The sequence below is a fragment of the Miscanthus floridulus genome, chromosome 2 (genome assembly GCF_019320115.1).
Source record: "Miscanthus floridulus cultivar M001 chromosome 2, ASM1932011v1, whole genome shotgun sequence".
NCBI classification, from domain to species: domain Eukaryota; kingdom Viridiplantae; phylum Streptophyta; class Magnoliopsida; order Poales; family Poaceae; genus Miscanthus; species Miscanthus floridulus.
In genome coordinates, this window is record NC_089581.1 from 118,403,114 (window position 1) to 118,474,517 (window position 71,404).

At 45.0% G+C, this 71,404-nt stretch overlaps 4 protein-coding genes across 4 annotated transcripts; 2 read left to right on the forward strand and 2 right to left on the reverse strand.

Moving 5' to 3' along the window:
* Positions 1 to 1,262: 1,262 nt before the first annotated feature.
* Positions 1,263 to 2,079, reverse strand: LOC136536933 (probable glutathione S-transferase GSTU6). The gene is made up of 2 exons (XM_066529066.1): positions 1,744 to 2,079; positions 1,263 to 1,652 (listed from the first exon to the last, which is right to left on the reverse strand). Exons 1-2 carry the CDS (start codon positions 2,074 to 2,076, stop codon positions 1,263 to 1,265), a joined length of 723 nt encoding a protein of 240 aa, XP_066385163.1. The 5' UTR covers positions 2,077 to 2,079.
* Positions 2,080 to 3,635: 1,556 nt separating this feature from the next.
* Positions 3,636 to 4,530, reverse strand: LOC136528491 (probable glutathione S-transferase GSTU6). The gene is made up of 2 exons (XM_066521457.1): positions 4,174 to 4,530; positions 3,636 to 4,078 (listed from the first exon to the last, which is right to left on the reverse strand). The coding sequence occupies exons 1-2, from the start codon at positions 4,504 to 4,506 to the stop codon at positions 3,710 to 3,712; spliced, it is 702 nt and encodes a 233-aa protein (XP_066377554.1). The 5' UTR covers positions 4,507 to 4,530; the 3' UTR covers positions 3,636 to 3,709.
* An 18,043-nt stretch (positions 4,531 to 22,573) lies between these two features.
* LOC136528479 (probable glutathione S-transferase GSTU6) lies at positions 22,574 to 23,872 on the forward strand. The gene is made up of 2 exons (XM_066521447.1): positions 22,574 to 23,094; positions 23,161 to 23,872. The coding sequence occupies exons 1-2, from the start codon at positions 22,771 to 22,773 to the stop codon at positions 23,545 to 23,547; spliced, it is 711 nt and encodes a 236-aa protein (XP_066377544.1). The 5' UTR covers positions 22,574 to 22,770; the 3' UTR covers positions 23,548 to 23,872.
* Positions 23,873 to 28,026: 4,154 nt separating this feature from the next.
* Positions 28,027 to 28,668, forward strand: LOC136536934 (predicted GPI-anchored protein 58). The gene has a single exon (XM_066529067.1). The coding sequence runs from the start codon at positions 28,027 to 28,029 to the stop codon at positions 28,666 to 28,668; it is 642 nt and encodes a 213-aa protein (XP_066385164.1).
* Positions 28,669 to 71,404: the final 42,736 nt, after the last annotated feature.

Sequence of the window (71,404 nt, forward strand, 5' to 3'; positions counted from 1 at the left end):
ATTTTTTTGAGAATTATTTTTAAAGAAAAATTTGGCAATAATTCAAATACAAACCTTGCTCCAAAAATTGTGCTAAACAATTCTAGATGATTTACAATCATAACCAAACAAGTTCTACTAACCTAGCAAGCAAGAATCAGAGCAAAACAACTCTAATAAGTGTATGCATCATTTACGTTTCACAAACATGTTTCGCATGTTTCGAAGTAATGTTTCAGTTATTATATGCAAGATTATGCATGTATGAATAGGATGCTTGATGATGCACGATATGTATGATTAGCAATGCCTAAATGCAGGCATAACACCGGGGTGTTACATGGCCAACAGCAACCAAATCTGATTTTGATTACCTTGATCCTCGTGCTCTGATTTGATCTTCGGAACATCACCAATCCTCTACGGAACAACAGCGCACATGCTCGCAAATAGAAGTAGCAAACCTACATATCGGCACCTCCTGGCAACTCGGCGACACGTTCACACACCAACAGATCAGATCAGGACTGCCTTTTGTTCTTGTACGCAGCGGACAGCAGTAGCCTTTTGGATGGAAATTTCACGAGGAGTCGAACTCTGATCCAGAACCCAGAACTCCGGCTTGGACGCGTGAGTCGCCGACTGATGGGAGGGAAGCAAATCGCGGATGGATTCCGAGACGACGCGACGACGGCCGCGGGATGAACAGGGTATTAGAACCCTAGTTTTTTTTTCAATCTCGTGTCTGGCTCTGGTACCACTTGTTAGGAAATAATGTAAATAATGATCGAACACGAGACACAGATTTTACGTGGAAAACCCTTGTGGGAAAAAACCACGGGTGCCAACCGGCGATCTTCTCTATACGAGGAGAGTTTACAGAACGCAGAGAATACAATGAGTCGTCTCTACTCTTCCCATGCGGCTTACAAGATGACCGCGGGCCCTCTAGGCATCCCCGTAAGACTCACGTTATAATTCGGATCATTTTCCAACACCATTTTCGGAGGCGGGCATTTTCCAATCGCCTCAGTTAATAAAATAACCGCCTCCGTAAATCGGTTTTACGAGGCGAGCAAACTTGACCGCCTCCGTAAATGAAAACATCCGCTTCCGAAAATCGTCCGACATTTTCTGAGGCGGTTGGATTTTGTGACCGCCTATGTTAATAATGTTTGGGTACTGCCTCGCAAAATCATTTTTGTAGTAGTGGTTCTGCGAAGAAGTAGTAGAATTTTTTATCGTTCACACGCTCAAATGGCCGTTAAATCATTGAACCGATTTTAGTTGCTACTACTAGTGTCCGTGGCCATGGCTGCAGCTCGTGCCTGCTTCATCTTGGTGTACTCGACCAGCTTGTCGACGTCCGGCAGGATTGCTTTGGCGGCATCCAATGCCCCAAAGCGCTCCACCCACGCCACCAAGAGCGGGGTCCTAGTGTCGTCAAAGAGCTCGATGCCATAGCGCGCCTCGCCGTAGTAAACCATCGGTATGAGGCCCCCAAGCACGATGTCCAGGTACCCCACGCTGTCACCACCGAAGAAAGGCTTCCCCTTGGAGAGGTCCTTGAAGGCTGCCTCCAGGGTCTCCACCGCCGCGAACGTCTGCTTCAGTGCCTCGGCCTTTTCCTCCTCTGTCTTTGCCCTCCTCACCTGAAATGCCGAGGCAAACAGCTGCAAGACGTACGCGCTCGATCCATCAGTATGTTTGAGCAAATTAGCACCATTGGTGAACACTTGCATCCACAGATTCAGTAATCAGTACCTTGTCGTCAATGTACGCGGCCCAGAAGCGAGCCATGGCACGTTCGTAGGGCTCGACGGCGAGGAGAGAGGGGCCATTGGTGCTGAAGGCCTCGTCGATGTATTGCACGATAAGCTGGGATTCGCAGATGGACCTACCGTTGTGGATGAGCACGGGGACCTGCTTGTGCACCGGGTTGGACTTGAGGAGCAGCTCGCTCTTGTTGTAGTAGAGGTCCTCCTCCTCGAGGTTCTCATAGCTCAGGCCCTTGAAGCTGAGCGCAAGCTTCACTCTGATCACAAACGGGCTCGCCCACGTACCGAGCAGCTTCAGCTCCTCTCCTCCTCCAGCCATTCTCTGCTTTGTTCACGAAAGGTTTAACTCCTTTTTGCTTGTGCCTCTGTTGTGTTCTTAATCAGGGTCCGAGCGACAGGTGTACATATATACGCCACTGTGTGAGCAATGCCATTCTCCACACTAAATTAGTTGAAGAGTGATCTTGCATTGAAATGGATCTTCATTGGTCCTCAGAAATATAATGGTACTCGATTAAATAAACTTATCCAATGGAACATTCAACTGTCAACTGGTCAAATGAACAGAAAGTCCACTTGAATAAATTGTAGATAAAACTCACTAGCTCCATGCTTTGAGATAGTGCATTATTTTATTCTTCTCTATAGACTATAGTGTCCATTCAATCAATGTTGGAATTTGGAACCATTGATGATTTGTTCAAATCCTTGGAGAAGAAGTTTAGGAAGTAGTAAGCAGAAAAATGGTGCCTTCTTCTCTGCATTTTTTTTCAAGGTCTACTACTAGTATCTCAAGATACCTCTTAAAAAAAGTAGCATGCGTAGTAAAAACATTTAATACTTCGGGAAGCCAGAATAACACTTATTTTAGAACAAAGGGAGTAAGTGAAGGCATGAAGTATAAAAAAATCATATTGTTGCAAAGAAATTGTATATGCTAGTAAATATGTCCGTGCGTTGCAACGGGAGAAAAAAAAACTATCAGATATTCATGGAAATTAAGAACCGAAATGATACATATATATTTACATTTCACTCTTTCTATAGAATTTTAAAGCTATAATTTATTAATTTTATGATAACTATGACATTCATAATATAAGCTAATTTTATATCATCACTTTAATATTACTTTGGTACATGCATATTAGACACATTTATTTAAACTGATATGGACAACAAGCTGTTTTAGATTGTAGTTCACGTTCAAGATTTTATTAGTTGGATCAACGGGCTAAATCAGACTAATAGGATTAGTTTTGTTTGTACTCAAAATTCCAACTGTTCATACTATTATTATTATATCTATTATTTGTTTTAATATTTATATGATAAAAAAGGGAAAAAGGATGGAAAAAAATCAATCCGTTGTTAAAATCAATCCTTTGTTTTAATATTAGACACCAGTCCGGTTCATCAACATCAATTCGCGTCTGCAGCCTGGGCCTCCCTCGTATGCAATGGAATCATTCAACGGTCAACTGGTTAAATGAGCAGAAAGTCCACTTAAATAAATTGTAGATAAAACTCTAGCTCCATACTTTGTGATGGAGAAGTACATTATTTCGTTCTTTTCTATAGTGTCCGCTGGAGGTTGGACCAATCAATGCTGCAATTTGGAACCATTCAGGATTTGTTCAAATCCTTGGAGAAGTTTAGGTAGTAAGTACTAGTAAGCAGAAAAATGGTGCATTCACTTCTTTTTTTTAAAGGTCTACTAGTACCTCAGGATAACTTTTAAAATCAGTAGTACTACCTAGTAAAAAATCTATTTCCAAAATCACAGTTGATGACATGAAGTATAGAAAAAAAAAACATATTGTTGCAAAGAAATTGTATATATTTATGGGTTAACGCACAGATAATGAGACACCGACGTCATTGTACGTATCTGTTTTTTATTACATATCGTACAGTTTTCACCAGCAATACCGAAGTTCGGTTCATCAACATCAATTCGCGTCTACAGCCTGGGCCTCCCTCATCTTGGCGTACTCGACTAGCCTGTCAATATCCGGCAGGACCGCCCTCGTCTCATCCAGCACACTGAAGCGCTCCACCCATGCGTTTAGCAGTGGGCTCCTGGAGGCATCAAAGAGCTCCAAACCATGGCGCGCTGTGGAGGCATGAACCCATGCCACTAGGCCGCCAAGCATGACGTCCAAGTACCCGACGCTGTCTCCGCCGAAGAAGGGCTTCCCCTTGGAGCACTCCCCGAAGGCAGCCTCTAGAGTCTCGATCGCCGCGAACGTAGGCTTCAACCTCTCCATCTTCTCCTCCATAGTCTTTCCCCTGCTAGCCTGCACCCATGAGGCCAGGAGCTGCAATATATACACACGTCGGTCAGCATAAAAACTTGAACTGAATTGATGGATACAAATTGGAATGCAGGGATAGAAGAGGTAGTGCTACTAACCTTGTCGTCAATGAAGGTGGCCCAGAATCTCGCCATGGCACGTTCGTAGGGGTCAGCTGGGAGGAGGGAGGGGCCTGTGCCAGTATAGACCTCATCGATGTACTGCACGATGATCTGTGACTCACAAACAGGCTTGCCGTTATGGATAAGAACGGGCACCTTGTTGTGCACCGGGTTGGACTTGAGGAGCAGCTCGCTCTTGCTGCCGAAGAGGTCCTCCTCTACGTACGCGTAGCTCAGGCCCTTGAAGCTGAGCGCGAGCTTCACCCGCAGGACGAACGGGCTCGCCCACATGCCCAGCAGCTTGAGTTCACCATCACCTCCTCCGGCCATTTTCCACTCTTCTTCTCAGCTCGGTTTCTAGCTTCTGCTCTTTTGTGCTGCGTTGTTGAGTCCAGTGGAGCAAGAGAGACCGCATATATAGACATATAGTATTTTGGAGGCTGGGTATGGATCCCATCTGCTTGGACGTGATATTGCCAACGATACGGTTGCTTAGTTTATTTGTTCATTTTGGGGGCGATTCAACTTCCAAATAGGAGATACTAGTAAACAGTGTTGGAATATGGAACTGTTCAGATTTGTTCAACTCTTCTTGGGGAAGAAGCCTAGAAAGTAAACTAAACGTTCCATGTCACTGTCCGGACTGACAGGCTGTTAGCGTAACTCCAGCATGGCCTGGTCCATGCTGTGAAAAATTTCCTCGAGTACAAGCTTAGAATGTGGTACACAAAACCATAATGCAATCACTGTTTTCTTTTTATGTCTCGTTTTTGGAGACGATCTTTGTTCCTGTTTGGCTAGACAAATAGGATAATCCATGTTTGTTATTTGTTTTCAAGAACTAGAGCAAGAATTAGCTAGAGATACGCCATGAGAGGAAGGACCTGTTTTTGGTTCTAATAATCGATGCTCCAATGGCTGCTGGTCCTTGCTTGATATTCCTCTTTCATGGGCCCAATGGGGTTGCAAATCAGCCCACAACCACCAAGAGCACGAGCATGATCGATGCCCAATGTTGAGCCCGTTCTTGACTTGATAGACTCTTGAACTTCTCCCACGAAGACCCATAGGGGAGGAGCATGTGGAGGGTGTCCTGGGACCAGCAAGGCAACCTAAAACACCACCGAATCTTGTTGAGAGACGTGATGAACAGCAAGAGGGGTAGGAAAAGGGGTAAAGGGTGTAGTAGATGTTTTTTTTGATGATTGGATAGTTGGGAACCCAATTGGCCGTGACCTTCTTTTATATGTAGATGGGGTGGTCTTACAGCAGTAGGAAACAAGTTCAAATCACGTTCTCCAAGTTTACCACATCGAAAACATGCAAAAACCGATTTGAAAATGAATCGGTTTAGACTTTACAGGGGGAGTCAGCTAAGCCGACTTTTTGCGGACCTGAGAAGTGCCTCGGCCGGCTTGATCAGGGGGTCGGCTAAGGCAACACCTTTCGCAGCACATCCGGGGTCCACGTACCATGATCCAACGCCAAAACAAGAGGAGAAATCTTTGAAGGGGAATGACGGAAGAGGTAGACCACCCAGCATAAGATTTGATGATACCACTGTAAGTTTGATCTCCACCCAACAGCCAATTGGGCCTTTGGATCAACGTCCTAATCGAGGGCGTCCAACCACTCTATGGTTGGTGGGCCCCCGTCGTATAGCACCATAAAAGAGAGGTGGGGGCTGGGGCACAAGGTACGAGTTTCCCCTGAGCCGCTAGACCCCACACCGATGTTCTAACCCTATCTGATCTAAAGAGAAGGGTGCTGTCAGTGACGGGAGGCCCCACTGACTTCACCTTCGCCTCTGTAGTGCCACCACCGGGACGCTACGCCTCCAACATCCTTGCCGGTGCCACTGCAACTACTACATCGACTCGAGGGGACTCGGACATGATTCACTCTAGGTAACGATGACCTAGGGCGAGGTATACCTCCAAGTTTCCCCATCTAAGCAATGCATTTACCCATTGATCTACACCTAAAGGTTATAGAACTTCTATCAAAGGTATCAGACCAGGCTTTCTAGGGTGTAGATCTAGTTTGGGGTAGAAAATAGAAAAGAAATCAAGAAACAAGGGATCCTAACCCTAATCCAAGATGAGACAGGGGGGGCTCACCAGGGCTCCTCCGCCATAGTAACCACCGTCGTCGCGAGGGAAGAAGAACACCGCACAGCGTGCGGGAAGGAAGCCACCTCGAGTTGCCGTGGGCACGTGGGGTAAGAGAAAGAAAGAAGGGGAAGAAAAGCAATAGAAAGAGGGCTCAATTTGGCCTAGTTCGGATCGACCCAGACATGTACCCTAACCCTAACTCGCAAAAAGCAGGCGGGGAAGATGAACTATGGGTTCGGCTAAACCCTAACCGGCCGAATCTATGACCGGGGAAGGGGAAGAAGCAAAGAGACAGAAGGTTTGAACCCTAACTCAAACCCCAAGCACTAACCCGAACCCTAGTCCATCGGAGAAGAAGAACAGTGAGCGAAACCCTAACCCTAACCAAACCCTAATCCCCAAATCGGACAAATCTGAGAAGAGCGAAGCAAGATCCAGGTGGAGAAGAAGAAGGGGAAAGAGGGAAGAGGCCTACCTCGTCGTGCACCACGCTGCCGCCTCACCGGCACGCGAGAAGAAGGTCGAGTGGGGTAGCTACTCGTTTGTCTTGTGCAGGCTCTAGCGAAGGGCGCCACGGCTAGGCCCCTCGACAGCGGCGCATTCACCCATTGGGGAGCGTGCGCGCTAGCGAGAGGGCCGACAACGGCGCCATGCTCCACTGCGCTCTCGCTCTCGGTCGCTGCGTGCTAGAGTGAGAGAAAGGGAGGGAGGAAAATGGAATTAGGGTTTCGGGTGCACCGGCAGCGGCGCGCTTTTGATCACCCGAGACACGAGGACGACCGTCGATTTCAGATGAACGGCCAGTGCTGATCGGACCAGGGTCCGGCCTATGCGGGAGCGCGCGGGTGGGCGACTTTGTTAGCCCAGGCTTAGGTTGCAGCCTTGGAGGCACAGTGCGCGTGTCAGCAGAGCAGACTGGGTCAGTTTTTGCTGCTGGGCCAAGCGCAGAGTAAAGAATGAATTATTTTTTGTTTTTCTTTTTCTAGTAAATGTTTATTTCCTAGAGAATGATTAATGGCTCAAGAAAATTAGCAAACGAATTTTTCCTATAGGTAAAAAATCACCAATTATGTTTTAAGTTTTCGCTGCAAAGTTTAATGTTTATTATCTTTCAATTAAATTCGAACCGACGGGAGAATTTAATTTGAAAAACAGTTATATTTAGAAAATTATGATTATGTTGATCCTCTAATTAAATTAGAACCAACAGAAAAAATTAATTAGAGGAGTAGTCCATTTTTATTTATGTAAGATTATGGTATTGTTATTTTCTGACCAACATTGATGATGATAATATTATAATAAATTTAAGTTTAAGGTTTAAATCTCTGATAGATTTCACACCAATATGGTCAATTTTTTAGAGAGTAGATAAGGACCAAGAAATGCTACTGAACTAATAGAATGTATTTTATTAACATGTTTCCGCTGCAATGAAGTTGATAATCTTCCAATTAAATTCAAACCAATGGAAGAATTTAATTATGAAGAGTAGTTATATGGATTTCAAGTTAATTTCTGAGTTTTATGCATTAATTCTATTTTCTGCCCAATTGTGATATAGAATTAATGCAGAAGCATATTGTATGTTTTATTTTTAACAGACGAGATCACTCGGCTGCATGCCAACGGGCTGTAATGCTGGGGTATGTGAATGAAAAGGCTTGAATCAAGCCAGTTTAGGACAGTTTTTTGTTAGTTTACTAATTTTCTGATTAAATTGGAACCAATAAGAAGATTTAATTGGAAAATAAAACATAAGTGAATGTTTTAGTCATTATGACTAAGTTTTTGTATAGATGTATCCCGCATGGGGAGAAATTTTGGCATAGTACTTATGGTAGTCAATCCTACATGTCGGGACAAGTTTTGTGATGATTCACATGTTTTGTATCCCGCATAGCGAGAGAAGTTTGGATAGCTCTTAGGCTATCCTAGTATTGACCATGGCACAATAGAAATACATCGTCATGGTCAATACTAACCAAAGGATAAGAAAAGATGCAAGCGTGACTTGCAAAAGTACTGCTAATGAAAGACATCATTGAGTTCTTAAAGTGAATTAAGAAAAGTGTACTCCTAAATGGATCAAGAAATAACTTTGTTTACATGACACAATCATGTGAATGAAGTTATAAGTGTCTCCTCGTTTATAGGCTTTCAGAATAGTTATCGAAATTATGGCAATAAAGTTCATACCATATTTCGAGGGGAAGAATATAAAGATCAATTAAGAAAGATACTCTTCATTAAGAGTGAAATAAAGATTAATTAAGATGAATGTGACCGTTGGAGGAGTACAACGGTTACAACAATGATACCCCTAAGCAGAGAAATAGCTAAATTCCTAGACCTTTTAAACTTTTGACAGGAAAATAGAGTAGTCAGTCTCAAAGATGTTAAGCTGGTGCTTAAAGCACCATATGAAATTTTAACAGATTAAACCCAAAATAAGATATTTGAAGATACACTATCTTTAGAAAAGATGGAAAGATCTAGGGAAGCATGGTATGTAGAGACCTAAGACTTGAAGAGAAGCAGGACTGCGTGCCCACTTCAGTGATTCAAAACAATGAATTTCTCAATACCTGTTGATGTTGTATGACTTATACGACACCTGTTGTTGGCTCTTCGAAGAAGATAAATAATGTAAACAAGGATCTTGTGATACATGAGCCTATACAATCAATTGCCTCTTGGCAATGAAGGGCAACAACAGCCCCATATGAAAGTGCCAGTAGTTGAGGCCCTAGAAGGTCTCAAAGAATTAGTAAACCAGTTTCTAATAACTATAAAGTCTGTTAGTAAAGAAATTCAAATGAAGGGTGATCCCACCTCATTTGAAGAAGTTATAAGAAGCGTTTACTCGTTTAAATGGCAAGAAGTTATGGAAGTTGAAATAAATTCAAAGAATACCAATGATGTTTGGGACTTAGAAGTAATTCCTAATGGAGCCAAAATAGTAGGCTATTAATGGGTCTACAAGACAAAATGTGACTCCAAAGGGGATGTAGAAAGGTATAAAACATGACTTGTGGCAATATGCTTTAAGCAAAAAGAATGAAAAGATTACAATGAGAGTTTTCTCTCTAGTCTTATGTAAGGATTTTAGAATCATAATGGTGTTTAATGGCACATTACGATTTATAGTTACATCAGATGGATGTAAAGACGGCATTCCTCCACGGAGTTTTATATGAAAACGATTAGATGGCACAACCCAAAAGGTTTTATCATAGAAGAAAAGAACATATGGGATGCCGCCTGTGGAAATCTATTTATGGGTTAAAAATAAGTCTCTAGACAGTAGTATTTGAAGTTGATGAAACAATGAGAAAGTTTGGATTTTAAGAAAAATGAGAAGGACAATAGCGTTTATGTGAAGTTCAAGAATGGAAAATTCTTTTTCCACATCCTGTGAATAGATAACATTCTACTCACTAGTAGTGATGTTAATCTGTCATTGGAGAAGAAGAAGTTTTGTCCTCAAGTTTCAATGTGAATGATCTTGGTGAAGCGTCATTGGTTCTAGGAATCAAAATTCACCAAGATTGAAGAAAATGGAGTATTAGGATTATCGCAAAGGCATACTTAGAAAAGATTCTAGAGAAGTAAAGTATGCATGCGAGTAAACCTACGCCTGCTCCTATAGTCAAGGGTAATAGTTTTGGGAACTCTAAGTGTTTCAGGAACCGATATGAGATTGATCAAATAAACATGGTTCCATATGCTTCGGTTGTTGAAAGCTTGCTGAGTGTACAAGTACAAGTAAGAACTTACCCTGACGTAGTTTAAGTATCCGAGATATTTTGGCAGAAGTTCAGTTTAGATATAGATCACTGGAATTGAGTTGAGAATGTCTTGCAATTTTGCAATGTATTATAGGCCTCATGCTGAGTAAGAAAGAATAAGAACTCTCAAATATTTGAGGGTACAAAAGTTAAGTCTTGGTGAGATATGTAGTAAAATCCACAACAGTTGCTTACACTCGTAGTTGGAGTATTATTATGGAAAAGCTCTAAAGAAATAGTTGCGGTGTCATCAGTGATGCATACCATAGTATAGCTTGTCATGAGGCTTAAGGAATAGGCAAAAGGAGGTTAAGGAAATTTGTACTCGGATTTAACAATGGTAGACAACAACAATAACCATTTAAAGTAAGTTAACTCCTAACACAACAAGTCAAGTGTGCTGCCAAACACATTGACACTAAGGTATATTTTGTAAAGGAGAAAATCTAGAATTATTTTAAAAGCATTGAACACATAAGTAATGAGTAAGTACTTATGGATCCGTTTACCAAATGCTAACCACCCAGTGCGTTCAGAGAACACACAGTCGACATGGGTTTATGGGAAAGCCTATAATTTCTGGATACTAAGGGCCTAGTTGAGTATCTATTTCAAAATAGAGAGGTGTGTTGTAGCTGTTTAATCTAATGGCAACAGACCGTGAAGATGAGACACGCTCTATGCACTGATCTATGATAGAATGGGAATAAGATAAAGTAAGTAAGTTAAGTTTAAGGAATAAATTGAGAACAAGGGGGAGAATGTTAGTTTGATCTTCACCAATTGGCCCAACGGCCAATTGGGCCCTTGGATCATTGCCCTGATCGGGGGTGTCCAACCACTCTATGGTTGGTGGGCCCCTGTCGCGCATCACCATAAAAGAGAGGTGGGGGTCGGGACACAAGGTATGAGGTTTCCCTGAGCTGTTAGACCCCCATCAATGTTCTAACCCTATCCGATCTAAAGAGAAGGGTGCTGCCAGCGATGGGAAGCCCCATCGACTTCACCGTCGCCTCTGCAGTGCCACCACTGGGACGCTACACCTCCAACATTCTCGCCGGTGCCACTGCACTACACTGACTCGAGGGGACTCAGACAGGATTCACTCTAGGTAACGATGGCCTAGGGCGAGGTACACCACCAAGTTTACCCATCTAAGCAAAGCATTTACCCATTGATCTGCACCTAGAGGTTATAGAACTTCTATCAACCACCAATAGGAGATCGCCGATGGAGCAGAGGCGTCGAAGGCGGATAGTCACTAGGCCATGATAGGAGCCAACTCGCAATGCTAGCCATGCTGTCGCCACTTAGGCTTAAGAGATGAACGAATGAAGGGGGAAGCAAGAGGTACGACCCCACATGGGTAACATGGGGCGATGTTCTGCAAGAGAGGATGATTTGTTGCACATTAGCCCATGGATGAACCATGGCACTGGAGGACCAAGTGGAGGTGCAGCCTGCACCTCCCCGCGCACCGCGTGGCGCTTTCGCTACATGGTCGAGCACTGCAGGCATACTCTATTCCATGAGCCCCAAAGCTAAAGTGAGTGGCAGCTCCATAGTTTTGGCACGGATGCCGGGACTAGCACCAGTAGAGGAAGGAAAGGGGCTCCGACAAAGGGGAGGAATGCCGTCTCGATGGTGGGCAGCAGCAGCTGCATACCCAGGAGGCAGCCTGTCACCACAAGGTGCACAATGGACCTGGCAGAAGTGCCACCTACCTAGCCATGTAGGGCACGGCCTCATCCTGCCAGCCAGAGCTAGTGGTTCTAGGCCTAAGGACATGGATCCGGATGAGCCGCTCCGGGATGGTGGAGCACCTGCCGCCGCCTTGTCCAATTGGCTGGAGCCAGTGGATCCAGCCCTGAGGACACGGATCTATGGCCGAGGAGGCCGGGTCCACATCGATGGCCGCCGATGGTTGCTGGAGATAGGGAAGAGGAATGCTTGGAGGTTTCAGAGGTGGAAGTAGTGGATCCACCTCGAAGGCCACCAGAGCTTGCCGGACATGGGGAAGAGAGCCAGATACTGAGCATGGCCCCCACATGGAGAGCTCACGACCCGCACCTAGGCTTCTAGGTAGCTCCCTCTGGTGGCGGCAAGGGGAAGGGAGGAGGTGGTGTTGGGGCAGCAGCGGTGGCGGCGACTATGGTTTCCTATGCCCGAGCCGCCCATGCAGGTGGGTGACGCAGGCCTCCATGACGCTTGCAATTAAAGATATGAAGGCACGTCGAATCGGTGGCCTCCTAGGGGTGTCCACGTACGTTCTGTTTATTTGGTGCGTTAGATAGAAATTCCACGACTCAGATGAAGCACGTCACAACCGGTCTTCCTCCGTGTATTTAGCAGTGGATAGATGAAGCAAGTGGACGCATTCAATGAAGTATCGCTTCCCTAGTGATTGTACCCGGCACACAAATGGACGGTGGCACATAGCAGGGGATGGTGGATTCTCGACATGCATGGCTGGTGCCTAATTAGCATGGTGGTCGGCACGCATATGAGTACGTGTGCATGCATGCTGCTGGGGCCTTGCTTGCTTTGCAGAGCTGGGCTCCACCATGGTCCTCTCATGTAAAATGGTGCTCCTTCCTCTTTCTCTCTCTCGTGTAAATGGTAGGCAACAACAGCTCTGCTCCTCCCCTCCTCTTTCTCCTCTCCATGCTCTCGCTCTCTCCCTCGCTCCTCGTCGCGACCGCCGAGGCTCCCCGCACCCTATGCGCGGTGCAGCAGCGTCCCCCGGCACAGCGCCATGGTGCGCCGTCCAACGCTGGTGGCCGTGGCCACGTCTGAGCCCCTGCTCTCCCCCGGCGTTGCCTCGTCCTGCCGGTCCGCGTGTGCTCGACGAAACCCTAGCTCCCTCTTCCTTACCATCGGCGGCGGCGGCGATGAAACTCGATGCCTTGATCTGGCGGTACCTCACCCTCTTCCTCTCCTACCCTGACGTGGGCTGCCCCAGAGCAGCAACGGGCGTCCTCTTCTTCTCCTCCCCCGACGCTGGCGGCTTCGGAGCGGTGACGGGTGAGCTGGCCACGTCAGGCCCCTACATGGGCGGCACACTGCCGTGGGTGGCCCCTAGAGCGACAGCCCCCGGCATGGTTGCCCCTTGTGCCACACCTGGGCAAGCATGTGCCACCCACGTGGTAGGGCCATCGCCGATAGTACGCCCGACCTAGATTCGTGTCCGTGGGCCTACGTCCTGTGTTTTCCTTCCTTCTCCTTTCTTCATTCGGCTTGTGGCTTATCTGTGTTGCCCGTGGTTTTGTAAATGGACATGCCTTGGATTTGCACATTACTTGGGCTTCCTTAGCTTATGGTTTCGTCTCTCCTCCATGCTATACTCGCGATGGCAGCTGCGCTGGTGCTGATGCTCCTTGGCTCTGAAGCCCAGGTGAGTTCCCACATCCTCCTCTTCTCTTGCTCCTCATTAGGCGTTGCAGCCCATCCCCTCTCCAGCAGGCAAACGGAATTGGAATGTCAAATTGTGTTGGTTTTAGAAAGGGGACACAAAGGATAAGCAAGATTGCTTTGCTGGGGTTCTTGTTGATCTGGGGGGACGACTCCATCTGCCTTCCTCACCTTTGGATAAGAAACCTGTGCTATGGTTTGTTGCTCTGTATGCTAGATTTTTGCTACCTGTAGTTTAAGTGTTCGATTAAATGCCTATTCAAGTTGTGATCCCGACAGCCTCCATAGCCCTACTTCATACGAATCAAATATGAGCAACAGCGTTATCCTAAAATGTTGAAAGGCATGTCTTGGAAAATTAATTTATAGGTGTTTCTTGTTGATGACTGATATCTAGCATCCACTAAAAGTGAAAACTTTATTAAAAATTAATTACTTCCGACATTCACAATCAAGAAATAGTTGTATTATTATTATTTTTATTACTCTTGGATTTCTAAGTCTCCAATCTCGATTCATGTTCACAGCTGATCTCTCCCAAACTAGTGTCACATGGACACTCACTCATTTCTACTAAAAGGGTGCCATTGCTAATTTGAGCACGAAACTCACCAAACACATAATATGAATACCTTATCTATTTTGTTGCTTCTTCCAGGCTTCATGCTTATAAAGCTCCAATTGTTTTATCATGAAAAATTTTCTGTTGAGACGACTTTCTAGCTTCTCAACATGTTTTAGTGTTCACAACCTATATCTGCACTTATCTTTCATTGCCTCCATATCAATGCTTGATTGTTGGCTTCTATGAAGGTATCTAATACTGAATATGATGAGCACAAAGGAAGAATAGCAATTGGACGGCTGCATGCAGGAGAACTTCAGCGTGGCATGGAGGTCAAGGTATAGATCTACTCTGCTTGTGCATGTTTTGGCATAATAATGTGAACATGAACATTCCAGTTAGAAAGTTATATAAAACATGGTAGTATCATAGGCAGGCTAAACCAAAGGAGAGATTGAAATTCCTGCTGAGTGAAAATAACCATTTACAGTGAGGTGTTATATGGTTCTTTACTACATATATGTTGGATAAAGTATTACTGAGTCGATGCCACAGTGCTAGTAAATTTCATTTCCAATATAATAAAATGTATAGCATTTTTTATGAGTACCTGAGTTTTGCCTTCTCTATTTGAGATTGGCGCCTTATGATTCATCTCAAATTTATTGAGGAAGTCTGTGAGTAAAGCAAATCATATATAAGATAAAAGGAACTGCTGGGAATAATTGAGGCCTGAGCAGCCTCCACATCTCTTTAGCTTACATGTTAGGCCTTGAAAGCTTAGCCCCTTGGATATGATTTCAGCACAAACTATGTCAGGATTCTTATGAGTTGCTTTGATCTATTAGTATAGGATGAGCGCTCAGTGAGTTGTGTCCTGTTTATTTCTCTACCCCATAATTAATTCTTCAAAATCCTACTTGCAATAAAACTAATGATAGTTCAGTAATGGAACACAATGTGATGAGCTGGATTTGGTTTGATTCTGTAGGTTTATTTAGTATCCATAATTAGAGAATATAAAATCGCTGACAATTAAAATGAACTCTTATTCCTGAAGCGCTCACTAAAATTAGTTTTGATACCTCTGGTTAAGCTTATTATGGTACCTGACTTCTTGAATTTTTGAGTCATTTTGTTTTTTGTCAGGTGGTTTTGACTCCAATAGTGGTCTGACATGCATCATTTTTCCTTCTCTTGCAGACACTCTTTATCATGTCCCTGTGCAACAATCAGCTCTTGTATCTTATTGAAAAGGAGTTAATCTGGATATTTGGTCACATTCCTGGGTTTTCTGCCACCCTTCCATCTGTGATTGCCAAACTCCATGCTGCCAAGGACAAGTACCTATCACCACCAGCCCCAGTCTCACCATACTCACAAATGGAGGTTAGCACCATCAGTTTAAATCTGTGACCCTTTGACTTTGAGCTTGAATGACCTGTCTTACGTACCCTTAATTATTCATCTCACTTTCTTATTGGTTCAACAATTGTACCAGGTACAGGAGAAACAGTGGAATTTCTCTTTTACATTTGTTTGGAACTCTATGGTGTGGCTTGTGCTTCTAAACTTCTTCATTAAGATAATCACATCAACAGCACAGAATTATCTTAAAAAGTAGCAGGATATGGAGATGGAACTTATTTCCGATTCCCTGCTCCTGGACCATTCTAAAACTAACTAGTGGCGCAACTAGTGGTGTTTATTCAGCTGCTAGCTACAAAGATTCTCCTTTGTAGCCTAAACTCCTGGCTAAGCCCCTGTAGATGATTTCAAGTTCCAACAATTAGTATTAGTAGTTATTCGTCTGTACAGTGAACAAAATCATGGGCTTGGTTAACTAGTCAGGTGATGGCTGCGACCTTTTGTCATTGTGCTTGTACTGGCAGTTCCTCGAGGAGGAGTCATTCTATTTATTTTTCGGACATCTACACCGGTAAACAGTAGGGATTGTTTGTGGACCACGGTTGGCTTTGTCGAGATGTATCCCTCATACCTGTTCCTCTTTATTTTTGGGACTTGAAATGCAATAGAAACTTGGGAGGATTCAACAATGATACATCACAGTGACAAGTTTACTGTGTTCATTTGTTTTGCCATTGGCAGCAGCAGGAGAAGGCTTCTTTGTTCTTGAGATGAAACGTGTCTGCTTCAAATTTCAAAATGGATTGATTGAGATTGCTTAGGTCTAGTCTGTATTTTGGATTGTTTGATTGACGGTGCTACCAAGCCAATCTCATTTCAAGATGGAGTCAGAAGTACACTTAATGCAGAAGCCAGTACATTACACTTCCTCAACAGTTTGGTTGAGTTCCTAGGGAGTTGCTTTCATTCAAATATGAAAGTGTGACGTAGAAAATCACATTTAATTTGTAAAATTTTAGTAATGGTAAATTTTTGTTGGATCTACCTACTAAACACTAGTGGCATCATCGGTATTACTGCCTGATTGTACTGTACCGTTATGAAAAAAATGCCATTCATTTTAAGTCATTTTTCCCAGCAGTATGTAACTGTATTTCTAAAAAGGCAACTTTAATTTGTTACCTCCTTTGCTATTCATTTCCAATCATAGCTGGTCTGCTTGCATCTGAATGGTTGCTTTTCTTGTAACCCGTTTGTTTTTTGCCTTGAGAACCCTAAGTAAGTCTAACGAGGTCTAAGGGTAAATCAACATAACAAACACAACGGATAAAGCAAAATGCATGTCCAAAACACCCTTATACGAGTACAACATACATGCACTCCCTCTCCCATTCTCGACACATTGTTTGGATCCTACGACCTGACGGTTCTTAACATCTACGGCTAAAATACAATGGAAAGATTACAACACTAGAGGATGGCGATGAAAAGCACTACTAACTATGAGTACATGTCCCCTAGGACAACTCATCTACTTCGTCGGACCAAACGGCTTCATTCCTAGCCTCAGTTGGTTCTTCTTCTGCAGTGGCTAAGGATCTGTCTCCTCTCGTGGTGGTGGCTAAGAGAGGGGAAGCAAGGACTCTACTTCTAATACCTTTGAGGGTGGAGGTGCTAGTGGTACTGCAACACCGGTTCTCCTTTTCGGTGGGTGGACAGGGATTTCCTCCAAGACCAAGGGTTCCTGTGTTTCTGTGTTAAGCATCCTATGCTTGGCCCTTGTGACCAGATAAGCATCCTCCAGCTGCTGGGTGTGCCAATCTTCAGCCTCCTTCAGGGCTTTCGCCATGGTAGTCTCATGACTTTCTGTGGCTGACACATTGGCGTGCACCTCAATGAGTTGCACTTTGAGCATCTTGGAGAAGATCTCGGTTTCCTTGGCTCAGCGGAGGCACTTCCTTAGCTCCGAGGCCTGCCGGTCATACTACTCATCTAGAGCAATCAAATACGTGGCCAGATGTACCACAGTTGGGCTGTCTTCTTGTACGTCCCGCCCTTGCAAAGCCTCCATGCGAGCCCTCCATACCCGTCGATTCTTTTCCAAAGGTGGAAAGAACTTCATGGGGGTACAAGCAATTGGCTCTTCATAGATCTAGCAAAGATGCCACAAGGCTTTGCGGGCCACAACTTGGTAGGTGTCGACAAAGCAAAACCCTATTGCGGTCACGTTCCAGGCTTCAGTGATATCAAGGAACTCCTCACTCTTCCCAATGTAGACGGCAACCTCACATTTCTTAGTACCATGCTTCTCATACTCATGACCCTCATACTCGGGGTGATCCTTGACTTCGTGTTTTTGCAAGGTGGCATATAGGATTTTGGAAAAACCCTCAGTGTTTAGGCAATAGCTGCTAACCCAGGCTCCTACCATCCTTGGTGGATGCTGGTTACAAGGAAGGATCGAGCGAGAAGCTTGCTCGGGAGAAAGGCTAGGTGAGCTAAGACTCACCGAGTGGTGGTACCAAGTGGCTAGGCTAGGCCTTTTGTAATGGAGGATAGGTCATTGGGCCTGGCGTAGTCCACCATTTAGTCTGGCGCAGAGAACAATAAAAGGAAAGCGATAAGATTTTTACGCGCACGAGACGAGCAGTGTTCGAGGCCATTCCCTAATCTATCCAGAAATTCACTCAGCAAATTTAAAAGCGCTTGACATCTTCACCTATGTAGGGTGGGTCAAAAGCAGGTGGACACATTTAATGCCTCCCCTCCATGCTACCATCAGATAAAAACAAGTCGGGCAGGTGGACACATTTAATGCCTCCCCTCCATGCTACCATCAGATAAAAACAAATCAGGAAGGTGGACACATTTAATGCCTCTCCTCTTTACCATCAGATAAAAACAATTCATCGACCATGCAGGAACATTTGTACTTACACATGCATCCATGCATCTAAGACACGGCTTGTTTGTGTGCACGTTGCTCCCGAGGTGGTCGATGGTTGGGGTTGGTTGCCAACAGGGAGAGAAAGATGTGCCAAAAAGCTAAGAACGGTTTCCCTATATGTTGGCAACAGTGAAATGATGTATAGGATGTGCATTCGTGCATATCCTGTTTGTGCATTATAGTGTCGCATTGCTGACAGATACACCATCCATAGGTGTCACGCGTGTCATATTGTGCATGACCTACTCGTTCTTGTTCTAGAGTTAGGTATGCACTATGGCTTCGTCCTCCGCATTCGCCCGTGGTTCACGCCTGTAGTGACCCACGTCTCCTCGTACCCTTTTTCTATGCTCTTGTCGGACCCTTGCCATGCAGTCGTACTACTCAGTAATGGCACCGCACGTCATTCGCCTCGAATGCGCGGAATTTGGTCGATTCATTCGTAGTGATCCCGCGCAGGAACCCTAGTGAACCGTGTTAGGACCATAGACCACTCCGCCATTATAAGTAGAGTCTAGCTTAGCCATTGGTACCACCACTCGACGCACTTTAGCTCGCTTAGCTTTTCCTTTGAGCCAGCTTTTCGCTCAGCCTTCCTCACAACCACTGCTAGAAATGGCAGGAGCCTGGGTTAGTAGTTACTACCTGAACATTGAGGGTTTTCCCAGAATCCTACATGCCACCCTACAAAAGCTTGGAGTCAAAGATTGTCCCGAGTATGAGGGCCATGAGTATGAGGAGCAAGGCACCGATCGGTGTGAGGTTACCGTCTACATCGGGAAGAGTGAGGAGTTCCCCGACCTCACTGGAGCCTAGAGTGTGACCGCAGTCAGGTTTAGCTTTATCGATACCTACCAGGTTGTGGCCCGCAAAGCCTTGCGGTACCTCTGCTAGTTCTATGAGGATCCCATTGCTGGTACCCCCATGCAGTTCTTTCCACCTTTGGACAGAAATCAGAGGGCATGGAGGGCTCGCATGGAGGCTTTGCAAGGGTAGGATGCGCAAGAGGATAGTCCTACTGTGGTGCATTTGACCACATACCTTCTTGCCCTAGATGAGCAATATGACCGGCAAGTCTTGGAACTGAGGATCTGCCTCTGACGGGCGAAGGAAGCTGAGATCTTCACCTGAATCCTCTAGGTGCAGGTCGCTGAGGCGGATGCCAGTGCTGCGGCTGCTGAGAGCCAGGACACTACCATGTCTGAAGCTCTAAAGGAGGCTAAAGATCGGCATGTCCATCAACTGCGGGAGGCCTATCTCATCACCAGGGCTAAGCAGAGGAAGTTGTTTGCTAAAAGGTAGGATGCCCCGATCTTGGAAGGGATCCCTGTCCACCCACCTGAAAGAAGGAGGACCAGTGTTGCAGTGCCGCCAGCACCTCCACCTTCGGAAGTGTCAGAAGTAGAGCCCTTGATTCCTCTCACTCAGCCATCACCAAGAGAAGATGTAGATCCATAGCTAAGGCGGTTGAAGAATCTGCCAAGCCTAGGAATGAAGATGTGTAGTTCCAAATAGATTAGTTGCCTTGAGATGTTGTACCCATAGTAGTAGTGCTGTTCTTCGCTGTCTTTCGGTATTGTACTCTTGCCGTTGTTTTCGTCCGTACTATTGAGATCGTCCGTCGTAGGGAAGGTGAATGTTGTGTCGTGAATGGGAGACTGAATGCATGTATGATGTACCCATAAAGACCGTTTGAATATGCATTTGGTTTATTTCCCTGTGTTTGTTGCATCCATCTACTTAATTTCTGTTAAACGTGCTTAGAGTTTTCAAGGGCGATGGTAGGTGGGTTACAAGAGAAGTTGTCATCCAGATATCAGTAAACCAGTTGTGATTGGATAATATAGGACGATGTATCGATTAATTGTGGATGTCCCAGTAGAATACTTGAATCTCTTTAAATCAAATCCACCGCTGAATTTGAATTCATTGTCCCTTGTTGTGAAGGGAACCCTTGTTGTTTGAATCTTCCCTTGCAATCTATGACCCCACCACCTTCAGGCCATGAAATTGGTAGTAGTTGCCTGGTTAATAGCTTATGGTGTCATGGCAAAACCGAGGGCTCCCTGTGGAACAACTGCCACATGGTGACACTGCTCGCCACGCGCTAGTATCGAGGTTGTTGACCAAGTACCTTTACCAAGTTACACCGTCATACCACTTTTGATACAAATATTCGGGTGTTTGAACAAGAAATCCACATCGGGTTGATGAAATAGTATTCTCTCAAAGTAAATAAGAGGAGGTGGTTTCGGAGGAAGTATGTATGTTGCGATCTCACTTCATACAAAGTTTGACGCATATTGTGGACAAGGAAGGGAAGGAAAGAAGAGCACCTGGGAAAAGTTAGCCTTGGGTAGTAGGGAATGCTTAGAAAAGCCTGGGTGGATGTCAAGTCCCAGGCACTGTGCCCAGCTCGACCACGCTACGCACGTCAGGTCGCTGTCACCGCGTGCCTCGCGGACGCCGTTGGTGTCGAGCCCATTAGCACCCTGTCCTCGCATGGCCTCGACATCATGCCACACTCGCCGTCCTCGTGCACTGTACGCTTCTCCTTTCCTCGGCCTCCGGTCCGCTCTTGATCCTCGCCCTCGTCCCTGTACCAGACCCCCTCCCTTCTTTCTTCTTTTGGGGACACGACCACCCGCATGCCACCCTCATCGAGTGAACTCTCTCTCCTCTCCTTTATTACCTCCCTCCGCTCGCTTGAGCAGGGAATGTGCCATGGCCGGCTGTATCTCCACAGCGTGAACCGGCAGCATATCCCATCCATGCCGTCTCCACTTCTGGTGCGCTGCGCCCCATCTTCGTTCACCACTATAAGATGTTCTTGGTCCTTGCTCTTCTTCTTCATCCCCATCCTTCTCGAATCTGAAGCAGAGCTACGAGATCCAGTCCTCATTTCGTCTGACTGAGGTGATGGTGTAATATAAGAATAAGGGATCTGATTTTTGAAGAAGTTCAAGTCTACAGTTGGTTAGTTTGGTCTTAGGGTTCATGATGTTTGACTTCTCAGTCTCCTGTTTCTGGATCTGTTGGTCATACGCCATGTTTTGGATAGACATTATCTTGTTGTTTCTCCATTGCCCTCGTCTATCCCAACTTCTAGAGTAAGCCTTGGTTGTGCTATGTTGCTCTTAACCATATAGCTTTAAATCCCAGTGTAATTTAGTGTTCGACACCGTGTAATCTTTCGTGTAATTCTAGATTTACGAAGTGTATTGTAGTTTCGCCTAAGGGGAGTGGATCCTAATTCACTCTTTTGTAAACCCTCGCGTTAGGAGAAGTACTTGTGTTGTAGTTTTTGCTATTTCCACATATAATGTAATCCTAGCCAATGCTGTACTTTAAATCTAAGTGTTAGTTGCTTGAGCCCAACTCCATCAAATACTTCTTTCTACTAACATGTCATCGATTTGCTGGCCTAGAATAGGCACCATGTAATGACAACTAACCTCTATGTTCGTTTACAGTATTGAGACAAATCTTCCGTACCAACACGATGAGAAAACATATTAGACATATAAGTCATATTTCTCAAGATTTTTCCTATACCACGTATATCACCCGCAGCGAAGCACGGGCAGCAGTGGCTAGTGAATATGATGATGGAAGATTCCCATATAACCACTTTAGGCTGTTTTTTATAGCCTTGTATCCATCTTAATTCACATGTGTTGCAGTGTACTGGGTAGAATTTAAACTAATTTATACACCCCCAATCCATCTCGCCTTGTTTGATATAGTCGGATGGGCATCAATCAACATATGTTGGGGTGAATTAGAGTGAATTTTAACGTAAATTTCACATAATTTCACGCCAATCTACTCCAACACATGTGAAATGAGGTAAATCCGATGGTATCCACACAAAGCCTCAACACACGTGGACCTTCGAGATTGCGGTCGTGCAGCGGTTGGCTGGAGTTTGGAGGAGGATAAGGCTGGAAATATTATATTAAAAATATAAAATGCAGTAGCACCTAGTGCGTACACACTGTCAAGAATACGTCGATCATGATGTTTTAGCGTCTCTTTGAAGATGGAACCATTGGCAATTTTTTCAGGCGTCAGCAGTGACCTCACCATCGCCAGCTGACCAAAAAATAAAATTGATTGCCGGCATGGGATGTTCCCCACGATTTATTGGATCCTCGTCCAAGTAATAGAGGCTCCTTAGATTGTTCCAACAATCTTGTTTAAATAAAAGCGTGGGGATGCTAGAAGTCAATCAATCAAGACAAACAAAAGAGTTGTCATCGCAGCAGAGGATGCTCTGCCTTTGTGTATATATAGACTCCCCGGCACTTCCCTCCCCAGTCACCAAGAATTAAGCCAACGAAAAGAAGAAAAAAAAAGCTACTCGTAGAACATTAGTGAGAGCCTGCAGTTCCAGCAATGGCCGGAGGAGACGACCTGAAGCTGCTGGGCATGTGGGCGAGCCCGTTCGTGCTGCGGGTGAAACTCGCTCTCAGCCTCAAGGGCCTGAGCTACGAGTACGTCGAGGAGGATCTCAGGGACAAGAGCGAACTCCTCGTCAAGTCCAATCCCGTCCATAAAAAGGTACCCGTGCTCATCCACAACGGGAAGCCCGTCTCTGAATCGCTGATCATCCTGCAATGCATCGACGAGGCCTTTGCCGGCACCGGCCCGTCCCTCCTCCCTGCTGACCCCTACGAACGCGCCATTGCTCGCTTCTGGGCCGCCTACATCGATGACAAGGTACGTACGCATCACCTCAGATCTTGCAATCGATTGCATGTTGACCGATCGTGTGTGTGGGTGCAGATGCTGCCCGCTTTGAACCAGTCGGCGATGGGCAAGACGGAGGAGGAGAGGGCTGAGGGAAAGCAGCAGTCGCTCGTCACGGTGGAGACCCTGGAGGGGGCGCTGAGGGACTGCGGCAAAGGGAAGCCCTTCTTCGGCGGCGACAGCGCCGGGTACGTGGACGTCGTGCTCGGCGGCCTGCTCGGGTGGGTGCGCGCATCGGATGAGCTGCACGGCGTCAAGCCCTTCGACCCCGAACGGACTCCGCTCCTGGCGGCGTGGTCGGAGCGCTTCGGCGCGCTGGAAGCCGTCGAGCCGGTGATGCCAGACGTGAGCAGGCTGGTTGAGTTCGGCAAGATGTTGAAGGCACGTCTAGCGGCTCCTCCGGCCGCCGGTGCAAGCAACTGAAAGCGCAGGTTATATCAGTCTGGACTTAGCTGCTTGCCACGTGTTTCAGAGTTTCAGGCTTTCCGCTAGTGACGAAAAAGAAATAACGGAACGCGGCTTTGTGCTCTGCACGATGTACGTTGCGGACTTGCCGTTGGTCAGTTTGTATGTGCAATGAGTGTTGCCATGGATGTGTCTTCAGTGTGTTACTTGTTTGTAAAAGTCCTACGTCCATTTACTACTTGTTTGTATTGCTTGTATTCGGCGAGATTGTAATTACAATATGGCTAGCCTATGAAAGAGTCGATGATTACAACAAGGAGAATTGCTAGCAATTTATATCCGAGACCAACTTGCCCTATAAGCTAAGGAGTCGTGCCCTAGTCGGAGTCTTGGCGTAATCCGGAAATATCCTTCCTTGAATAGGGTCGTCATGGGCCTTCGGGTCGTCTCTGATCCGGAGTAGGTAGCTGGCAATATGGAAGTCAGGGTACCCGGGGTATGGCATCGACATAAGCCCCCAAGCTTGTTTGTCAAATGCAACTCGACCATCTGTGTGTGTAGTCGGGATTGTCTTAGTAGGTTGGCTTGAGATCCGGGTGGTTAGACTCCACCCAAAATTGCCAGTCGCGACTTAAGACCCGATCTTGAGTAGGTCGAGAGAGGTGCGCTGTTAGGAGATGAGCTTGTTCTAGTGCCATCCCCGGGTCATCCTATTTTGTCAATCCCGTTTCAGACGCAAGCCAGGGGACGCGCAATCATCTATCAGTCGAAGCGCTGCGGTTGGCTCGGTTCCCCATGAGTACGCGTGGTGGAGATTTAATTTCTTTTTAATTGAGATGGCGGTTGAGATTCTTGGAAAGATGGCTTGGTCCTATTTAATTGGGAGAATTATGTATTTGGCACTGAAACATATCAGTCTTCTGCATTTGGCACTAAAAAATTTGAACTTTTTTATTTGGCACCAAGTTGAAATTTCCTTCCCTAGATAGCACTACCGTCCATTTGGGCCAGCAACGGCGTCAAGTGGCTGGTAAAATGACATGAATGCCCTTCTTTGTAGCAGAAATACATGATGCCAAATAGAGAAATAATAGATAGACAGATTGTCAAATAAGAAAATTATAAATATTATGAAACCAATCATCTTAAAAGGCATATCAATAAGATATACATCAACAACAGAACTTAATAAGAAATGGAACTGCAATGAGCTATAGATATAGCAGTACAGGTGTACTACTAACCAGAAGTACTATAAAGTATGATGTAATTGCTAATTCCCTTCAAAACATGATTTCAATTGACACTTACTAGTTATCATTCCCAACCACCATAATGGCTCATACAGATATGAGAAACCTCCAGAAGCTGCAGTGCATCAGCATAACAAAGGAAATCAGAATTATCCACAGGATATACATAAAAGCCCAAAAGACAAATATATCATTAAGCAAGCATTAAGAGTTATGTTCATGTGAAGCTCAACTTGAACAACAGTATATAGTATCAATGGTTTGTCCTAATTAAATAGCTTTTATGATACCTCAATAAAACAAAGCTTAGAAGAGGCACAACCTGCACGCCTTCCATTATCCCCAGCCTTCTTCAATCCAACTTTCTTGATCACAAAGCTAGAACCAATGAATGCACTAGATGACATGGCCAAAGCTAAGCCCCTCACATTGTCTAAAGACGCCACCATGTCTGGAAGAGATTTTTTCTGTCAAGTACTATAAAAGAACCAATTCCTACAATCATCTTTGTAGCAGAAATACGGTGATGTTACCCCCAAAACCTTTCCTTCCTCTTGTCATCAGCAATTCATCGAACAGATGCTGGGCGTTGCACAGATCGAGCACAAAGGGAGAGTGAGGCCGCGGCGGGTGTTGTTCGTGCCATCAGGCAAATTTGGCGAGGAGGCCGAGCACCTCGAAGCGCGGGCGGCGGCTCCGGCGGCTTGCCATCCATCTGCGCGCGCAACACCAGTGGAGCAGGAGTCCGAGGGAGAGGATCAGTGCGGCGAGGACAGACGGCCACATCTGCACCGGAGCATCGTGCTCGCGCCCACGCAGCAGCGGCGGTTGAGGAGATGGGGCCGAGCACCAGGGAGAGGAGGGGAGAGCGCCATGGGGCCGCGCATGACCGGGCGATGGAGAGGGCCGCGCCGCCTCCACCACACCGCGGGCTGGCCGGAGCGTCGGCCCCGCCGCCGCCACCGCGCCACGGCCTGGCTCCGCCGGGTGAGGTCGCTGAAAGCTCTAGTTTTGTTTTGGTGAATTGATGAAACCCTAAGTGCTAACCTAGTTTATCAAGTGCTCATGACATAGGTAGCACACTTCAAGTAGAAGAAGCTAATGAAGATCATAGCATGACAATGGTGATGGCATGGCGATAATCAAGGTCTTAAACTTGAAATAAAGAAAGAGAAAAATAAAAAGCTCAAGGCAAAGGTATAAACCATAGGAGCTATTTTGTTTTAGTGATCAAGACACTTAGAGAGTGTGATCACATTTAGGTTTGATAGCCGTACTATTAAGAGGGGTGAAACTCGTATCGGAATGCGGTTATCAAAGTGCCATTAGATGCTCTAACTCATTGCATATGCATTTAGGATCTAGTGGAGTGCTAACACCCTTGATAACATTTGTGAAAATATGCTAACACATGTGCACAAGCTCAACGGCGCTTTCGGGAAAATGAAATGTCTATTTCCTATTGCGTCGGATGCAAAATTCTTGGTGGTTGGCACATTTGAGCAAGGGTGAAGAAGTTAGAGTTGAAATAGAGTTGGTCAAAATGATGCTGGCGTCGGTCTACTGACCGGACGCTGGGTCACTCAGCGACCGGACGCTGAAAGGCTGCGTCTGGTCGAGCTGTCAGACGGCACAGTGGATAGGGTTGAGCACTAGACGCTGGTCTGCGTCCGGTCAAGGTGGACCGGACGCGTCCGGTCGAAAATACATGCCTCGGGGAGCTTACTGGAAACGACCGGACGCGTCCGGTCAGCTTCACAGCCGTTGAAATCTGACGAACACCGTTTGAAGGCGATGACACGTGGCGTCCATCGGGCGACCGGACGCTGAGGGCCAGCGTCCGGTCAGAGCGCGTTTTGCCCAGTGAAGGGGTATAACGGCTCTATTTGATGAGGGCTCTATTTATAGCCCCATGGCCGGCTCAAGGGATAACTCTTGCACATTTTCATTGACATAGCAACCTTGTGAGCCTAGCCAAAGAACTCCCACTCATCTACATCATTGATTCATCATCATAGTGAGATTGGGAATGATCCAAGTGCATTGCTTGAGTGATTGCATCTAGAGGCACTTAGTGGTCGTGTTTCGCTGCGGATTTCGCTTGTTACTCTTGGTGGTTGCCGCCACCTAGACGGCTTGGAGCAGCGAGGATCGTCGAGCGGAGGTGGTGATTGTCTCCGGCTCCGATCGTGGTGATTGTGAGGGGTTCTTGACCTTTCCCCGGCGGAGCGCCAAAAGGTACTCTAGTGGATTGCTCGTGGCTTGTGTGATCCTCATCTTATGTTGGTTGTGCGGCACCCTATTGAGGGTTTGGCGTGTGAAGCCAATTAGCGCGTGAACCTCCAAGTGAGTGAATCGCCACAACGAGGGACTAGCTTGCCGGCAAGCAAGTGAACCTCGGTAAAAAATCATTGTCTTCATCATTGATTCCGAGGTGATTGGTCTCCATTGTTATTCATCTTTGTGATTGATTGGTACTTCATCTACACGGCGGTATAACTATCCTAATCACTCTCTTTACTTTACCACAAACTAGTTGACAAGCCCTTTAGTGTAGCTAGTTGTGAGAGCTTGCTTGCTTGCTTGGTATGGCTCTTTAGTTAGTCTTTGAGAGCACACTAACATAGAATAGTGTCTTTGCTATTGTGTGAATAGACACTATCTAAACTAGAATTGTGGTAGGTGGCTTGCATTTTAAGTAGGCTAGCGCAACACTCGCTTCGCCTCATAATTGTCTAACCACTTTGTTAAGTGTTGTTGTAGAAATTTTTATTAGGCTATTCACCCCCCCTCTAGCCATTAGGACCTTTCAGTCGCCCCACCAGAGGGCACGCGCAGCTGGTGCTGGGCGCCGCCGGCCGCAACATCCTCTGCTCCATCATCCTCTCCTCCTTCCATCAATATAGGGTTTGATGTTTTTTTCTCGGGGAAGAAGCTCACGGACGCTCGGCCGCACGGGAAGTCCAAGAGAATTTGGATGCGTGAGTATCAGAGGGTATGTTGGTCACACTAAGGAAAAACTGACACGGTCAAAATAGTCAACTAACAGCTGAATGGATGAAATGGACGGTAGTGCCATATATGGAAGAAAATTTTAACTTGGTGTTAGATAAGAAAGTTCAAATTTTTAAGTGCTACATACGAAAGACTGATTTGTTTCGGTGCCAAATACATAATTCTCTCTATTTAATTAGGCCCGCTCGTGATGAATCTGCAACCTCCATTTCCAAATCTCGTAGCAAAGATGAGGAAGAAAACCATTGGCCGCAAACGTCCCCACAAGGTGCTGCGTCTGCTACTCACACAGTTGCCTGGCCAATCGGCCACGGCGGCGGCGTCGAGTAGTACGTCGTCGCCTCCAGCGTCCACTCCCGCGTCTCCATCCCCGACGTCCTCTGGAGCTCCAGCCCCGGCGGCAGCATTGCCGCTAGCAAAGACACAGGTGGCTCTAGCCCCAGCAGTCCCTGGAGAGGAACGTGAGGTCAATGAAGTCGCTTCGCCGGGATTTCCGGTAGGGCCTGCAACTCAGCCGGTGCCATCGGCGCTGGAGGTAGTGATCGAGCTCTCCGACGAGGGCGAGCCGGAAGGCTCAATCCCGTCGGCGGGTGCTGCTCCCGTTGCTCCGGTCTCCATCGCCGCTCCTGCCTCCGTTGCCTCCACCGCCCTCGACGTCCCTGGGCCCTCCGCTCCTTGCGCCGCTGGCTCGCCGGACACGAGCCGTGACGAAGAGATCACTAGGAAGCTCTTTGTTGAGCTAAACCATGAAGCCATTGGCATTCTGGGAGACGGCAGCCTAGTGATCCTCAGCAGCGACAGTGAGGAAGAGGTCACCGAGGAGGAGGAGAAGAACGAGCCCGCGGGCGGTGGGTCGCCGTCGAGGAGCTAGACTGCTCCATCCCACCAGCCAGCCCTCTGAGGAGCTTGGTGACAAGCGGCGGAAGTGCCTACTCTGTTATCTTAGATTAGGATCCCAGTTTAATCATTTGTAAATACGTGTTAACAAATTATATCAATGAAATGACTAGTTCCCGATGAGTATCTTGCTGTTGATCTACATTTCTTCACACTGTTCCATGTTCGAGTCGCCGCGGTCAGAGCCACGATACGCTTTACATGTGGGCACAATCCGGAATCGGGATAACATTAGCAGTGTCGTCCCAGTTACTGAGTTGATTCATAGCCCCGAGCTACAGGCCAATTGGGATGCTCTAGTCAGGTCAGAACTTTACTCACAACTCGGGTACAAAGTGCTTCTAAATTATTGAGAGAGTACTAAATCGTCAATTCTATTCTGAGAATAAAAAAGCGATGGTTTGCTTTGTGAATAACTTACATTGCAGCTGCCGAGCCATATTTAAGACTTGAATAGACTAACAACGCTGAGCCTGTCAATTTGTGGTGAGGAAAAAAATGGAAACATTTACCTGTTCCGTCAATATTGTAAGATTGTTAAACTACTTGGTTAGTCTTGCATAATTCTTCTTTCTTTTGTTATTTGAATCCTTCGTTATGCAAACATTTAGACTTATAGTAGCTAAACATGAGCGGTTTGTGTACTGTGAGTCAATGCCAGTTTGCATGATTTAGGCTTAGCATGATTGAGAATTTTTGCAGACCAGTGAATAGTAGTATGATAGCCCCCGACTATTTATTTGGGGACGAGTAGCTTACCCGAATAAATAGTAGAAGACTAGTCTAGAAAAGATAGCTGTAATTGAACAGCCCCAGCCCCGAGCGTATATGCTCGAGAAAACTACTACTAACATAGAAATAAAATTAAACAACAAATGAAACACTTATATGGGTTGTATGCTGAGAAACAGATCAGGAACGCAGTTTATTATGCATAAAAGCATTGTAGCTGATCCATGTTCCACGTATTCGGGAGCATATCCCCGTCTATCTCTGCAAGTCGGTATGCACGTGGTCGAGCTATATCAACTACGATGTATGAACCCTGCCAAGGGGGTGTTAACTTAGTTTTATCCTTTGTGCGTTGGTCTCGTTTGAGTACCAAATCGCCGACGTTAAGTGCCCGGCCGCGTACACACTGGCTATGATATCTCCGGAGGGCTTGCTAGTATTTCACGACTCAGAATGCAGCTATATCACGCTTTTTTCGAGGAGTTCTAGGTCGGTGTAACGACGGTCAGCTTGCTCTATTTGACCGTTTCACCCGTTGCTCGATTAGCTGTAGCACGCATTGCCCATAAAAATGTGGGGAGTTTTTCGACCCATTTTCTATCATAGGCACTCAGCCTATTGAAAATTCGTGTCTTGATCCCTTGCATAATTATGCTGTTAGCACGCTCTATTTGACCGTTGGTCATCAGGTGGTGGACTGAGGACTGATAATGCTTAATGGCATGTCTTTCATAAAAATTCTCAAATTTTTTGCCGGTAAATTATGTACCATTATCCGAGAGTATTCGGTGCGGTACGCCAAAATGAAATACAATGCTCTGCAAAAATTTGACTGTATTTTCTTTGGTTATCCGTCCTACTGGCTCGGCTTCAACCCACTTTGTGAAAGTATCGATCGCTACAATAAAAAATTTGTAACCAGCCTGGGCTCTTAGGAAAGGACCCAGGATGTCGATGCCCCATGTGGCAAATGGCTGGTGAATCTGTAACCACAAGGGATCATATTTAGCGCTTGAGCAGGCTGGTGAATCTGCCGTTTAAAAGACTGACAAGCTTCACATGTTCTAACCAGCTCAGTGGCATCTTCGAGCGATGTAGGCCAGTAAAATCCTTGTCGAAAGCTTTCCCGACCTGCGTTCTGTGAGAGGCATGTGACCCACAGATTTCTCCATGGATGTCGTGGAGCAAACTAATGCCCTCGGCTTGGGTGATACACTTGAGAAGAATCCCATTTCGCCCTCGCTTGTAGAAGGTAGCGTCTACCATTTGATAGCCCATGGCTTTACGGCTAGTTCATTCTATATTCGTATCATCGACCAGAGTAGCCTAGTTTGTGAGGTACGCTCGGATTAGATCCATCCAGTTCTCTCCATTTCCAACTAGAGTGGCAGCACGAGCCATATCGCCTAGCATAGACTTTCCAAGGAATTCGCTGAGTATTGCCTCATCGCTTGATGGATCAAGCATGGGGTTTGGACCCGACTTTGACATCAGGATAGAGGGTTTAGTTAGCACTTTGACCAGGATGTCTCCCGATAGGTGCTGCCGTTCAGCTTCCCGGGTAGCAAGCGTGTCAGCATCTGAGTTTAGTTTTCTTGGGATGTATTTGACCTCGAGTCCATCAAATTTAGATTCCAATCGTCTATATGCCAGTAAATATGCAGCCATGTTCTCGTTTGTTACTCGATAATCCTTTCTGGTTTGTTTAGCGACTACTTCTGAATCCCCTTTCACAAGTAGTCGTTTAATACCCAAGGATATGGCAATTCATAAACCAGTTAACAGGCCCTCATATTCAGCAATATTGTTAGTTGGAGTAGGATGTATAAAATCAATTGAATTGCGTACCTCATGGCATCCCCTTCCAGAGAGATTAAGACGACTCCAGCCCCTGTGCCATTCTTGCATTTTGCTCCATCGTAGAACATTAGCCAGTGCTCAGGGTTTTGAGCCACCTCCTCGGGTTTAGGATTTGTCCATTTTGCAACAAAATCAACTAGAGCCTGCGATTTGATCACAATTCTAGGTACAAATTCTATATCGTATTGGCCTAACTCGACTGACCATTGAGCGATTCTACCAACGGCATCTCGATTATGAACAATCGTACCGAGTGGATACGAAGAACCACTTTGATCTTGTGACTTAAGAAATAATGCTTAAGCTTTCAAGAAGACATCAATACGACATAGATTAGTTTTTGAATGTTTGGGTACCTGGATCGGGCTTCTTGTAGCACTTCGCTCACAAAATACACGGGGTGTTGTTTTGTTGACTTCTCGTCTTGACGCTCGACCACCAGGACCACGCTGACAACTGTGGGAGTTGTAGCTACATAAAGGAGCATGGCTTCACTATCTTTGGGAGGAACAAGTATAGGTAACTGTTTCAAGTATTGATTGAACACCTTAAATGCTTCCTCGGCCTATTCACTCCAAAGAAAACTGTCATGCTTTTTTAATAACTTATAAAATGGCATACCTCGTTCGCATGACTTGGATACGAATCGACTTAGGGCTGCCATCATGCCAGCTAACTTCAGGACTTCTTTTTCGTTACGTGGAGATTGCATATCATCGATAGCCTTGACCTTTTTCGGGTTAGCTTCGATGCCTCAATGAGACAACAAATACCCGAGTAGCTTACCCGAGGAAACGCCAAAAGAACATTTGTCGGGGTTTAGCATCATTCTGTTCTTATGTAAGTTATTAAAAGTTTCTTCTAGGTCAGCGATCAGATCACATTAGAATTTGCTTTTGACAACAATATCATCAATATATGCTTCCACATGGCGGCCGATTTGGCCTTCAAGAACAATATGAGCACATTTTTGATACATAGAACCAGCATTCTTAACTCCAAAAGGCATCTTAATATAACAGTACACACCAAAAGGAGTTACAAATGTAGTTTTTTCCTTATCATCTATGCACATGCTAATTTGGTGATACCCCGAATAGGCATCTAGAAAACATAGCAATTCGCAAACGGAGGTTGAATCTATAATTTGATCTATCCTCGGAAGAGGATAATCATCCTTAGGGCATGCTTTATTAAGATTGGTATAGTCCACGCACATCCACCATGTGCCATTAGGCTTATTGACCGTGACAAAGTATGCTAACCACTCTAGGAAGGGGACCTCTCATACAAAACCGGCCTTCAGTAGTCGGTTTATTTCATCTCGTATGGCGGCTCGCTTCTCGGGTGTGTAGCATCTTTGTTTTTGTCTGACTGGTCGAGTGCCAGTTGGTAGACCTAATTTGTGCTCTATTACCTCCCTGGGGATTCTGAGCATGTCTGATGGTTCCCAAGCAAACACATTCTTATTTGTTCAGAGGAAAGCAATGAGCTCGAGTTCCTATTGAGGAGGAAGCTTGGTCCCGATATTGGTGGTCTGGTCCCCAGTTGCGACCTCCTTAGATTGAGGAGTGTCATCTGGCTTGTCCGCGACCACCGCTTGTTCAGAGTTGACCATGTTGATCTTCAACGTCTGAGACTGCGGGAATTCTAGAGTCTGGGATTGCAAGATCATTGGGATCAGAACTTCAGAGGGCATTAGAGCCTGAGGTGGAGGTAGTGCCAAGATTTGATTCTATGGCTAGATAGGCACCTTGGACCTAGCTTCGGTCGCTTTAGAGCTCTCGACCTCTAGGATTGACGGCTTAGCCACAACCGGGGCTGCTACGATAGGCGCAGGTAGTGTAGCTACTAGCGTTGTCATAATAGTCGGGTCTGTGGTCTTTTGCTGCTTTGATGGTGGCTTAGCCGGGTCTATGAGAACCTGCCTAAACTACTTGATCAGGTCGAGAGTTTTCAAGTCGCAGGCGACTACACCTTTCCGGTCAACATATATAGTGAGGGGACCATTGGGCCTGGGCACCTTCAGCACCAAGCAGGCGAAGTGAGCGACAGCCATGAATTTCTTCAGGAACGGTCACCCCAGAATGCAGTTATAGGCTGACTCAAAGTCAGCTACCTCAAAAGTTAGGATTTCGGACCTTAGGTTCTTGCCTTCTTATAGGGTAACCTGGAGGTTGATCCTTCCGAGTGGATAGGCAGACATGCCTGGCATTATTCCATAAAAGGGTTCCTTGACTGGAATTAGAGCCTTCCTGGGCAACGCGAGGTTGTCATATGTATTGGCGAAAAGCAGATTGAGCTCACTACCACTGTCGATGAAGGTTCATCTGACCTTGTAATTTCTGATGTATGGTTTAATAACCAATGGGAGCAGTGGGCCATCATATAGGTTTAGGGGATGATCCCTAATGTAGACAAGGCCTGATCTTCCGAGAGGTACGATAGCGTCGATTCGTGGAGACTCGACGTTCATGATCTAGGCTTCGAACCAAGACTGATTTGGACCCCCACAACCATTACACCATTGCTCTGTTGGTTATCAACCACGCGAACATGATTGACCTCATCAAGAAGGCTTTCCTGCAAGCGAATCGAAAACACAAGCAATAACGGGATGAACACAATCTAAAATTGCAAATAAATATGAGGCTTATGATAACGAAAAGGAGTTCAAGTCTTTATTCAAAAGGACTAATCACCACAGGGGAACCAGATCAAGAACAGGGGCCCTGGTTCACAGCAAGCGGCCTTGGCGGCACAGTTGCAGCAAAACAACATCTATTTCACGTGGAAATCAAGAACTAAATAAAACCCAAACCCTAAGGAGAGTGACGGCTGCTAATTATAGAGCCCTGGATGTCACGCCTGCTGGACACGCCCCTTAATGGGCTCTAAGACGATACACGGCCCCATGGACCAAAAGACGGTGTCGCAGCACCCTGGCAGATTCTGGACGCTGACTTGTTTCGACGATTCCTGTTGATTACGAAGTGCTTTTGATGTGAGACCACTTGCATTGGCTTTATTATCTAATTAGCTTTTCATCCATATGTGGATCGTCGAAAACGGAGCCTGGACGTGCCCGTGTGACCAGTTTTATGACAGATTGGTCCTGGAACCCGAGATGGGCTCAAACTTGATTTGGGCCTCCACCTTGGTGACTCGAACCGGATGAGCTTTAGACCTCCTTCTTGGTTAGGACACCCTCGCTGATCTCCTCGTCCTCTATCTCCAAGCATGGTTGTATGCATGGAGCTCATGTCCTTATCATCCTCCCTTTCTTGATGAAAAGCCGTTCTCGGCGTCGAGTTTGCTTGAAGTCGATCCTGCACAACATGAGGACAAATGAGGTTTCCAAAATAATGGTAATGGACAATGTTGTGAGAAATAATATGACCACATGTCCAGGTTTGTAGCATGTCTTATCCAACAGACATGTAGTCTACTCTATTGAAATACACACGATCTTTGCCAATACTATCCTGCAAAAGATTAGTACTAACAAGAAACATATGCTCCCTTTTTTTGGATTCCACTTGTGTTCGAAAAGCAAAACTAGAGGAATATGGCATAGCAACAGTGTTGATTTTACTGTCCTCTAGTTGATCATTACTTTGCACAACAAAAGGAGAATTTAGATTTGTACAAATGTAAACTTGTTGTATTAAATATTGTCCTTGGTTATTATATTTGCCAAAAATATGATATGTATGTCTAGAGAACCATGGCAAATTAGCATATGCATAAAGTTTCTCCTCGAAAGAACTAAAATTACACGGAACATCAAATTCAATGTAACCCAAAGTATTTAAAGAAGATAACAATTTCAGCTCATCAACTTCACTAGCATTATAAATAACAAGTCTATTTTTAGCACAAGTGTTCGATTTCAGCACACATATAGCATGATCATTCTTCAATGATTGCATGGGTATAACATAAATATCATCATGCAAGTCATCTTCGTCACAAGGAACATCAAGCAAATCATCTTGTGACAAAGGTAAATCAAGCAAATACTCCACTAAAATTTTCTCTATCATAGCATGATTGGTGGAAAAATTCAGCACTTCAAGAGAACTCTCACCTTTCGTGAATTTAGCATCATGGGCATTATCTTTGCTCTCATGTTCAGCAAGAGTAATAGTTGATGGTTCTGAATTTTCACATGAGGTTGTGAGCATCTCATTTTCTGTCAAGTCATCCTCGCTCTTTTGTACATTGTCCTACAAAAGGTTAGGCATAGCAGGAGGAATAATAAGAGATTGATCTAGTTGATGCACCTCATCATTTGAATTAATTACAAGAGATAGATTAACAAAATTTTCTCTCATAAGATCTTTCATATCATTCCATGTGTGAGGTTTATCTGAAAAACTTAAAGACTCCTACCAAGTTGATGCAGATTGTCTCAAAACACTAGTTGCATTTTATATTTTCCTCCGTTCGTACATATAACTTTGTGTAAAAATATTATCTATTTTAGTTTCCCACTCAATGTACTCATCAGCACCAATACCATCATAAGTAGGTGGGGAAGAAAGAATAGATTGACCTGCGGGAGGAGGTGTAGCAGCAATAGTGCGTGGCTCATACATCATTGATGTCTCATATCGATACGTGTTGTAACCTGTCATTGTTAGCATCAAACAAGAAAACACACAAGTATGTATTTTCCTATCAGCTACTATAGGATGTGGTCAAGGAGTAAAGTCACATACTCTCAAGCGTCTTACCACGGTCTTATAAGTGTTCTTACCAAAGTAATAGGCGGTGCAATCGGTCGGTGACTGTGATACCGTTATAACTTGAGTGTAACAGTTGCAAGGCGAACCTGTACTTGGTTAGAAGAAAGTGGAGCTTGGACAAGCATAATATAGTAGCAAGGAATAGCAATATTCGCAACTGAATAGCAAAGCTGAATAAGTATCCCGAGTACTTGTCTTAGTTGCTGGCCTATTAACGTTCCAAGTACCAAATGTATCAAGTGATGTGAATAGTAGGAATATGATTAGGAACAAAGTGGAAATCAGCACACGCAAACATAGCTCAAATGACGCTCTCTATGTGCTCCTCTAGATATTGTTCCACTTTTGCCCCTCTTTTTTCTCTATTTTTGGGCTGTCATTGTTTTTTGGGATTCTTTGATTTTTTATTTTTATTTATTTTTATTTTTTTCTTCACTTAGGAGCACAAAAGAAGTAACCACAGAAAATATGAACTTAAACAAGTGAAAGGCGTGCCCTATGGAAAATTCAGAAGATGTGCTCAAAATTGATAAAAAGCTTGTGACCACGAAAAGAGGATCTTGTGACCAGTTTTTTGCTAAAATAAATTTTTTTATACCTGACGATGCGGGGAACAAACAGATCCGAAATTTTTTTCTGATCGATTTTGATATATGGAACGTCGAAATCCGAGTTCATATGCGAAAACTAGACCAGTTTTGAGAATTGACTCCGAATTAGAGGATAAAATGGGAACAATGCGCGTAAAAGTTGTTGCGGCGGCTATGGATAGATGCAAACAGTGAAGATAAGTGTAACAAATTAGATGGCGTGGACTAGGGTTTGATGGATACAAAGGAAACACAACAAGACTTGAAGGTGTTCATGGATTATGATGAAAAATAAAGGAAAAGACACAAACTTGACTCAAAAACGATCTAAATCTAGCAACCAGAACTTGCCCTAGGACACAAACTCAACAACGCAAAACAGAGATGAAATTACACGGCACAACAAGGCTATAGGACAGGAAATATGAGGCGGTGTATATTTTTTGGCCTTTTGTAGACTATAGGTAAAACAAAAACAGTAACAATCTAAAAGGGAAAATAAAAGTATACCTAACGGGCAACAAGGTCTCTGATACCACTTAATGTAGACAAGGCCCGATCTTTCGATAGGTACGATAGCGTCGATTGGTGGAGACTCGACGTTCACGATCTAGGCTTCGAACCAAGACTGATTCGGACCCCCGCAACCGTTACACCACTGCTCCGTTGGTTATCAACTACACGAACGCGATTGACCTCGTCGAGAAGGCTTTCCTGCAAGCGAATCGAGAACACAAGCAAGAATAGGATAAACGTAATCTGAAATTGCAAATAAATATGAGGCTTATGATAAGGACAAGGAGTTCAAGTCTTTATTTGAAAGGACTAATGGCCACAGGCGAACAAGATCAAGAACAGGGGCCCTGGTTCACAGCAAGCGGCCTTGGCGGCACAATTGCAGCAAAACAACGTCTGTTTCACGAGAAAATCAAGAAATAAACAAAACCCAAACCCTAAGGAGAGCAACAGCTGCTAATTATAAAGCCCCGGATGTCACCCCCCTGGAAGCGCCCCCTAATGGGCTCTAAGATGATACACGGCCCAACGGACCAAAAGACTGTGTCGTAGCACCCTGGTAGATTCTGGATACTGACTTGTTTCGACGATTCCCGTTGATTACGAAGGGTTTTTGACGTGAGACCTCTTGCATTGGCTTCCTTATCTAATTAGCTTTCTATCCATATGTGGGTCGTCGAAAACGGAGCCAGGACGCGCCCGTGTGACCAGTTTTATGATAGACTGATCCTGGAACCTGAGATGGGCTCGAACTTGATTTGGGCCTCCACCTTGGTGACTTGAACCGGATGAGCATTGGGCCTCCTTCTCGGTTAGGACACCCTCGCTGATCTCCCCGTCCTCTATCTCCATGCATGGTTGTATGCATGGAGCTCATGTCCTTCTCAATCCCTGAGGTCGAACATGATGGGGACTTCTGACCACTTGAGCCTTCTTTTCTGATGGCTAGGTACTATTCACCTACCGCTGGACTTGTTTTAGCTTGGTCTTGGAAGCCGGGGTGGCCATACCACCATAGATGGTGAGTATTTCGTTCTCGGGCAAGATGACTTCTTCGTCCTCTTCTATCATGTGAGCGTTCAGATCGTGTCATTGCTGATGGCTGGGTGCTTCGGGCCTGCGCTGTTGTTCCTCTTCCGGTTTCTGCTTCTTATACACTGAGCACTCTATGAAGGAGTGCTTGGTGGAATGATGAATAGGACAGTAAACTGGGAGGTCATCGGGTTTACCTTGGCGTTGGGGCGGAGCTTTTCCCTTTTCGGCGGCAAGGATTTTGGCATCTTTGTTCTTGCGCTTCTTTTCCTTGCCTCTCTTCTTATCCTCCGTTGATCGATAGGCGTAGAGTTGTCTGTGCACTCATGCTCGGGTATCAGCTGCCTTGGCCGTTGCCTCGATGATCTTGTAAAGCTCAGCCACCATTTTAGGGTTTTTAGTGGCCAGCTTTTCGGCGGTCTTTTCATCCTTGTAGCCCTGCTTGAAGGCTACGAGCACCTGATCTTCAATCGTGTCAGGAATCGTATTGCGGATATCGCTAAACCGTCGAATGAAATCCCGAAGAGATTAATTGGGTCTCTAGATGCATGCGAACAGATCATCCTCCTGATTGAGACAGGTGTATGTTGCATGGAAGTTGGCCTCGAACATCTAGCATAGATGAGCCCAGGACTGAACAACACCTTCAGGCAGGTTCATCAACCATGTTCGGGCCGAGCCCTGTAGGACAGTCAGGGGGTGATTGGCTTTGACATAATCATCACCGTATGCTGCCTCGATGACCATAGAGTAGATGCTGATCCACTCCTTTGGGTTGGTGGTGCCGACATACTTCTCGATCGAGCCAGGTTTAAGCTTACGAGGCCAGACAGCCTTCCGTAGATTCTTGGCGAATGCGCAGTAGTCAGTTACCGAAACTCGGGGATTGGTGTCATAATGTTGAGCCCGATTTGCAACAAGCGTCGTTCGGGCATCCCAACCTCTGCGGTTCGCATCCAACTCGGGCCTGAGGTCTCGACCTCCAGACGGAGCATTGTACCGGTTGCCCACTTATCGATTAGATCTCTCAGGGCATGGATTACGGTTGCGCGATTGGGATCTGGCCTATTTAGAAGGTGCGGCCGCCTTTGCTTCTAGGCGTTGCTTAGCCTGATCGGCCAGGTCTTGTGCCTGTTTGATGATGGTCGCCAATGGCGTTCCTTCTTGTGCCAGGGCCCCCATAGTTCCTAGGAGCGTCCTGATCTGAATGTTGTCTTCCTGCGCAGCGCGGAAGTCAGAATTTAGATTTCTTGGGCGTAGGGTAGAATACGTCACAGCCCGTGGTGAAATTGTGTTGATCCTTGGAGCGTTGCTGAGACGAGGCGGTGGGCGCGATGCTAATGACCCGGCCTCAGTCGCAGCTTGCGTATTGTCTCGTGTAGCCATGTAAACGTTGCGGCCCTCGTAAGGGTCTACTTCCTCATCTGAGCCGTCATAGTCAAGATCGAGACGGGCGGCAGAGTCGGCTAGATCCTCAGGAATATGGCTGAATGACATGAATACTTCACGGCTAGCACAAGTCAAGTCGGGATCATAGATCCCTGTCAGCCGTAGATTGAAATCTCCCTGGTGTTCGAATACCAAACTCCCAAAGTGGATAGTTAGTGACACATCATGGGATGGAGAATTGATCTATGAATATGTGTAATAGTTGCCCATAATCGCAGATCTGACAGAGAACGGTGCCACAGCGGCGTCGGAATGCGCCGGATCTGGGTACCAAACCTTGTTGATGATCGGCATGATCGGTCTTCGCGCAAGATCCCCCTACCTGGTGCTCCTCTATCGGTGTTTTTTACCGGTAGATATTTGGTTCTTGGGGAACCCCGCTTGGTGCGAAGAACAATCACAGATGGAGACGAGATTTATACTGGTTCGGTGCCCCCGGGAAATGGATAAGCGCCCAACGTCCAGTTGCAACTTGTTTGTATTGCTTGTATTCGGTAAGATTGCGATTACAATGTGGCTAGGCCTATGAAAGAGTCGGTAATTACAACAGACAGAATTGCTAGCTATTTATATTCGGGACCAAGTTGCCCTACAAGCTAGGGAGTCGTGCCCTAGTTAGAGTCTTGGCGTAATCTGGAGATATCCTTCCTTGAATAGGGTCATCGTGGGCCTTTGGGTCATCTCTGATCCGGAGTAGGTAGTCGGCAATATGGAAGTCGGGGTATCGGAGGTATGGCATCGACAGGCCTATTATGAGATTAAAATGTCCAGCGGTAGATGTCATCTGTCACAAACGTAAAGACATGAAAGCTGTTTAATCACTTAAATTTAAGTAGTTCTCTGGGTAATTATGCTGGCAATTGGACACATATTACAGGGATGGAGGGCCCGAGCTGAACAGAGGTATATTTTTTATTTTTCCATTTCAATGGAAATTCAACTTTTTGGGGAAGTTATTTTGTTCCCCAGATTTTCTATAAGAGTTACATGCGTAAACTGTGATAGTTTAGTTCTTTTACTGGAATCATTTACTAACAAGAGAGAGAACACGATCATGACGTGATACAGTGATACTTTAATTTAGATGGAGGCAGATTAACTCTTATTTAGCAAAGAATGGTCAAACAAGGCGATCTCATTCAGGAAGGAAGATAAGGCTTTCAGACTTGGCGAGAGGAAGCGACGAAATTGCATACTAAATCTTCGGGTCGACAATGACATCCGAACGTCGCATCAGGACATGGAGGAGGCACTGACCGTCCACTTCACCTCAGTGCTCGGGCAACCTGGTGAAGGTGGATTCGCCGTCGACTATGACAGCCTCGGCTTCGCCCCAGTGGACCTCTCGGCGCTCGATACACCGGTCTCCATGGAGGAAGTCTGGGCCGCTATTAAGCACATGCCGCCAGACCGAGCGCCGGGCCGGACGGCTTCACCGGCGCGTTCTACTGATCCACTTGGGAGGTCATCAAGGAGGACATAATGGCAGGGATAAACTGCGTGCTTTACGGGGACAGCAGGGTGTTCCACCTGCTCAACAACCAAAAAGCTCGACGCAGCGACGCCGGCCGACTACCGGCCAGTCACCATGATCCATAGCTTCAGCAAGTTCGTCTCCAAGCTATTGGCCACATGACTGGCGCAGCACCTAGCAGAACTTGTGTCGGCAAACCAAAACACCTTCATCCGGGGACGAACGATACATGATAACTTCAAGTACGTGCAGCGGGCGGCTGTATACTTGCGAAAGAACAAAATTCCAAAGGTGTTGCTCAAGCTGGACATCTCCAAGGCGTTCGACACAGTCTCATGGCCATTCCTGCTGAACACCCTGAGGGCTTTGGCTTCAGCGCATAGTGGCGACGCTGGATGGCATGGCACTACTATTCTCCACCGCCTCGTCACGCATACTGTTGAACGGCCGGCCGGGGGTTCCTTGTCTCCAATGCTGTTCATCCTGGCGATGGAGGTGCTCGGCAGGCTATTTTGTGCAGCAAGAAATGAGGGTCTCATCCGGCCACTCGAGACGCAGGCCATCAAGCATCACTGCAGTATTTACAAGGACGACGTCATCCTGTCTGTGCACCCAGATGTAGCAGAGGCCAGAGTGGTAAAGGCCGTCCTCGGCATCTTCGGCGACGCCTTAGGCCTAAAAACCAACCTCGGCAAATGCTCTATCACGCCGATCTTCGCCGCGGAGGAATTTTTGCCAGAGTTGCAGAAGAACTTGGGCCGCCAGCTAGCGGAATTCCCCATCCGTTACCTTGGATTACCGCTGAGCACGAAAAAGATTCCCAAGAACTGTATGCAGGCTACGGTGGACGCCGTCGCAAGGAAGCTGCCGGCCAGCCATGGCCCGCTCATGGCAAGGAGCGGCCGTCTCATCTGGATCATGTCCGTCCTCACGGCAGTACCCATCTATTGCATGCTCGTGGACGGCCTCCCACCCTGGGCGAGACACGAAATTGGTGCCATCTGTTGGAAAGCTCGGTTTCCAACGATTGAGACAAAGAAAGACAACGAAGGCCTTCGCCCAGCCTTGGCCCTGGGCGAAGGTATGAGTAATGAAATGTGGGTCCTAACCAAATTAGAGTTTCATAAATGTATATCCCCCTTGAACTGAGTTTGAGTCTCCTTTTATAGGGCACTGTTTGCTAGAGCAACTCTTTACATTTCCTACCCCTTGTCAGTTACAACACATTTTCGGAATATTCCTATGCTAATACAAGTCCCCTAGGGCAGTTTGGGCATCTTCTTCCTCTACCGCCTTTGCCTGTTGGGCCATCGTCGACGACCCGTCATCGGCCCACGGCCCAGTAATGCCGCTGAGCGGGGGCTTTCAATGGTTCCGGGGCCTCAGCCTGGGAAGCCTTCGCCGGAGTTTCCCGACCTTCGCTTCTGATGCCCGAGCCATAGCCTTCGCTCATACCGCGAGAGCCTCCGCCCCCGACTGCGTCCTGGTGCCTTCGCCGTAGCTTCCCGGCCTTCGCTTCTGACGTCCAAACCATGGCCTTCGCTCGTACCGCGAGAGCCTCCGCCCCCGACCATGTCCTGGTGCCTTCGCCGCACCTTCCCGGCCTTCGCCTCACGCGATCGCCCGAGCAGAGGACTCTGCTTCCTTTCCTTGCACACTGTTCGTAAAACTCGTTAGCCGTTAGTTCTTATTGCTGTTGCGAACTTTGTTCTCCGCGACTCATCACCATGTCCCAACAGTTCCCCCCTTGAGGGCTTGGTCTGATGCTGGCGGACCTTGCCCTCAAAACATAGTCCTCGGGCTCTAAGGCGCAGAGGCTTCCCTCCTGGCAGGCCTAGCCCTCAAAACCTAGGCCTCAAGCTCTGAGGCGCGGAGGCTCTTGCGCACGCGGAGGCTTTTCCACCATTCCCCCCTGGGACGCCTGGATCAGACCGTTGCGTTGGTGATGTGTCGCTATTTGATTCACCGCGGTGGCTGTGGAATCGACATGTTTTGGAATGGACGTGACCATTGGCCCCAGAAGTCGAAGCGACGTGGCGGGGGCTATATAAGGGTCGGTAGGTGAAGGCTCCCCCGTCCCTATCTGAGCCATCACTTTCACTGTTGTTGCTTTTCTATACTATTCCTTTGTGCCTAGTTTTCGCTTAGTTGGTGTTTGCCTTCGTTCCCTTTGGGTTGTTGCTGAGTCTTAGAAGTGGCTATGCCTGTCAGTCCTCCTCCGCGTCGGGCTTCCTTCTTTGGGCCATACTGTCACCTTCTCAGTGTTAGGTCTAGTAGGTGGTCTAAGCGGTTTTAGGAGTGTATGATTGTCAACGCGGAGGTGTTAGGGCTTGAGGAGGATCTTTCTAGAGTTGAGGCCTCTATTGCTGATTTGATAACCGCTAAGGAGGCAGGAGACATGGCTGGCTCATCCAGGACGTGGGATTTTGGACCTTCGCTTATGACGAAGGACATGATCGAGGAGTTGCGGCAGTTGGGCTGCTTTGGTAATGGTAAGGTGAAGCCTCCGGAGGGGAGACGATTCCTAAATCAAAGGCCGCTGATGCCGTGGTTTTAAGGGATTTTTTCCTTTGCGGTCTTCGCTTCCTGGTGGCGCGTTTCCTTCGCCAAGTCTTGGAAGCATTCAAGGTACAACTGCATCATCTTACCCCCAATGGTATTGTTACTCTGAGTAAGTTTTGCTGGGCCTACTTGTCTTATGGCGCGAAGCCCAATGTTGGTACTTTCTACGAGTACTACGAGCTCCAGCGCCAGCCTAAATGAGATTACTACAAGCTCCAGCGCTAGCCTAAACAAGATGGCAAAGGCCAGATGGTGGCGCAGTATGGAAGCTGCACTTTTATGCCACAGAGGAACCAGAAAGGCAAGAAGTTGGAGATCTCCTTCACTCATAAGAACAAGTGGTTGAAGGATTGAATGCAATACTGGTTCTATGGGAGGACCGGTGGCATGACATCTACCGGCTCAGACAGGAAGAACAATACCCGCTATCCGACTCCAATGAGGCCTCTGACTCAAGGGATCCCGGGTTCGGGGACTGAGGAGGGTTGCGAAGCCTGTGACGAGGCTTTTTCTCTGGCCTACTGGTACTCCAAAGGCCGTGATTTGGTTGAGGGGATGGTGGCGGCTAACTACTACTGGCCCCTTGGTAGGAACAGGCCTACCATGACCATTGAGATGGTCAATCTGCCTGTTTTTGGCGAAGGTGTTGGGGTTTCATTTCCCTGCTTTGGTTTTGAGAAGGAGGGTCGGGCTGCTGAGAAATTGGTGAAGTCCACCTAGGCAGGGGTGCGTGAGATACTTGATGAAGTGTCTGACGGGGAGTATCTAGCGCACTGAGCCATCGCCGGTACAATGTCATGGCTCAACAGAGTTTTGGAGGAGTTCGGGGTCCACCACCACGAACATGATGTTCCTGCAAAGGTGAACAAGTCCGTAGAGGACAAGGCAAGGAAGGCCACCGCCAAGAATGCGACTGCCGCGGCGGAGGTGAAGAAAAGAAAAGGGGTTGCTACGCCCAAGGTCATCACGAAAAGGTGGAAGACTGTGGCTGCTTCTGCTGCCGCCTCCGCCAATGATGAGGAGGAGGTTGCTGAAAATGTTGGCAGAGGCTCTGGCTCTGTTGCTGCTGGAACGGGGGGTGAGCGCTCTGCTGCCTCTCAGGATCTCGATGGCGATGACTTAGTGGACACCGCCCTCCAAGGAATGGGCAGTGGCCTTACTGCTGAACCCTCCGTTGTGGTGCCTATGCCTGGCGTTTTGGGTGGCGAGTCTTTTGACTCCGAGGGCGAAGATGCTGGTAGTGGTGATGCTTCTTTGTCGAGAGAAGGAGAGGCCGCTAGTACTGACCTTCGCTGTCCTATGGTCGGTCTCATAGAGTTGTCCAAGGACGAGGCGGAGGTGAGTTCTCTAGTTGCTCCACTCCAAAGCATGAGGTTTCAGGCCACAGGTCATCACGCCAAGGATGCTGGTGGCTCGAATACTGCCTCGAGCCCTTTGCATCTGGGTAAGTTGCCTCTTAGCTTTGTTTTTTCTTCCTGTTTGTGTTTTTCTATTTTATCGGGACTTTTTTTTATTTTTCCAGGGGGTTTCACGAAAGTCCTTGGCAACACTGATGAGAAACCTGACGATCCTTTGGGTGTGGACCTCACCCATATTGGCTTGGGAGCACCTCCGAGGCCTCCGCTTAGGGGCATGACTCCTCGCCCATCTGGTCTAGGCCTAGATGGCGGCAAAGGTTGCTTTTCGCTTCTTATTTTCCATTTTTGCACTATATTTTATTTTGGTCTTGCTGATTTTCGCCGTTCCAAGTGCCTCCGATAGCACAATAAGTGGGTGGGCGAATATCCTTGAAGCCGTTTACAATGATATAGGAGGTTGTCTTTCCTACATCTTTTGTTTTCTTGCTTTTTGTCTTACGTTTCTTACGCCTAATTTGTTGTTAGGCCGCCTTCGCCACCACTTGAAGAATGTTGACTACTTCAAGTTGCTGCGGATGAACTTGGAGCAGCAATGCATGGTATGCTTCTTTGTTCATTTTCTTCTTTATTACTCTACTATGCTTGTGGCTGACGTTCGTCTTGATAGAGCCACTATCTTTCAAAGGCCATCGAGGAACATGGCACGTGGGAGGTGGTCGACTGCAACTGGCCATCGAGGCCTTGAAGAAAGAGGTGGAAACTCTTGAGGCTAAGAAGACTTGGCTTGTAGGGGAGGTTTGTGGCCTCCGCACCACCCATGCTGAGCTGGAGGAGGTGCAGAAGAAGGTTGATTTGCTGAACAAGGAGGCTGATGGCACGAAGGCTGCTGAGCAATTGGCTGTTGAGCATGCCCTGAAGGCTATTGAGATGGTCGATAACCTTTGCAAGGAGGTGGATGCCGAGAGGGAGTCCAGCGCTGCCTTGAAGCCTTGAAGACACCAAATATATTGGACTGGCGGTGGCTGAGCTTTATGTGGGTGCTCTTGAGCAATTAGAAGGCTCTATGTTGCCGCTGCCCTTTGAGCCTTCGGCGTTCAACATCTTCTCTTGGATGAAGGCCATCTTCTTGAAGCTCCCTGACTTTGTTGGCGGTGTTGTTGACTTTGGAGCCTTGGCCTCCGCCACCAACCTTTCGAAGATGCTGGCGCAGGACGGCTGCCCGCATGCCAAAGACATGAAGGAAAGAGATCTCGAGGGCCCGACCGATCTTGGAGCGACTTTGCGTGATATCAGAAGGTCAGTGCGACACTTTATGAAGTCGTTCTAGGTGAAGTTTGACTGGGTGGAGGCTTGCTCGATGGCGGAGGCATGTTGAGCTAAGGTTAGGTTTTCCCTCATAGCTTATTGGTTTTCGCTTAAGTTTTTTGCTGCTTGTTTGCTGTTTTTATGACTGTATTATTTTTGCAGGAGTTGTAGAAGAATGAGGCTGCGCGTGGTGCTACTAGGGTGCAATCTTTGCTAGCTATGGAGGCGCTGGCTCCGAAGGCTCCATCTCCGGCTACCGAGGTCCCAAAGTCCCGGGAGCCTACACCTGCTCCTCTTGACCTGGAGGTGTAGTGTCTATGTTTTAGTTAGTTTTCTAGGCTTGGTCAAAGGCGATGTGCTGTAGATGCCCATCCTTTTATATATATATATATATATATATATATATATATATATATATATATATATATATATATATAGGTCTAAATTGTGAACTTGTCCTACGCACGTCTCCTTCGCTGGGACTGTGTAGGACATGCCCCCTATTACTATATACCAAGATGGAATTTATGTTAGTGGTGAACTATGGCAATATTGGCAGGAAGCTTTTCCCCGGTGTTCTGTTCATGACATGTTTGCTTTTGTGAAGTATGATATTGATAATTAACGTGAGGAGCTTACTAGGTCTCTAGCTTGGCGAGGGCCTCAACCTTAGTTTTATACTAATTTGTTTGACCGGCCTTCTCACCTTTGTAGCTATTACTTGGAAGGCCTTAACGCCTCTTCTTTTTTTCCTTTGCCCTGTTATTACCTTTGGGCTTTTGTACTATTGCGCTTCTAATGCGCTGTTGTTGTAATCATAACTGCTTTTGTAATGAACCTTTTCTTGATTATCTATCTGTGCGGTTCTTTTTACAAAGGATTCTTACTATGAGTTTTGGCTAGACCGAAGGGTTACATTTTCTGTGCCTTACTCTCTCTCTTGCCTCCACTTCTCTCTTCTTTGGTTGACGTTGAGTACAAGTCTATGTTCTTGTGCGGAGAAGCTAAGAGTTGTTGGCGTTTGACCTTGCGCGCCTTGCGGAGGCTTCGGTGCTTGTCTTGTTGCTCTAGCCTCCGTCTTTGTGCTTGCTTGAAATTGATAGGGAAGCTCTAGCACGTCACAGTGGAGAAACTAAAGTGCTCGTATTTGATCTTGCTAATGTTGCGAAGGCTTTGACACAATTTAAGCATTCATCGAAGGTGCTAGTTTTTATTCTTGATGCTTCTCTAGAGGCCACACAGCAATTTGAGCAAGCAACAGAGGTCGAAGAAGCATTTCTTGGACATTGTCTCCGCTTGTGCCTAGATTGTTTTGTTTTTGTCTTTGGCTATGCTGGAGCAGCTATGCTTTTGTCGAACATAGTTGATGTCGGGTTGTGCCAGATGGTGTCTTCGGTTGCAGGGGGATGTTACGAGCCTTCGTGCGATACCCTCCCACAACCTCTAACATGGACTATTTGCTATCGGGATGTGGTCATTCAACGTCCCGTGGAGGCTGTATGACACCAAGTGGAGGATGCGTACAACCTCAATGTGGCCTTCGCTGAGCTGCGCGAGCTGCTAGGTTTACGAGTCTTCGCACGATGCCTTCTGGTCTCTCGTTTCTAAGGAAACTCCGCTTCCATTTTTCTTTGGGTTGGGTCTATAGTGCACTGGCTTTTGGTTGGTTTGACTTCCCCCTTGGTGCTTTTCTAGAGGTAGGGGTATGAAAATGAACTAACTGGGGCTATTGCTGTGGCAGGGCGCCGGATTTTATAGCCTACTACTTGTACATTTTAATAAATCTTGGTGCTTGGGCGGTGTTTATTGCTTAGATACGTTTTTAAGTCATGATGAGCATCGGATTTTTTCTGTACCTGGCATATCTTTTGGTCTTTATTACTGTTGTACCTTAGCTATTAATTCCTGATAGTTATCTGGAGCTTGATGATGACAAGCCTTTTCCCGATGCCTACGGTGAAGGTAGGTCTTTGTCGGGTTTGTTTTGGCCTTTTTCGGCCATTTTGATAAATCCTTGATGCTTGAATGTGGACAGGGCTTTCTGAAGGTTATAGGCTAATTTAGCCATGGAGGTCGTTCCATGCTTCAGAGCCTTCGTCTAAACAATTGGAAGGTCCTCTTTGTCATAATGTTGTTGTCAAATGTTGTGGCTCCGTTGCAAGCCACTTTTGACCTTCGCTTTTCATGGTATTCTTGGGGATTCCTCTTTATATTTTTAAAGGTTTTACATGGAACCTGCCTCGTTAAAAACCTCACCTCCACTAGGAGCCCCCTTTGTGAGGAAAAGAGCGCAGACCCTTTTGCATGAAATATAAAGAAAATGTGAAAACTAGGAGAAGCTTGGTGACCTTCACTTATAGTTCTGCGGAGGCCACCCTTTTTACATTTAGATGTAGAACCTATGCAAATTGTCAATGTTCTAGGTGTGAGTTGTTGTTTTGCCTTCACCGTCAGTAAGGTAGAATGACCTGGGTCTTCCAGCGGCCTTCGCCATGTATGAGCCTTCCCATTTTGGTTGAAGCTTTCCAACATTTTGAGCATTAGGTTTCCTTCTGAGGACTTGGTCTCCATCTTGTATGAGTTTTCTAAGCACTTGGCTGTCTCTCCACTTTTTGGTTTGGTCTTGTTGTTTTGTAATGTTTTCTACTCCTTCCAATCTTGTGCCTTTGATTGTTTCCTTGGAGTAGTCTTCATCTTCTGCCAGTGCTTATTTTCTGATGCAGAGGCTCTGTTGCCTGGCTTCTTCGGGCAGCATTGCTTCTTTGCCATATAAGAGTTTGAATGGTGTAAAACCTATTGTTCTAGAGGCTGTAGTGTTATGGGACCACACTACCCTCGGTAGTTCCTCTACCCACTTGCCCTTGAAAAGGTTGAATAGAGTCTGCTATTGCTGAGAATATTACTTTATTAGCTCTTTTCACCGCTTCATTTGATTCTGGGTGGTAGACCGAGGTGAAGGCTACCTTGGTACCTATACTCTTGTAGAATTCTTTGAAGTTGTCCGAGTCGAATTGCTTTTCATTGTCAGCTGTTAGGGTTCTTGGTACTCCGAATCTACAAATTATGTTTTGCCAAAAGAACTTTTTTACTATCTCTGATGTGATTGTTGCAAGTGGTTTAGCCTCAATCCATCTAGTGAAATATTCTATGGCTACTACTACAAACTTGTTCCCCCCTTGTGATGGTGGTAGTGGTCCAACCAGGTCCATGCCCCATCTTTGCAGGGGCCAAGTGGGTGGGATGAGTTGTACAACAGCCAAAGGTTTTAATTGGTGTGGGGAGGTGCTCTGGCATGTCTTGACAATCTCTTTTGTGTCTTTGATGTTTGTAGGCCAATAGAATCCTTGCCTGATGGCCTTTGTAGGTAGTGCCCTCGGACCAATGTGTGAGCTGCATAAACCTGAGTGGATTTTCTGTAGAAGGTTTTTGCCTTTGCTCTAAGGTATGCACTTGAGCAGCAGTTGGACAACCCCTTTCTTATACACTATTACATCTATCAGTGTATAGCTTCTTGCTCTTGCTATCATTCTTGCTATGCTCGCTTCATCCTCTATGTGATGCACATTGTTTAGGCAATCTATGATCAGCTGCCTCTAGTCTTTAGACTTGGTAACTAAGACTATTTTGAATGCCTTTGTTGTGACCTATGTTGCCGGTGCTTACAGCACTTGGTAAAAGGCATCATTTGGTATGGGCAAGTTGTTTGCTACTACCTTTGCCAGCTCGTCCGCTTCTGCATTTTCTGCTCTTAGAATGTACTGCAGGGTGAATCCCTGGAACCTCCACTCAAGAGCCCTTACCGTGGCAAGGTATTTGGCCAGTTCTGGTTCCCATGCCATATATTCTTTTTTGACTTATCCTGCTATGACTTGGGAGTCTGTTTTTGCTAGTAATGTTTTTGCTCCGAGTGCCTTTGCCTTGTTGAGGCCTAGTATGAGGTCTTCATATTCTGCTATATTGTTTGTTGCCATGAATTCTATCCTTGCCACATACTTCATGCGGAGGCCAGATGGTGCTACCAAGATGGCGAAGGCCCCAACACCTAGATGTCCCCAAGCCCCATCTATGTAGAGTGTCCAGATTTGGGTCTAAGGTTGCAGGGCTTGGTGTGCCGAAGGTGTGGCAGAACCGCCCAAGTTATATGGCCCACATGTGCCTATCATTGTCCTTCAGACTTCTGACTGCTGCACATGGGAGCCAGACAACTCTGGTAGTTTGTCAGGTGTCCTCGGGGAAAACCCAAAGCATCCATGTTTATCTTTTCGAGCAGGATACATCACAGGAAGTATTGTGGTATTACAATAGTTGTACAAATATACAAATATATTACATTAGAGTAAGTGGCGGAAGTCTTACAAATGATAAGTTTACAAACCATTTATTTAGTTATTACAAACCCTAAGTTTTAGCCATTCAGGCAGTGAGGTAACAAAAGAGTACCACTTATGTTACACTCAAAAGAAGTTCACCCTGCCCAAGGGTGCACAACAATTGTTCTACTGCTGGGACTTCTTCTCCAGAACTGCCATGTAGCAGGGGTAAAAGCCTAACTACTCATGAGGCTACCTGCAACAAGGGTTTAACAAACCTTGAGTACAAAGGCACTCAACAAGACTTAACCAATGAAAAGGAAAGACTCCAAGGATATGCAGGCATACGGGGAATCAAGGTAAGTCTATAGTAAGAACCAAAATTACTTTTGCATAAACGCTTACTAATGTTGATCCTTACTTTCAATGTTTTAGCTTTGTATTAGGTCATTATTGGTATCCAGTTTGCACCTGATCTAAATCATTCACTTCTTTAATTAGCTCATCTCATCTCATCTTATCTCATAACTGTAACACCTCGGGTGTTTAAATATTAAAATCTGACATGTCATCATATGCATTGCAAAGCATTTGGCATTTGGTGAAACTTTGAGATGCATACACTAAAATAAGTTTATATTTATGTGGTATGTGTTGCATTATATTGTTTGACTCAAGTTCAATGTTTGTTTGGATTTTGAATTTTTTCCAGAAAACCCCGCTTTTCAACATTTAAATCCTACCCTGAAAATCCATTTCAAAATCTAAGCATATTTTAGGGTTGAGCCTTAAAGCAAAAGTGTAGAGCTTGACTAGTTAAGCAAAGTTTATGTTTGGAGTTTTTCAAGTTGTTTACAAAAATTTTGAGTAATTCAAAAAGGCGTAATTCGTTAAATATCCCCTATTTGAATTTAAAAGATCATTTCAAAATCTAGATAGAATTAGGGGTTGGTTATAAAAGCAAAGTTGTAGAACTCTTAATTTTGAACAACTTTTGTTTTTGGAGATTTTTGAGTTGTTATGAAAATTTGAGAGTAATTTGTGAAATTTGGCGAATGGCAAACTTGTAATTACTGTGAACAGTGTTCGCCGCTTGCGCTACACCGCCGACGAGCTTCGGCTTGCTTCCAGTCGCGCGCGTGGTCGTCTGGGCATCGCGTTGGCACGCTGAAGGCTTCGTCATGGCTTCCTTGAGCTTCCTAGCCATCCTTTTTAGCCTAAGCCACCATCGTCGTTGCCCTTCTCCCTTGCTCTGTTTTCCCGTCGCCGCTGCTCCACTCCGGCGAGCCCGTGCCGTCGTTGTCGTGCTCCACCATCGCTGATAAGCTAGTTCCAGCTCCGCTTTAGCCTTACGCGCTCAGTCAACCCATCAATTCCGCTTATTTTCGCTGGGAATCGCCACTCGTCATGTTTCTTCTCCACGGCCGGCAGCCCCGCCGTCGAGCCCGTGTCGCCGTGGCCAGAGCGCTACGGTGAGTCCCTGCCCTTGCCGAGTCTTGTTTCGGCTTCGCCGCAATGATGTAGTGCTTTGTGACCCATTGGTTTCTCATTTTGACCACCACAGCTACCGGAGCATCGCCGTCGTCGAAGATCGCCCCGTCGTGACCGCTGTCAACGTCGACCCATGTCATCGTAGCTTATCCAGTCTCGTTCTTTGCTTCAACGTGTTCGTGGTGAGCTACTGGACCTTCCCATGCCCTCTGTTTCCCTGTTTTTGGCTTCGTTTCGCCGGCGTTGTGTCGCCATGCCACCGCAGCCGCCATGGCCGGCGTAGTGCTCGGTCCAGGCAGTAATTGGTCGCGTTTGTGCCACAAATCGGTGCGCCGTGATGTAGTGATCATGTTAGTGCATTCGCCGTCGCCGTTGATCTCGCCGTCGTCGAGAAATCGTCGGTCAGTGCCGTCGCCGTCGTAGTCAAACACGCGAGGTTAGGGATGACAGGTGGGACCCGTTGTCAGTGACTCAGCGTTCAAATGGATTTTTCTATTTTCAGATTTAAATGAATAGTGTCTGTTTTTGTTATTTTTGTGTAGATTTATTTAGACCTCCAAAAATTATGAAAATTTTTGAGTGACTTCTCTGTGATGTATAGTATTTAATAAAAATATGAAATAATATTTTTCAATACTTTTTGAATGTGGTAAAAATTGCTCAATTTATTAATAAATGGATTTCCATGATTTTTTCTAGGCTTATTTAATTGTCCAAAAATTATGAAATTTGTTTTGCCACTTACTTATCATGTAATGAACATGTACTAAAATTTTGAGCTCAATTAGAATAAGTTGATTTATTTCATAATTTTGAATTAAATAATTAATTCATAAAAGTAAATAGTAACCTTTAGTGATTTAGGTTTTGTTTGTAATTTTGGATTGAGTGATGACCTCGGGTCATTAGTTGATAATGACCCTTGGCAATTGATGTATGTGTTACAATAAAGATTTAGTTTGTTTGACTTGCAACTGTACCGCGAAGGAAAGTTGTATTCAAATTGTTAATTTTTGTATCCATCATCGAGCATCATATTGAACATGGCATTGTTATTACGTGTAGTGAACGAAGGTGAAAACGTGGTAGTTAATCAAGCTGTTGAAGAGGTTAATCCGTCTGTTGAGGTCGGATCGTGTACTTGTGTAACGTCGCAGGAAACGGACTTTTCCGTCAACGAAGGCAAGCCCCGGATGCATACAACCCTACCTTGTGTTTTATAAATTAATTTCGCTTTTGCTTTCTGTTACTGCATTAAGTGGTTAGGAGTTAAGTAAGAGCCTAATTGGTGCATTACCACCCTTGTTATTCCATATTTACCATATTACCAGTCTAAAACTCGTATATGCCTAGTTTTGCTTAGCTATGCGTAGAACGATGAAAGTCGGGTGACTACCTGCCACCTGCAAGTAACAAATGGAACATTGGTTAATTATGTTAGCATGTGATATGGGAATGTGGAGTAATAAATCTAGACCGGGCGGACTCGGTGTGTGTGAGCCATAAGACATGGAGGTCTTGTGAGCGGGTTATTTCCGCCTGTGTCGATTAAGGCACGTCCGTTGTTGAATTGTATGAGGTGAGAATTTATAGTACTAACCACATACTCCGGTAAGCCTAAACTTGGCAATTCTATTACGAGAATGGCTACTCGCGCACTAGGAGTGGAGAGATGGCGGGAATAGCGTGTACCCACGTGGCCATGGACTGGAATGGTGGAGTACTGTGTTCTCGGGTGGCGCGGACCCGTTCTTGTTTTAGGGGATCCGAGGGTAGGTTGGTATATGTAGGTCGGGGACCTGCATATGTCGTGTGGTCTGGAATCCCCAGCTGGGCTTAATCGGTTCGAATCGTCGTTGCTCCTCGGTTAAGGAGACTCAACTCACTGTTCATCATCGTAGAATTAATAACCGAAACTTGAATAGGCTTGTGAAGGTGTTGGATATGAAGTTTCATGATCTCAGTGCGGATCGTGTCAGCTTTGTATATAATTCTTGAGAAGTTTTCTATATAAAGAATGTTGTTAAAAGAGCTTTTACGCAAAAGAACTTTGATCATTGTTAAAGCCATACCTTGAATCCCTGAGCCTGCATTACTGAGTTTATCAGTTAATATTTCGGATAAGTCTTGTTGAGTACTTTCGTACTCAGGGTTCGTTGATCCCTTGTTGCAGGTGAGCCTCATGAGCAGATCTGTTTTGGATCGTGCTGCATGACTATCGTTCGTTCTGACAATGAGAAGTAAATGTGTGATCCTTGGGAAGGATGTTTATTTTGTGTGATATGTCTATATTAATTATGCCACTCCACTACTACTATGGTTTGTAATAATTATCAAACTTAGTTTGTAAGGTTTGAAACAACTGGTTTATAAACTAAGTTATCGTAAGACTTCCGCTATTTTACTCTGATGTATATATATTTGAATAAATGTTGTAATACTGCATTGACTCTGTAACGTGATCCTGCTCGGAAATTGTGGATGATTCGGGGTTCCCCGAGGACACCCGACAGTCTTTTTAAGTTAATGGAAACATATGCATAGATGTCAAAGGTCGTCGGACAGTGACAGATGCATGTGGGCCCTATAACTTAGGAGGTTCTGCCACAGAATGGTATCAGAGCAATCGTTACAAGGTTTTTGTTGTATTGTTTTACAAAAACTTCAAAATGATTTGGATGACTAAATTTAACTTGGTAATTTAGTCCAAATTGCTTCTGACTTATCTTATTTCTTTCTCACCATTCCCTATTTGATTAAAAGGTTTTTGTGTGGTGGAGTAGTAATCATACTATGCCCTATATAAAAATAAATGTTGTTTATGTGCATTATAAACTTTGGTGTTTTTGTTCGTAAGAACGATTCATGCATCAGGAATAATTCACTTGTTACTTCCTTCACCTCTTAGTCTGGAGTTAAGTAGTGAGTCTGGTTTGAGGAATGTAATCCCTCTTAGCTATTTTTTTAGATTTTGATCAAATGGTCTTACTTGGATTAAATTGGTTTCCTATAGTATGGCTCGTGCCAAGATGACGCCCCGTAAGTCCACCGGACCCAAAGGAGTTCCTCGTCACCAACTTGCCCCTAGAAATGATGGTGCTAGTAGTAGCAGTACTAGGCCTGATCCCCAGGCAGAGATACTGAGGGTTTCTATGGAGTTAGCACAATCTACTAGAGATAGGGCTTTGGATGTTATACAAATAAGAGAATTACAGGGTCAATTGAGGTAGCTCACCACCGCGCATAGGAACTGTGAAAGTATGTTAGTTCGTACGGTGGAAGGAAGAAATGAAGCTTGGCACAAGGAAAATGTAGCTAGAGCTAGAACTTATGAGCTAGAATTCTATGTAGAAGATTTAGAAGAACATAATACATATCTACATGAGGAAGTTCATAGGCTTAGCAATCTACTAAATCCAAATCATGAGCCTCAAGCTAATGCCATGGACCCCGGTGTCATCCTTGCCGATGATGATGAATCGAGAGAGGAAGAAGAAGAAGATCCTAAAGAATTAGTAATGATCGATGAAAGTGATGATAAAGGCGGTAATAATTCCAGAATGGATACCAAGCCTGAAGTTTGAAGAAATTGAGGAAAAGAGTAGAGTTGTATAATAGTAGCTCTAGTTAAGTTATGTAGTTCTATTTTCGTACTCGTGGGTTTGATTGTACATTAGTAAACTCTATGTAATGTGTCTAGAGTAAGCTTTGGTACAATTCAATAAAGACATGTGAATAAAGTTTGGTTTGTTATGAGCAGATGCATCGTACACGGGGTTCGTTTATTCTGGGAACTTCACAAGATGAGGACGGTATTCTAGATCTGCCACCAGTTCCAACCAATTTAGCTAATGCTATAACTGTACTTGTCAATGTGACGGCTGAAAATTCTCGTTTGCTTCATGAGATGGCTCAGAGTAATCAGAATCAGATGTACGGAAACCGTGGACGCCACCATAACCGACAGGAGGCTACATATGTTGATTTCACAGACACAAGACCCCCGGTGTTCACCAAGGCAGATGAACCATTGGAGGCTGATGACTGGCTTCAAACCATGGAGCAGAAATTTGACCTTATCCCATGCACGGAGTATCAAAAACCTACGTTTGCCGCCCAACAACTTAGAGGAGCAGCAAGTGCTTGGTGGGCAAACTTAGTGGCTATGCAACCTGCTAGCATTCCAATAACTTGGGTTGAGTTCTGTACTGCCTTCAGAGCCCATTATATCCCTGAAGGAGTGATGGCTATGAAGCTAGATGAATTCCTTGCTTTGAAACAAGGAGATCAAACTGTGATGCAATATGTGGGAAGATTTAATCATCTGTCCCAATATGCATTCGAACATGTCAATACTGATGCCAAGAAGAAGAGGTGGTTTATGAGAGGCCTAAATACCAAGTTGCAGACTATGATGACCACTTGCACCAATGTCACTTACCATGAGGCAGTAAATATTGCAATTGCTTCAAAATCAAAGTATCGGCAGCATAAGGAGCTCAAAAAGAAAAAGAGTGTGTCGTCTGGATCTTTTGGGGGAAATCTGAAGAGGCAGAGGGTGATTTATCATCCAGTACATCATAATCGTCCTCCTTATCGTCCGCCACAGTTCCAAGCCGGGCAACAGTCAAATGTCCATCCTGCTATAACCTATCTGAACTCACAATCAACCAATGCTCCTAGTGGCAATGCTCCAACATCCCAGGGTCACAACTATCTGTGCTACAATTGTGGAAGGACTGGTCATTTCTCTAGGGAATGTCCATATCCTAGGCAGGCTAATCAAAATTATCAGAAGGCCCCTGCTAATCAACAACAGGGTCAGGCACCAAACAAGAACCCCAATCAGAATGCTCAGAAGGGCAAAGATGAGAGAAAGACAGGACGGGTGTTCTATATTCAAGCTGGAGAAATTCTGGAAGGGGAGCCAGTGATGATGGGTATGTTTCCTGTTGCCAATCACCCTACAGTTATACTTTTTGATTCTGGCGCATCGCATTCATTCATCAATAGAACATTTGTCGTGAAGCATGAAATTTCAATTGGGGCAACAAAGGAAAGTTTCTTTATACAGTCGCCCGAGGGACGTCTATGTACTAAGGAAATGGTATACCAGGTACCCGTAAACCTGGGTGGGCATATTTTTCCCACTACCATGATTATCCTTAAGGATCAGGATATATATGTAATTTTGGGAATGAATTGGATGTATCAGCATAAGGCTGTTATAGATGCTTTGAATAGGACCTTAAGAGTGAGTTTGCCTGATAGTAATTCTCAACTTCTTATCCAACTTCCAACCCTAAGAAGATCAGTGGGCAAGATTTGTGCAACTGCTGTCAAAGAGATTAGAGATATTCCGGTAGTGTGTGAATTTCCGGATGTGTTTCCTAAAGATTTACCCGGTCTACCACCTGATAGGGATGTACAGTTCAATATAGAGTTGCAACCTAGAACAGCTTCGATTTCTCGGAGAGCTTATAGGATGCCACCTAAGGAATTGGCCGAGTTGAAAACTCAGTTACAAGAATTGATTGAGAAAGGGTTTATCCAACCTAGTTCTTCACCTTGGGGATGTCCGGCAATTTTTGTGAAAAAGAAAGATGAGACCCTGAGGTTATGTGTTGACTATCGTCCATTGAATAAAGTGACCATCAAGAATAAGTATCCATTACCTCAGATAGATCTGCTTTTTGATCAATTAGCCGGAGCCAAAGTTTTCTCCAAGATAGATTTGAGATCAGGATATCACCAAATCAAGATAAAGCCTGAGGATATTCCCAAAACGGCATTTACCACAAGATATGGATTATATGAATACTTGGTAATGTCTTTTGGTTTGACAAATACTCTAGCTCATTTCATGTATCTAATGAACTCAGTATTCATGCCGGAGCTAGACAAGTTTGTAGTAGTGTTTATTGATGACATTTTAGTATATTCCAAGAATAAGAAAGAACATGCGGAACATCTCAGAATTGTTCTGACCCGTTTGAGAGAACATCAACTATATGCCAAGTTCAGCAAGTGTGATTTTTGGCTTAAGGAAGTACAATTTCTTGGACATGTCTTGTCAGCCGAAGGAGTTACAGTTGATCCAAGCAAAGTGAAGGATGTGCTTGATTGGAAACCACCAACCACAGTTCATCAAGTTCGGAGTTTTCTGGGTTTGGCAGGATATTACCGTCGGTTTATTCCAGATTTCTCAAAGATATCAAAGTCCATAACTGAATTGTTGAAGAACCAAGTTAAGTTTGTCTGGTCATCAGATTGTGAGAAGGCTTTCTAGACTTTGAAGAGACTGTTAACCACTGCACCAGTATTAGCCCAACCTGACATCGAGAAGCCGTTCGATGTTTATTGTGATGCTTCAGGTATTGGTATTAGATGTGTGTTGATGCAAGAAGGCCGAGTCATTGCTTATGCATCCCGGCAACTTAAGCAACATGAAGAACACTATCTGACTCATGACTTGGAGTTAGCAGCTGTGGTTCATGCTCTGAAGATTTGGCGGCATTACCTGCTTGGTAATACGTGTCATATGTATACAGACCATAAAAGCTTAAAGTACATCTTTACTCAGTTAGAGTTGAACATGCGACAAAGAAGATGGTTAGAGCTGATTAAGGATTATGATTTGGAAGTACATTATCACCCTAGTAAAGCAAATGTAGTTGCAGATGCCCTCAGTCGCAAAAGTTATTGCAATTGTCTAACAGTGAGAACAATGGGTTTGAATTTATGTCAAGAAATGGAAAAGTTGAATGTAGAAGTAATTCAACAAGGAAGTTTGACCAACATAATTGTTGAAGCCACTATTCGAGATCAAGTTATTACTGCTCAGAAGGAAAACAAGGGTATAGCCCATATTAAGGAAAGAGTCAAGAATGGAAAAGCGGAATACTTTAGTATTGATGATGAAGATGTGTTGTGGTTCAAGGATCGCCTAGTGGTACCAAAAGTTCCTGAGTTGCGGCAGTCAATTCTAGATGAGGCACATGCTACTAGGTTATCAATCCATCCGGGAAGTAACAAGATGTACCATGACTTGAAGCAAAGATTCTGGTGGACTAAAATGAAAATAGAGATTGCTAGATACATAGTAAAGTGTGATACTTGTCAAAAGGTGAAAGCTATACATTTGAGGTCTGCTGGTGAGTTACAACCATTACCTATTCCATCTTGGAAGTGGGAGGACATAAGTATGGACTTTATTGTTGGTCTACCCAAGACATCAAAGGGATTTGACTTAGTATGGGTTATTGTAGATCGACTCACTAAGTCAGCGCATTTTCTTCCAGTCAAGACAATATATCCTATGATCCAATATGCCAAGATGTATTTAGCAAGAATCATGAGTCTCCATAGAGTACCCAAGATTATTGTGTTAGATAGGGGTACACAGTTTGTCTCCAACTTTTGGAAACAATTGCATTATTCATTAGGTACCAAACTTCTGTATAGTACAGCTTATCATCCACAGACTGATGGACAGACTGAAAAAGTTAATCAAGTACTTGAAGATATGTTAAGGTGTTGTGTCCTTAACTATTCCAATAAGTGGGACGAATGCTTACCTTTGGCCGAGTTCTCATACAACAATAGTTATCAGGAAAGCATTAGAATGGCTCCATTTGAAGCACTCTATGGTCGTAGGTGCAGAACATCATTGAGTTGGTCTGAGCCTGGAGAAAGAAGATTCTTTGGAGTTGACCTTGTGAAAGAAACAGAAGACAAGGTTAGGCAAATACAGAGTAATTTGAAGATAGCTAAATCCCGACAAAAGAGTTATGCGGATAGACGACGGAGACCATTGGTATTCAACAAAGGAGATTTTGTATATCTGAAAGTATCACCAATGAAGGGAGTTAACCGTTTTGGTGTTAAAGGAAAGTTGGCACCCCGATACATTGGACCATATCAAATTTTGGAGAGGTATGGAAAAGTGGCATATCGCTTGAAATTACCTGAACATCATGCAGCTGTGCATGTGTGTTCCATGTTTCTCAATTGAAAAAGTGTCTTCGAGTGCCTGAACAGAATGTTGAAGTTGAAGGAGTGGGACTAGAACCAGATTTAACTTATTTCGAATATCCTATCCGAGTGTTAGATCAGAAAGATCATGTTACTCGAAGACGGACAATCAAGTTCTATAAGATACAATGGAATCAACATTCAGAAGAGGAAGCTACTTGGGAATCAGAAGATTACTTGTTAGAAAAGTTTCCAGAGTTTCTAGCGACAATATAGAATAGAGTAATATTAGTCAAGCTAAATTATGTTTTGTATAGGGACCTCAGCTGTTTTATGAACAGAGTTTGTATGTGTTCTCGCGACACATTTCCTTTTCCATTACTTACCCTATGGCTTTGAATCTCGGGGCGAGATTTCTTTTAGGGGGAAGGATTGTAACACCTTGGGTGTTTAAATATTAAAATCTGACATGTCATCATATGCATTGCAAAGCATTTGGCATTTGGTGAAACTTTGAGATGCATACACTAAAATAAGTTTATATTTATGTGGTATGTGTTGCATTGTATTGTTTGACTCAAGTTCAATGTTTGTTTGGATTTTGAATTTTTTCCAGAAAATCCCGCTTTTCAACATTTAAATCCTACCCTGAAAATCCATTTCAAAATCTAAGCATATTTTAGGGTTGAGCCTTAAAGCAAAAGTGTAGAGCTTGACTAGTTAAGCAAAGTTTATGTTTGGAGTTTTTTAAGTTGTTTAGAAAAATTTTGAGTAATTCAAAAAGGCGTAATTCGTTAAATATCCCCTATTTAAATTTAAAAGATCATTTCAAAATCTAGATAGAATTAGGGGTTGGTTATAAAAGCAAAGTTGTAGAACTCATAATTTTGAACAACTTTTGTTTTTGGAGATTTTTGAGTTGTTATGAAAATTTGAGAGTAATTTGTGAAATTTGGCGAATGGCAAACTTGTAATTACTGTGAACAGTGTTCACCGCTTGCGCTACACCGCCGACGAGCTTCGGCTTGCTTCCAGTCGCGCGCGTGGCCGTCTGGGCATCGCGTTGGCGCACTGAAGGCTTCGTCGTGGCTTCCTTGAGCTTCCTGGCCATCCTTTTTAGCCTAAGCCGCCATCGTCGTTGCCCTTCTCCCTTGCTCTGTTTTCCTGTCGCCGCTGCTCCACTCCGGCGAGCCCGTGCCGTCGTTGTCGTGCTCCACCATCGCTGATAAGCTCGTTCCAGCTCCGCTTTAGCCTTACGCGCTCAGTCAACCCATCAATTCCGCTTATTTTCGCTGGGAATCACCACTCGTCGTGTTTCTTCTCCACGGTCGGTAGCCCCGCCGTCGAGCCCGCGTCGTCGTGGCCAGAGCGCTACGGTGAGTCCCTGCCCTTGCCGAGTCTTGTTTCGGCTTCGCCGCAATGATGTAGTGCTTTGTGACCCATTGGTTTCTCATTTTGACCACCACAGCTACCAGAGCATCGCCGTCGTTGAAGATCGCTCAGCCGTGACCGCTGTCAACGTCGACCCATGTCATCGTAGCTTATCCAGTCTTGTTCTTTGCTTCAACGTGTTCGTGGTGAGCTACTGGACCTTCCCATGCCCTCTGTTTCCCTGTTTTCGGCTTCATTTCGCTGGCGTTGTGTCGCTGTGCCACCGCAGCCGCCATGGCCGACGTAGTGCTCGGTCCAGGCAGTAATTGGTCGCATTTGTGCCACAAATCGGTGCGCCGTGATGTAGTGATCATGTTAGTGCATTCGCCGTCGCCGTTGATCTCGTCGTCGTCGAGAAATCGTCGGTCAGCGCCGTTGCCGTCGTAGTCAAACACGCGAGGTTAGGGATGACAGGTGGGACCCGTTGTCAGTGACTCAGCGTTCAAATGGATTTTTCTATTTTCAGATTTGAATGAATAGTGTCTATTTTTGTTATTTTTGTGTAGATTTATTTAGAGCTCTAAAAATTATGAAAATTTTTGAGTGACTTCTCTGTAATGTATAGTATTTAATAAAAATATGAAATAATATTTTTTAGTAATTTTTGAATGTGGTAAAAATTGCTCAATTTATTAATAAATGGATTTCCATGATTTTTTCTAGGCTTATTTAATTGTCCAAAAATTATGAAATTTGTTTTGCCACTTACTTATCATGTAATGAACATGTACTAAAATTTTGAGCTCAATTAGAATAAGTTGATTTATTTCATAATTTTGAATTAAATAATTAATTCATAAAAGCAAATAGTAACCTTTAGTGATTTAGGTTTTGTTTGTAATTTTGGATTGAGTGATGACCTCGGGTCATTAGTTGATAATGATCCTTGGCAATTGATGTATGTGTTACGATAAAGATTTAGTTTGTTTGACTTGCAACTGTACCGCGAAGGAAAGTTGTATTCAAATTGTTAATTTTTGTATCCATCATCGAGCATCATATTTAGTATTCCGCATCATGTTGAACATGGCATTGTTTTTACGTGTAGTGAACGAAGGTGAAAATGTGGTAGTTAATCAAGCTGTTGAAGAGGTTAATCCATCTGTTGAGGTCGGATCGTGTACTTATATAACGTCGCTGGAAACGGACTTTTCCGTCAACGAAGGCAAGCCCCGGATGCATACAACCCTACCTTGTGTTTTACAAATTAATTTCGCTTTTGCTTTCTGTTACTGCATTAAGTGGTTAGGAGTTAAGTAAGAGCCTAATTGGTGCATTACCACCCTTGTTATTCCATATTTACCATATTACCAGTCTAAAACTCGTATATGCCTAGTTTTGCTTAGCTATGCGTAGAACGATGAAAGTCGGGTGACTACCTACCACCTACAAGTAACAAATGGAACATTGGTTAATTATGTTAGCATGTGATATGGGAATGTGGAGTAATAAATCTAGACCGGGCGGACTCGGTGTGTGTGAGCCACAAGACATGGAGGTCTTGTGAGCGGCCGCTTGTGTCGATTAAGGCACGTCCGTTGTTGAACTGTATGAGGTGAGAATTTGTAGTACTAACCACATACTCCGGTAAGCCTGAACTTAGCAATTCTATTATGAGAATGGCTACTCGCGCACTGGGAGTGGAGAGATGGCGGGAATAGCGTGTACCCACATGGCCATGGGCCGAAATGGTGGAGTACTGTGTTCTCGGGTGGCGCGGACCTGTTCTTGTTTTAGGAGATCTGAGGTTAGGTTGGTATATGTAGGTCGGGGACCTGCATATGTCGTGTGGTCTGGAATCCCCAGCTGGGCTTAATCAGTTCGAATCGTCGTTGCTCCTCGGTTAAGGAGACTCAACTCACTGTTCATCATCGTAGAATTAATAACCGAAACTTGAATAAGGCTTGTGAAGGTGTTGGATATGAAGTTTCATGATCTCAGTGCGGATCGTGTCAGCTTTGTATATAATTCTTGAGAAGTTTTCTATATAAAGAATGTTGTTAAAAAGGCTTTTACGCAAAAGAACTTTGATCATTGTTAAAGCCATACCTTGAATCCCTGAGCCTGCATTACTGAGTTTATCAGTTAATATTTTGGATAAGTCTTGTTGAGTACTTTCGTACTCAGGGTTCGTTGACCCCTTGTTGCAGGTGAGCCTCATGAGCAGATCTGTTTTGGATCGTGCTGCATGACTATCGTTCGTTCTGACAATGAGAAGTAAATGTGTGATCCTTGGGCAGGATGTTTATTTTGTGTGATATGTCTATATTAATTATGCCACTCCACTACTACTATGGTTTGTAATAATTATCAAACTTAGTTTGTAAGGTTTGAAACAACTGGTTTGTAAACTAAGTTATCGTAAGACTTCTGCTATTTTACTCTGATATATATATATTTGAATAAATGTTGTAATACTGCATTGACTCTGTAACGTGATCCTGCTCGGAAATTGTGGATGATTCGGGGTTCCCCGAGGACACCCGACAGTCTTTTTAAGTTAATGGAAACATATGCATAGATGTCAAAGGTCGTCGGACAGTGACAAATGCATGTGGGCCCTAAAACTTAGGAGGTTCTGCCACAATAACCATAAGTAACCATGTTTCATTGATTAACTACGATGATAGTGCGAGTATCAAGTCTCCTATTACCGTAGAGCAAATGGCAATTCGAATTGATTTGGGCCAGCTGGGGTTTCCTTACCACATGACATATGCATGTCTAGGACCGGTCCCAAACCTACATATATCAACCCTCACTCAGATCCTCCAAAACATGAACAGGTCCAGTGCTATCCGAGAGCACAGTACTCCACCTCCCTGCGCCACTCCTAGTCGATTCATAGGATGTGTACACGCTACTCTCGCCATCTCTCCACTCCCAGTGCGTAGTTGGCCTTTCACATAATGGAATAGCCAAAGTATTAGGCTTACCAGAATATGTGGCCAGTACTACAAAATCTTGATTCAAGGGCCAACAACGAACGATACTTAATTGACTCAGGCGGGGCACTACGTCAAGACTCAAACTTGATGTAAGCAAAGAGTTTGCCTGGTCTCAGATTAATTCACTAATATCATTAAGTCTTAGGGTTTCCCCTGGTTATAAATCCATTGTATCATAAACTTTTAAACCAAATGAAGCATTATAAAACTACTATAACTAGCAGGGTGACAAGGAAAGATATGAAAATATCAAGGAAGGCATGCAGCAGTTGGTATACAAACAACTCCTATTTTACTTAAATGCATCATTCATAAAACTTAAGTGAATAACTTTTATAAAACTCAAGGAAAAGGGTTATGCTCTGGGGCTTGCCTTCGATGTCGGGGTTGTCGGATATTTTAGAATTAACATAGTCCCCGGACCCAACCTCCATAGAGTGAAAACCCTCATCTAGGACTTGCTCAACACTAGGGTCACCACTCGCGTTCGCTAAACATAAATAAATATGCATGCTTTAGGATGATGAAGTGCTTCACATGTATCATGATGATCAACAGGATTAATTTAGCTTGAGTACAACTTTCCTTCACTAAACAATTAGATTAATTACTCACTAAATAATATTGTTATTTATTATTAACATGTTAATTATAAGAACACAATGATGTAAGTAATTGTCATGGAACAGGAAGGTGTTAGGGTTCCAAGGTCCACAATCAACCCCAAAGTTCACTCAATTCATTCTAATGATTTAAGGAAATCATTTTTGTATTTTTATTAATTCATAAAAGGCATCCAAATTAAGTGAGCAAATTATTTTCATCAAAACAGGACTAAACATTTTGTGGAGGTTGATTTTAGTATGTAAAACATATACACCAAATTTCAAGATTTTTGGATAATCATTTTAACCTATAAAAATCATAGAAGCTTTATTTATTAATTAAAAGAGGAAATTTTTAGACCTAGAAAAAGTACCGATTTATAGCAACTCATATTTTTATCTGATCAAACTCAAGAAAACAAGCTTACACAAAAATTTTCATAATTTTATCAGCTTTAATTATTTAGTTATGAATTAATCAAGTTTCAGCTCTTTTTAATATTTTCTGGAAAAAACAAAAAGGATAAAATCCTTCTCTTACTCCCCCTCTGTCACTCACTCTCACTGACAGGGGGGCCCAAACCCACGCCCGCGCTGACCGCGGCGCTGGTCCCATTGACTGGCGGGTACCTCGCCGACGGAGAGCTCTCCGGCGGTGAGACCTACATCTATCGATTCCCCTCGTCCCTGCGCATTTCCTGGTACTACCCGTTGAATCTCTACTGCACGGCGGTGAGCACGACGGCGGCTCCAGCGGCCCAGTGATGCTCCGTCGAGACAACTTTGGTCGTTGGCAGTGACTCTAGTGAAACGAGCTAGCCTAACGCATCCCTCCCGATCTCCCAAACACGTTCGCGGTGATGATTGACCAACTCAGGCGCGGTAGCATGCCCGCCGGTGGCCATGGCAGGACGACGGAACTTCGACGAGATGGCTATGCACAACGGTGAGCTCTCTGGCTATGCGAGCTACCCATACACCTTCTTCTTGTCCTCGCGATCCTAACCAAGGGATCGATCGAGAGAAATTGCGCTAGCAGTGCAGCTGCCTATGACCACAGCGACCTGGCGGCGCTCCAGCAAGGCAAAGGTGCCCATTGGTAAGGTCACCGCTGACACTAAGCTTGGTAAGACACTCACGATGCTCTAGCGAAAATGCCCAAGGTGTTTGTTGAGCGTGCGCAGCCTAGCTACTCAAGTGACCATGGCTGTGGCGACTCAGCAAAACAGAGCACGCCGGCACGATGATGCTCCGACCACTAGGGCCTAATAAAGGTTAAATGGGAGATGTGCTTAGACTCAGGAGCTCACCACGACTTCGAAACGTCAGTTGGTTGGGCAAAGGATGCAGCGGAGCTAGGTCATCGATGTTGGGGACAATGGCGGCAGCGTGAACCCGCAACGACGTCTGCATTCTATCGGATCCTATACGGTAGAGATAAAATAGGTGAACCGATGAGTAATAGGGCATCACAGCGAAGCTAGAACATGAGAGGTGAGGGATCAAGGGTAACCCGAGTGGCCTGGCTATGGTGAGGTGGTCACGACGGCACTCGGCGAATGTCGAGGAGGAAGATGGTGTCGCACGAGCAGCTCTGACGGGTAGAGCTGGCGCTAGCAGGTCAAGCAGATGCGCTACGCAGTGGCAAAGCTTTTAGCGAGGTGAATTGGGCAGAGGTGAGCGATGGCGGAGCAATCGGCGGCAGAGCGAAAGCTCGACGACGGTGGAGCAGAGAGGGAAGGAAGAGAATGGCGTCCAGCTCATGCTTATCATGACTGAGTTCGACGCGGGCGTGGTTGCCAGCTCCTGCTTGAGCCTATGCACCACGAAAATAGGCTGCGTGTCCCCATGCGCTTAGGTGGCATTGAAGGGTGTTGGCATCGGCGGTGAGCAGGCAGACTAACTGCTCCCAGACGATGAACAATACCGCCTAAAACTCCTCCTTCTTCTCTATTTTTCTACAGATTCCATTAAGCAACTTGAAAATCTTCAAGAATAAAAGTTGTTCCCCTTCATGTCGACTTCAACTTTTCTTTAAGGATCGAACACTAATTCTAACTAGTTAAGAAGATCCAAGCCGAAGAACAAGGATAGATAGAAACTGCTCTCTGAACTTTTCAGCTAGGGTTTTGAAAATCTAGTTAAGTTAGTTAGATTGGTGAATTAACTAGCGATTAATTAATGATCAAACAGCACAACCAAAAGCATCATTCCAAAGTACAAACTTCATACTTTGAATTGATGCAATTGTTTGCCACAAGTTTATTTGAAAATTTCATTTTAATAAATCCCTCAAATTTGAATTCAACACCAAATCCCAAGACAGCCAAATCTGCCTAAGTGCTGGAATTCAATTCTGTTTTCAAATTTGGAGCTCAAGTTTTTATGGGTTGGACTTGAATTCATACCCCACACTTGACACTAGTGTAAAGTACACACTTTACACCTCAAAGTTTATTAAGACACAATTTCAAATATTTTTGTGAAATTCAAAATTAAAAGGTCACAAAGTACCTTAAAAAGGTTTTTATTTAAGCTCAACACATCACATATGCAATGCATTACTAGCAAGTAAATATTAATTTTAGCGAATGCAAGGCATGGTTAGCTACCATTGATGCTTAACATGCATGATGATGACATGATCAAGTTTTAGTGATGCTTAACACCCAGGGTGTTACAGAAGGTGTCCAATCTGCCATAAAATCTGTTAGCGCTTGTGATTTGATTGCTGTTCTTGATATATAGTTGAGTTTGAACTAGGATAGCTCTGTTGCCCATTTCCCTATTCTTCCGGAGGCTTCTTTGTTGCTAAGTATGTCCCAGAGCGGTTGCGAAGAGGGTACTATGATTTCGTGCCTAGAAATAGTGCTTCAATTTCCTTGAAGATATCAACACTGCATATGCTATTTTTTCTATCTCTGTATAGTTCAACTTTGCTCCTGATAGGGCTTCTGAAATGTAGTAGACAGGCTGTTGAATGACCTTTGACTCTTTTTTTTCTCTTAGACAAGCACCCCACTGACTGCATAGTTGGAGGCTGCAACATATAATAGCAATGGAGCCTCTAGATCCGGCACTGTCACCACGAGTCTAGTAGACAAATAATTTTTGAGTTGTTGGAAAGCCTTCGACTGTTCTGACCCCCATTCCACCTTATCTCTGCCTCTCAAAGCTTTGAAGAATGGGAGGTTACGTTCTGTTGACTTTGAAATGAATCTGTTTAGCGCAGCTATTCTTCCAGTGAGTTTTTGGACTTCCTTTTTGGTTGATGGTTCCACCATTGAGATTATGGCATTTGTTTTGTCTGGGTTGGCTCTTATGCCTTCGGGTCCTATGATGTACCCAAGCATTTTACCTCTGCTCAAGCCGAAGACATACTTTTCTAGATTGAGTTTTAGCCCAGCTTCTCTTAGACTTGGCGATGGTTTCCTTTAAATCTGCTATGTGATCTCCTTCATTCTTGTTCATCACCACAATATCATCAACATAAGCTATAATATTTTTCTACAACTATGGGCTGAGGACCGCCTTCGTCATTCTGGCGAATGTTGATCCTACGTTCTTTAATCCTTCGGGCATTCTTGTGTTACAATAAGTTCTAAAGAGGGTAGTGAAACTTGTCTTCTCTTTATCTTCTTTGTTGAGCCAGATCTAGTGGTATCCTGAAAAGCAATCTAGGAGAGAGAAGCGTTTGCATCCTACCACCTTGTCGACGAAGGTGTCTATTTTTTGAAGTGGAAACGGGTCTTTCTTGCATGCTTTGTTTAGATCTGTGAAGTCTATGCACATTCTCATCTTTCCATTTTTCTTCAGTACTAGTACTACATTTGCCAGCTATTCTGAGTACTTGACTTCTCTGATGATGTTTGTGTTTAACAATCTCTGAACTTTGGCTTTTGCGGCTAAGATTCTCTCCTTCGACATTTTCCTTTGTCGTTGTTTCATTGGCTTTATTCTGGGGTTGATGTCAAGGGATTGTTGTATGATATCCCTACTAACCCCTTTCAGGTTGGAGGCTAACCAAGCGAAGACATCTTTGTTCTTGGCTAAGGTTTCTATGAATTCTGCTTCTTCTTGTTTCGACAGGTTGCCTCCAATCATGACCTTTCTGTCTAGGGACTACATCTTCCAATGGGACTATCTTTGTTTCTTCTTGATCCATGAGATCTGTTTTTCCCTTCGGCATGTCCAGAGGCTTCGGTGAGTTGGTTTTGGTTGCTTCGACAGAGTTGATATTGCGCTGCGATTTATAGATGGCTCTTTCTATGTTTCTTGCCTCCTTCTGACTACCGTGGACTGTAATGGTTCCGTGCAGGACTGGCATTTTCATACACAGGTAGCCCATATGGAAGGCTACATTGAACTTGTTTGCGAACCCTCTTCCAAAGACGGCGTTGTAGGGGTAGTAGAGATCTACTACGTCGAAGGTCACATATTCTGTTCTTGTGTTTTCCTGACCTCCAAAGGAGACTAACAGAGATATTTTTCCTAATGCATCGATCCTCTTTCCTCCAAAACCAATTAATGGTGAGTCCAAAGGCTACAACTGACTCCTGCTTAGCTTCATCTGGTCAAAGGCATTGACAAAGATAATATATGCAGAGCTTCTGGAGTCTATGAGATGCCTACTGATTTCCCATCCTGCAATGTTAGCCTTGATTACCTTGGCATCGTTATGAGGGTAGCTTTCTAGCTGCAAATCTTGTTCTGAGAAGGTGATTGGCGTCTTCGACCAATCTATGTAGCGCACTGGGCCTTGAACTGCTATGTTGTTGATCAACCTAAGGTGATCTTTTTTCTGTTTTTTTGTCTAGAACTCCAACGAAGAGCCTCCGGCTATAGGCAGTATCATGCTGATGGTGGGTAGGGGTGTGTGAGGGTTGAGTTGGTTTTTCGGGTTAGGTTCATTTTTGGGTGTTGCCAGCTACATTGGTGGAGGCGGAGGCAATGCCTCTAGCTATCTAGTGTGTACTTGGGATGGCTGGTTGGCCTCAATGAATGTTATATGTAGATGCCTCGGGTTTATATAGGTGAGGTTGGCTTCTGCCCGTTGGTTGCTAGTCAGCCCATGCTGCTGAGTACTTGGTCTCCATTGCGGGTAGGAAGTTTGGGTAGTAGTCAACGGCTAAAGTGGATGGGTGAATTTGGATGGAGTCTAGGCTTGGGTAAATTGGGCAGTATTGCTGCTGAGATGTTGCGAAGGTATGGTTCACCTCTCTTGTAGGTTGTTGTGGCGGAGGTGGCACATTTGCTCTACTTTTGATCCTTTCTTGGGTCTCCTTGGCATCTGGGCAATCTCTGGTGATGTGCCCTTTGTTTTCTCCATGGAAGAAATAATACTGCATTTGCTGCCTTTGGTTTTGGTTTCTATTCTAGTTCCTACCCTGGCTATTTCCCTTGCCTTCGGATTGTTTCTAAGGCGCGCTGTTTGGGCCTGCCTTCATCGGTTGCTGCCCCTGCTGTTTGTTTTCTTGCTATTCTATGTTGAAGACTTGCTGGCATTGCCCTTGCTGTGGCTGCGGCTAGCCTTGGCTTCTATTGCCCTTCTATGCATTTCTGCTGCTGTCCTAGAACAGCTTGCTCTAGTTTTGTTCTTCTAGCCTTATGCGGAGGTCATTGTCAGATCTGCAATACTTTTCAAATTCGTTGTAAAGGTCTTCAATGGACCTTGGCTTTTCCCTAGCTAGATGACCTACGAAGGGTACTATGCGAAGGCCTTTGGTTGCTGCTTTGATAGCAATGTCGTTCGGGACATTGGGTGCTTTTGCTTTCATTTGCATGAATTTCTGGAAGTAGTCTTTTAAGGCTTCTCCTTGATTCTGCTTTCATTGAAATAGATCCATGGAAGTCAAGAATTCACTTGTGAACCCCTTGAAATTTGCAAAGATCTTGTCGCAAAGGTCTTCCCATGAATAGATAGAACTTGCCTTCAGCATCGAATACCAGGCTAGCACAACGCCTTTAGCTACGATGATGAATGATTTGGCTAGCACCTGCTTCATTTCCACCAGTGGAAGCTACTACTGCCTCAAATCTCATGATGAATTGTCGTGGGTCTGATCTTCCATTGAATTTGGGCAAGGTGATAGGTTTATAGGAGGGAGGCCAGGGTGAGCTCTGGATGCCTTCAGATAGTGGTGATTTGGAATCGATGGTTCCGTGGGTTTGCGGCGAAGTGTAGGGTGCGCCAAAGCTTGGTTGGGCTATGGTATGTGGCGGGGGGTTGGGTTGGCTTTGATTTGCTAAGTGGAGCTGGTTGGACGTACTGAAGTTAGATTGCAAAGGCTGCATACTTTGTATCTCGGCTTGTAAGACGGCT

Excerpts from the sequence above, each read along its gene's own strand:
- LOC136536934 (XM_066529067.1), top strand. The coding sequence starts at position 28,027 with ATGAGGAAGAAAACCATTGGCCGCAAACGTCCCCACAAGGTGCTGCGT.
- LOC136536933 (XM_066529066.1), bottom strand. The coding sequence starts at position 2,076 with ATGGCTGGAGGAGGAGAGGAGCTGAAGCTGCTCGGTACGTGGGCGAGC. Across the intron at positions 1,653-1,743 it reads CCGCGTACATTGACGACAAG|CTGTTTGCCTCGGCATTTCA; the intron begins GTACTGATTACT and ends TACGTCTTGCAG.
- LOC136528491 (XM_066521457.1), bottom strand. The coding sequence starts at position 4,506 with ATGGCCGGAGGAGGTGATGGTGAACTCAAGCTGCTGGGCATGTGGGCG. Across the intron at positions 4,079-4,173 it reads CCACCTTCATTGACGACAAG|CTCCTGGCCTCATGGGTGCA; the intron begins GTTAGTAGCACT and ends TATATATTGCAG.
- LOC136528479 (XM_066521447.1), top strand. The coding sequence starts at position 22,771 with ATGGCCGGAGGAGACGACCTGAAGCTGCTGGGCATGTGGGCGAGCCCG. Across the intron at positions 23,095-23,160 it reads CCGCCTACATCGATGACAAG|ATGCTGCCCGCTTTGAACCA; the intron begins GTACGTACGCAT and ends GTGTGGGTGCAG.